At 49.6% G+C, this 60,440-nt stretch overlaps 1 protein-coding gene across 1 annotated transcript; it reads left to right on the plus strand.

Moving 5' to 3' along the window:
• Window positions 1-28,625: 28,625 nt before the first annotated feature.
• On the plus strand, window positions 28,626-51,836 carry SNX19 (sorting nexin 19). The gene is made up of 11 exons (XM_015649860.1): window positions 28,626-30,851; window positions 31,159-31,297; window positions 31,797-31,897; window positions 32,046-32,165; window positions 32,408-32,538; window positions 33,729-33,825; window positions 33,973-34,159; window positions 36,207-36,336; window positions 46,486-46,670; window positions 47,386-47,473; window positions 48,241-51,836. Exons 1-11 carry the CDS (start codon window positions 29,328-29,330, stop codon window positions 48,359-48,361), a joined length of 2,823 nt encoding a protein of 940 aa, XP_015505346.1. The 5' UTR covers window positions 28,626-29,327; the 3' UTR covers window positions 48,362-51,836.
• Window positions 51,837-60,440: the final 8,604 nt, after the last annotated feature.

Raw genomic sequence — 60,440 nt, forward strand, 5'->3', positions numbered from 1 at the left:
CAGCTCCTTCCTGTGCTGGGACCCCCGAGCTGGAGGCAGCTCTGCAGGTGGGGTCTCACCTGAGTGGGGCAGAGGGGCAGAATCCCCCCTCCCCTGCTGCCCACGCCAGGATCAGCCCAGGGCCCAGTTGGATTTCTGGGCTGCCAGAGCCCATCCCCAGGCCTCATCCAGCCTTTCACCCACCAGCACCCCCAGCTCCTTCCCAGCAGGGCTGGGCTGTTCATTGATCAAGCCACACTCAAGGGCTCCCTTGGTTCCAGATGTGCAATCCTGCTCTGGACAGACCCTCCCTGCAGGCGGCCACAGGGACCAGCAGAACAAAGGGCAAATTACAGGGCAAGCACCATCCACAGGGATCAGCACGGAGCAGGAAAAGGGCAGATGGTCACATCCCCAGCTCCTGTGCTGGGAGCAGGGAACAGCACACAGCAGGGAACAGGCTGCCAGCAAAGCCTCGATGCTCTCCTGCCTGCTGCACCCGTCCTGCCCCTGGCAGCGCTGATGGATGCGGCTCTGCCCTCTCCTTATCTGCTCCAGCTCCCAGCCAGGCCCTGCTGGGGCTCTGGGAATCCCAGGCTGAGGCTGTAATCACACGGGCTCATCTCTGCTCCCAAACCCAGCTTTTAAAAACCATTTAAGGCACTTTTCCTTAATCTCAGTGTATGCGGCAGAGCCAAATAAATCATAGCAAAACCCCCCCACCGGCAGCCACAGAGCTGCTCCCTGCAAACACTGCTCTTCCCAGGTTCTTCCAGAGGGAAGCATCCCTAGTGCTGTGCTGAAGCTCACAGGAAACACATGCTGGGGGCACAGAGTCCCTGGCCGAGCATCCCGAGCGATGCTCAGCGTGGGTGAGGGCCCGTCTCTGTCTTTGCAAATGTCAGGGCTTATTCTTTCCTGAATGAGATATGGATGTGGCAGCGCGATATTAAATTACAAGTCAAATAGTACAAAGGCTTTTAATTACACGCCAAACACAAGCTGCTGTCAGAGAGGAGACACCGGGCTCGATGGCCCATCAGGCTGTTCCGCTCTGGCAATTCCTATCTAGCCGGTAAAAGTCCAGGAAATTGGATCGGTAATGGGAACGGGGGCCTTTCACCTCCAGCCCAGCCATTCACATCCAGCCCAGGACGGAGAAGGAAAGTCATTACCCAGCTGATGGCAGGGCTGGAGAGAGCCAGTGGGGCTGCAAACCACAAAGAAAGTGAGGAGTGGGTTGGAGCCCCTCGGAACAAGAGCAGCGTGGTGTGACAAAGTTGTTGGGAGCTGGAGAGAGCATCCCCTCTGCTCCCAGCACTTTGTGCCAGCAGGGATGCTGCAGAGCACCTCACCCCTCTTATAGACACATATATTGTTTTTTTAATTGCTTTTCACAAATATTAAAATGAATGTTATGCATATAAGAATGGAAATTTTTGTTGTATTAATATAGTTTTCTTTATTTCTGTTATTGATGAAACTTAGAAATAGTAGTATAATACATATATGTTAGGCTATGACATAGCATTAAAACAAAAACTGTCTTTGTTTGTATAACCCAAAGACTGAAAAAGATAGCAGGAGACACTTTCTTTTTCTTTTGTAAACTATCTTACCCAGATGAAGACAGCAGTGACCAGAACTCTGGGGGAGGAATTTATTGCATTTCTGGTATCAGAGAATGTAAATCTCGATGGCACCAAGAGGATTGATCTGTTGGGAAGGGGGCAAGAGAAAACTAAACAGAAGAACACCAAAGATCCTAAGAAGAATGTCTGAATATGTGAGAATTTATGGATATGTGGTAGGGTTATGTTTTTAAGGGACAATCCTTTGTCAGTGAGGTGAATGCAGAGACACCCAGCCATATCTGTATACTTTATTATTTTCTCCTAATTGTCTTTTTTTTTATTAAACTTTTAAATTCTACAAAAATTATGTGAACCTTGTTTTTCACACCCCTACCCTGGCTACAGCCTGAGGATATTCCCTCTTATTTATGGAAAACACTGGAATATTTACACTCCTCTCCCAGCAAGGGTGCTGCAACACTTGGGTCCTGCGGAGATGAAGGACGCACTTTGATGCTGTTTTTAACAACCTCTCACTGCAAAACCCACCCCTCTTCAAGGGATGTGCTCACACCCTCTCAACACCCCGGGAGGTGGAAAAGCTCTCAATTCCTCAAGGACAAGAACCACAGCAAGAAGGAGATGAGGGACTTCAGGGCCACCACAGAGAACAGCTTTCCTCCTCCTTCCAACTCCCCAGACAGCAAAGCTCAGACCAGGGATGGTGAGAGGAGGAAAGGCTGAGCTGCCTTGCCAGCATGATTTAGCCAAGGTGTAAATTGCTAAAAAAAAAAAGGGGAAATAGGCCTCTGAGTGCCATTTTTCTTTGGCTTTTTGCAGGAATCCCCATGCTTTTGTACCCAGGCTGTCACATCTGCAAGCTGTGCCTCCAATCTGTAAGGCTAATTTGTTCAACAGCTTTGTTCCCCCTTGGGAATGGGGGGGTCACTGGTCACAGAAGATTGATTAAGCTTTTGGTGCATCAACATTAATGAAAATCAGCACTAATGAGTGTTTTTTATGGCAACCCCATAAAAAGCATTAGGACAGGTAAACACAGGAACAGCCAGGCAAATCAACAAGGTCCTGTGTTCCCTACAAGCTGTGCTTGCCTTTGCCAGTCCCTCACATTCCCTGCAGATTTATCCACAGGATTATCCAGATTAAACTCCCGGTCAGCCCCCGGTAAGAGACACTGTGAGTTTAGAAACCTGGAAAGGTTTGGAAGGATCTCAAAGATAAATTAGTTCCACATCCCAGAACGGGCAGGGACATCTTCTACTAAACCAGGATGCTCCAGTCTCACCTAAAGAGGCCTTGGACACTCCCAGGGGGGAGCAGCCACAGCTCCTCTGGGTGTTATCTCTGCATATTGGGAATGGGATGAAATCCTTTCCTACCCCCTCTTTCCTACCCTCATCCTTTCCTACCCCCTCTTTCTGCTCTCAGGGGTAAATTTGACTAAACTGGCACCAGGACTGGGTTTTTTTCCGAAAACTCACTCCTCACAAAACAGGAATAAAGGCTACCCTAAGCCAAGGATTTGGCTCCTGGGACCAGCCAGCCTCCAAGAATGGAGACAAACTTCTGTTTTAGGGCAAATAGTACCAGACCAAAAACCTTCCTGATTGTCCTTTGGGCCCCAAAATGATGCTCAGCTGGAGAAATCACAGATAATCAAATTGTTTTCCCCTTTCCTTCGACTGTGGCACCAGGGCTCCAGAACCAGCACAGCCATAGCAGGGAAATGCCTGGCAGGGGTTTTTTATTTCTTCCCAAGGTGCTTCAGCCCTTCAGATTTTCCGAGCCATCCTTTAGAGGTTCCAGATCTAAACGGGATGATTGCAGGAGGCTTCTTGTTACAGGACATCATTAAAAATAATGTATGTGCTTGAACTGCAGTCTGCGGGGCCGTGCCAGGGATGAGCGAGGGGAAAGGAGAGTTCTGTGATCTTGGAAAGAGAGAACAACCTATTAAAAAGGAATTTAGCTCTCATGTAGAGCTATCAAACCCTTGGAAAGCCCTGCTCTCTGCCTCTGGGCTCTTGTACCTTTCAAGGACAGCAAAACTCCAGGTTTAAGCCCTTCAACTGTATTTGAATATTTAATTTTTTTAAAAGTCAGCTCTTGTACTGCTTTGGCACCAACTCATTTGACCAGGAGAGTTGAGGCCCTGGCAGCTCCTGCAGTTTTAGCTCAGTGATAGAATCTTCCCCTTGAAGCAGCAGCCCCACTCACTCCAGCGGAACAGAAATAATCTCTTTTGTTAAATATACGCACACCAAAGGAAAAAAACCTTCTAAGGCTGAAATTCTTACTCAGGTTTGACAGAGGAGAGATGTACAAGGCACCCAGCTGGGAATTCCCTCCTTGTCACGGGGATGACAGCGAGGAGGCAGCTCAGGGATTTCTCTCTCAGCCTCCCTCCCTCGCAGCACCCCCAGCACCTTCTGCATTTGAAAAGGCTCCTGCAGACACCACTGCAATCCCACACAGATCCCAAACCCTCAGCACTGCCCTAAGAGCTGCTGGGAGTCTTTACTGACAGAAATAAAGTGATTTTGTGCTGCTCAGAGAAGCTGTGAGTGTTCCAGGCCAGGTTGGACAGGGCTTGGACAGCCTGGGATAGTGGAATGTGTCCCCACCCATGGCAGGGGGTGGGATGGGATGAGCTTTAAAGTCATTTCCAACCCAAACTATTTTGGGATCCTGTGATTTTTGATAAGGACAAACTGTGAGATTTTTTTTTTTCCTGTGTTTTTGGACAGGGAGAAGCTCCTGCACAGCCCTGGACCCAGCCCCTCATTGCTCCACTCCTTCCACATGTTCCCAGTCTCTCCCAAGAAACAGAGCCACCCCTCATCTCCCCAGTCTCCAGCTCTGCACACATAAAATCCAGCAGCACCCTCCCTTGGACACAGAATATTTCATCAATAGCACAACTTTCCCAGCCCCTTGTATCCTTTTGGTCTTAGCAATGTGTTTATTTTTCATGCACTCATTGGTTCCTGCACCAGCTGGGGAAAAAAATAAAATCAAAAAAAGTGGAGGAAGATTAATTTCTGAGGAAAAAAAAATAATAAAATAAACAAGCAGGATTGCTGGCTGGTTTTTTTTTTGGTTTTTTTAAGGGACTCTGATCCATTCAGAGAGCTGCCTTCTCCAGCCTCCCGTGTCACTGTTGATTGAGTTTGTTCCCTCCTCACCTCCTGGTTCTGTTAGAGTATCTTGTCTCCTCAGTATTACTGTCGCACTTCCTTTTCATATGCCTGAAATACACACTATTGTGCTCTGACTTTTAGTTTTTGTGCAGGGATCCCTTTCATGTCTCGTCTTCTGTAAAGTCCTTTTTTCTTGGCAGTCAAGTGTATGAATGTTTGCTGCCAGGAGATTTTGCTTCTATTGTATTCCAGACATATTATAAGGGTTTTTTTTTTGTTTTGTTTTTTTTTTTGTTCTATATTGTCTGTGAGGTGTTCAGTGGTATTTTTTTTTCATGCTAGCATGACTTTTTCCACGTGGATGCTGCCTGCCTTGCCCTGTGCACACAGGAGCAGCATCCTCAGAAATGAGCATGAGAAGGGGTAAGAGGGCAGGAGCTGGGACAGCCCTGCTCAGGGACACAATGGAATTATCTCTCCCCACATTACATGAGGTTTGTTGTCAGCATTCCCTTTGCAGAACTGGGACAGGGAACAGCAGAGTGGTCTATGCCATGTCAGGATGCAACCATGACCAAAAACATCAAGCAAAATAAGATTTTGGTCAGGTCCATGAAAGGACTTTTCCATTAATCCTGATCTAAGTGGCCACTGGATTTTCTTCTGCTAAAATTCACCTCTTCAGGCAAATTCACTGGCAGATTTCAGTCTTAAGAACAGCAAAGTCCAGATGAGCAAAACAAAAAGGGAAAATGTGTTTTTAGGAAAGCCAAGGGCATGAGCCTTTGGGATCCCCATCTATCACACCCCCACCTGCCTCCCCAGTCAAACTGGGCTGCTGAACCCAGTAAAAAGAACAAGTAAAAGGGGATCCCCATCACCCACCAGAACACACATTTTGGTCACTCACCAGTGCTAAAACTTCACTCTTCAGCTCTCTGCCTAGCTGAAGGAGTGCTTCCTGCAGCTCAGCCTGGCTCCCCAAGCTCTGCTCTTCCTCACACCCCACCTCTCCTCTTCCTCACACCCCACCTCTCCTCTTCCTCACACCCCACCTCTCCTCTTCCTCACACCCCATTCTCCAGGTCAAGGAAAAACTCTGCAACCCCTTTAATCAGCGTACACAGCTCCACCAGCACAACCCAGTCACGCATCAAGAGCAACAGCCTCAACACATGGGGTGTTTCTAATCCTCCAGAAGTGGAAACATCAGAAAACCCAGAGTTTATATGACTTCAAACAACTCTACTGGGGGCCTAAAGTCAGAACAGCTTCTAGAGAGATTAGTTCTCCTGTACCACACTCGTGACCAGGCTTTCTGATCTCTATCAGCATCCCTCAAAGAGCAGCTCCTTTTTCCATCCGTTCTTTGGACCCCTCTCCTCAACTCTTTGACTAATTATAGTTTGTTGGTTGTTATGGCAACCACAGATTTCTCTCGGCGTCCAACTCTCACAGTTTGGCTGTAAATTGCAACAGTGGACGAATACAAATAGAGTTTTAAATCCTTCTTGCTTGCCAACCCTCCTGGTAAATCCCCCCACAATGCAAGAGCTGCCTGGCTGGGATGGAGGTTGCTCAGGGAGCCTGCAGAGCCAGGGCAGGTGGGGAATGGCATCACTCCAGACTCCCAGCACACTCCCACCCCAAAGGGTCACGAGCAGGACTCATCACCTGGACATTAATGCACAGTATCACCCATTGCATCTCACCCCTGCTGGGACACTTTTCCCCACAGCTGCTGAGGAATAATTTAAGCCAGACACACACCAGGATAAAGTCAATTTAACCCGTTCCAGATGAGGATGGATGCTCCAGCAGGACTGCACAGCCAAGCTTGGGATCACTTTTTTCAGCTGATACAAAAGCACAGCTGGGAGGCCAAACCAAGGGCTTCCCTTTCCCCCTTTGTCCTTATCCCCTTGTGCACATCAGATAATGGATTTGCACAGCTCAGGGACATGAGGCTGATTCCAGCAGCAGGCACCAGCTCACCCTGCACTGCCAAGGAACACGGCTCTCCTCTCTGCTCCTCACACATCTCATCCCAAGGAGAGATGGATGTCCCTGGCTCCTTCCACAATATTTTAGTTAGAGACAGTGAAAACACCACTCTGGACTCCATTTCCTACCAGACACGGTTTTCCTTGGCTGGGCTGGATAGTGAATGTGATGTGAGCAGCTCCAGCAGAGTTTGGAACCCTCCACTGGTTCAGCACAGCATTCCCTGTGTGGGGACAGAGCAGGGAATCAGCTTGACCACAGCACAAGGAATCAGCTCTAAAGAAAACACTGCACTAATTTTCACCCATATCAGCAGTACAGGGTGACCAGATGGGTAAAGTGAGGGAAAAAAAAGAGAAAAAAATCACTTGTCCTGAACTTGCAGAGACAGCAGCACCCTCGTGAGCTGTGAGCCAGCTCCCAGGAGCACTGAGGGTTCCAGTTAGAGGTTTGGCAAATTAATATGCCCCACACACTGCTGGGTTCTGCAGAGTAAAACATTCCATGCCTTACACTGCATTGGCAGCCAGGAAAAAATGCAGATCTCATCCACTCGTGACCCGCCGTTATCCATCACACGTGTCTGGTCACGTCTGTCCCAACCTCAAATACTCCAGGAAGGATTTTCTGCTCCCTGTCCTCAAGGACCCTGCAGCCAGGGCTTTGCAAGTGATGAATTATTTTGGCTCAGCCATGAAAGGCTGGAACACACCAAACCAAACCAACTTTCTCCTCACCAAAAATTCAACGTGAGATTGATGGGGATAAAATCCCATGAGGGTAGAGCAAGCAATTTGGGTATGTGATGCAATGCAAAAAAAAAAAAACAAACAACAAACCCAAAAGATGGATCTTGGACCATGGATCACATCTGATTTTCCTCCTGAACTACAGCAAGGATCTCCCAAGGGCTGGTGAGTTCTGGCTGCCCAGGGAAGTGGGGAGTCCCTATTCCCAGAGGGATTTAAAATGTGGATGTGGCACTTGGGGACGTGGGTTAGTGGTTCCACTCAAAATCTTAAACCAAACAAAATAACTCTGTGATTCTTCCACCTCTCTGCTGGGTAGAACTCTCTGTTCTTAGGAGCACATTTAACAGCCCATGGGAAATGGGAAGCCCCATAAAGCAGCATCAGCACCAGCCCACAGCATAAACAGGACACAATCTCCCACCTGCCACTTGCAGCCTCCCCAGGACATCTGTGGTGAAGAAATCTAGTGTTAGGACCACAAAAAACAATGTCCAGTGGGTGTGCAAGGGGTGGTCCAAATTCTCCCTGCTCCCCCCAAAATGGTTCACCCTTTCCTCCCCGTGCTCTGGATGAGGAGAAGTTGCTCAGTGACATTCATGGAGTGTCTGCTGATGGAGAGCTCTGTTTACCAGGCCAGCTGGGGAGGGACCCAGTGTGCAGGAGATCAATACTGTAATTGGGGCTGTTTGTAGCACATGAACTATTGCAGCAATTGGGGCAAGGAGTGGGGAGCAGCATGGACTGGCGTAGCAGGGCCTTGCTGCCCTCTGCTGTGCTGATGGGGGCCTCCTTTGCTGCTTTCGGGATGGGTGATGGAGATGGGATTGCATCCCAAAGGCAGCATCAGGGACAGCTGACCCACAGCCAAAACCCCACTGTCCCCCTTCCTGCGCCAGGTGAGGCAGCTGTGGACCCCCCACATCCCCTTTGCAGGCAGGTAAAGGGCTGGATTCCTCTTTTTTCAACTTAAAACCAGATTTACACACAGGTGATCTCAAACCTCCCTTTTCTGGGAGGAGAAAACCCAACAGCTGCTTGGATCGGGAGGAAACAAAGAAAATGAAGAGTCAGTAAAGGATCAGGAGCTTGACACTGAGCCCCCCACTCAGCCTGGGGGAACAATTTGGCAGCTGGTGAGGAGAAACCCCCCAGCAAACACTGCAATGGGCTCCCCTCCCGTGTCCACCACCACATCAGAATTCCTGAGTGGAATCAGCCAGGCTGCCAGAGGGAAGGAGCATTAGACCCATCTCAGAGAAAATCAAGTGATGGAGGCTCCTCTCTATCTCTTTCCATCCCTGGAAGTGTCCAAGGCCAGGCTGGCCAGGGCTTGGAGCAGCCAAGAGCCCCTGCCCATGGTGGGAGGGGGGACAAGGAGCTGAGCTTTAAATGTCCCTCCCAACCCAGACCGCTGTGTGACTCCTCAGCTTTCAGGGACGGAAAGGATGTTTCAGGGATGGCTTTGGACGTGCTAAAGAGCCCCAGATGTTGCGGGTTTGGCCAAGGCGTGGTTTTACCCCCCAGCCCAGCCCAGGGATGCTCTGTGGGCACCTTCTGCCATCTCGTGGGCACTGGGAGACTTTTCCCGCAGGGTTCCTTCCTCCCTTCTGTCCTTATCAAACATTTATGGCGTGTCCAGGCTCCCCCAGCATCACTTCATAGGTCACTGAGCCGGCTGTACATTGAGGGGAATTATTCATAGGCCAGTATCAAATATTAAAAGCAGAGTTGTATCGACATATTCTTTGTATATTCAACACTTTTACCAGCAAATTGCCCTTTCCTTTTTTTTTATTTTTTTATTTTTTCTCTGCTCCTTTGGAGTCTTTCCTGAGCAGCCTGAGGGTTTCCTGCTGTATCTCGCTGTTTAATTGCATCTTTGCACTCCCACACAGTCTCCAGCTGGAACCTTCTGGAAGCACAGAAATCACCTGGGCCAGCAGGCTGTAACTTTCTGGTCTTCTCCAGCAAGGAAAACCTTCAGTCCAGCTTCTCCCACCTGCCCTGCTCGGCCCAGAAACCAAAGGGCAAATCCTGCTGCCAGTATTTGAGAGCAATGTGACCTCTCTATTTCACACCTTAGAGACCACAAGGTCTCCTGTTCTGCCCCAGAGAAATCCAGAGGAAAACACCTACACCATCACCTACTCCAAACTGCTTTGGTTGCCTTTGTCCTCCATCCCCAGGAGCCACTGAATGGAAAACCCTCAGCTCCAAGTCCCAAATCATCCCAAAAAAAGCACCCCAGTCTCCTGGAGCAGGCTGGAGTCACCTGGGTCTGAGCCATCTTTCCTCCTCCCTGACTCCTGCAGAAACCTCCCAAGAGGGACGGACAAGAAGAAGGGAATAAATAAATTCCATCATTTCCACAGGAATCTGCAGGGCTTGGAGAAGCCAGCTCAGCCCAGCAACACCGGCTCACAGCCCAGGGACAGCTCCAGACAGCACTGCAGCCTCAGCAGGGGCACAACCCAGAAGGAAGCAGCACCAGCAGCACTGGGGAGCTTGGCACCTTTGTGGGATGAAGTTTTCCTCCTCCAAAGCAAGCCCTGGAACTGCTCCAGAGCAGGTTTCACACCACGACAAGTGGAGATGCAGCCCCAGCCACTTATCGGAACATTAAAGTTCTCCTAAGCCCCGAGTTAATTCCTCAAACGCCCTTTCAAAGGGCTAGATAAATACAATCTGGGAGCATCTCCGCTCCCTCGGCTCACATATCTTTAGTCAGGGAGAGAGATAACATTTCATACAGATTGAGACAGTTTAAGCAAAGGTTGCTGGTTAACCTTTCCAGCAATGGCTGTTGGCTGAGCTCTGCCTTCCCTCCCCAGCGAGGAGAGCCAGCTCCTGCCTGTCCCAGCACTTCCAGCCAGGAATGGCAGGGTACTGCCTCCCCATGCCTGGTATTCCCAAGTCATCACCTGGGTTTTGTCAGCTCTGTGACACTGATGCTTCCAAAATAAATCCTGAGTGTTGTTACCCCATTATTGCACCCTGGGTAGGTCACTCCAGCTCAGCCTGCCAACTCGGCTTCACCTTGTCAGGAAAATTCATCCACAAACACCAGGGGTTTATGTCCAAAAAGGAGACAGAGGAATCCTTTTACTTTATTCAAATAAAGGGAGAGGCCATGGGACATTCCCTGTGGGGTCTCTCCAATTTTTGGAGGATGCAGCCTCCTTTTTATCCCAATTTCCCTCTCTCTTTCCCCACTGCCTGAGCTACTTGAGAGGTCCAGACTTCCCAGAGTACCTGATACCTAAGATTCCCCTCTAATGTATAACTCTTCCTCTTAATTTTTAATTCTTATGGAATTTATGGTGTTTCCCCATTGTCTCTTTCATCTTTCAATATCCAATTTCATTTATCAGCAAACCTACAGTTTGTAAAAGCAAATATCATTTTTTCCATTCATCAATCAGTGGAATCCATCCCACTGTTTCTTCTATCTCTCATTGCTGGTTTCACCAGCAGACCCACAGCTTATTTGTAAAGACAAATCTGTCATTCCTCTCAACCCGGTTCTCAGTGGCTCCCACCAAGGTAACATCCATCTCTCACAGTGGAGAGCAGTCCTCACTTCAGGGAGCTGTAAGAACCCTCCAGAAGGCTGTTTACCCCTCCCCCTGGCAGAGGGACCTGGGGGCCAGCCTGACCCTGAATGAACTGGGCTCCAAACAGAGCCCCCGAGCTCTCCCCAGATGCAGCAGCAGCCTCAGCACGGCCTGTGCAGATCTTCATCCCAACAACATCCAAGTGCAGCTGTCAGGTCTCAGCTGAGATGAGTTTGGAGTGGGGGTTTCAGCAGAAAACATCAGCCACAGGGTCCAAACAAGACACAGCCCCATCCCAGACTGCTCTGCTCAGCTGGGATGGGCTCCAAGGGCAGCAGAGCTGGATTCCTCTGTCACTCATCCCTCACCACAGGAGCCCCCGGACAAACAGGCAGCACCAAAGCCATGGCTGGCACGGGAAGGAAGGAGGAATGCTGGCAAATGACAGAGCCCTTATCTTAATTACAGGCTTATTTGCATTTAAATGAAGGTTATTCTATAATTACCACCAAATGTTTTGTGTTGCAGCTGAAATACCTCTCCATGGGCTGTCAAGCTCCTTCCCTTCTTCATTTTCATTTTCTCTTGCATTCTTCTGCTTTCTAATCAGCTGGCACCCGCAGGGAGGGACCCACAGGGCCCAGCAGTGCCAGCCCACCCCTCAGAGGAGCCTTGGGTACCACCCCAGCCCAGAGGGAAAGGATGCAGCTCCCCGGCCTCCTCCAGCAGCATCGTGGGTGATGAGCAGCTCTGAAGCTCAGGCACTGGGGTTTTGAAGGCTTCGAGCTGAAAACCGAAGAGTTTTCTCTGTGCACACTCACATTAAGTCATTAATTGACTCAAACTTGTTGCACCAGAGTGATCTGAAAGGCACAAGTGAGGGGAAAATCTGTAAGAAATCAAATTCAGGGAGAAAAGGGATTTGGAGCAAGAGCAGTCTCACACATCAGCAATTCCCTAACCAAGGACATCTCCAGCTTTGCTGTCCTTTTGTTGTCCATGGTTATTCCTGCAGGCAGGATGGACACACAGCAGAAGCCAGGAGCTGTGTTTGCACTGGAGCTCGAACCTCCTGGCAGGAGACAAAGCTCTCCCATCGAGAAAATAACACCCAATTACATCATTTCCAGCAATCACAGTGAACAAACCCATGCAAATGGCCAAATTAAGGCTTGAAAGGAGCCTTCTGCCATTTCCTAAATTGTTATACCTTTCATCAAACCCCTTTAACAATCTCTCTGAACCTTTTCTCTCTCGAGCCAGGAGATCCGCATTAACCAAGCAGCTCATCCAGGGCTGAACACGACAACAGCGATTACAGCCACAAAGTCTCCTGTTGACGAGGGGGTAGAAATGAAAATAGACATTTATCTCTCTCTAGACCCATCACTTCTCTCCCTGCTCAATCCTGGCTCCTGCACAGCCTCCGCATCCCCCTGCCAAACTCCAAGTCTCTGCCTCCATCTCATGGAGAGACTGCATCTCTTCAGCTTCGTTAAGTTACTTTTTTTTTTCTTTTCCTTAAACCAGACAAAACCCACCCCCTCTCCCCCAATTTCACATAGCCCCAGGCAGACTTACAGCATGGAAATTTTTAGCCTGAACAATTACCGCTTGGCAGAGAGTTAACTCGCTGCAAACAGGATCCTATAATGGGCAGTCCTGGCTATAAACAACTTGACTGCCTTCATTTTAAGCAAGTCCCATACCCCAGGATAGATCTCCCCCCATTCCTCTCCCGAAGTCCATTTCACAGCTATTTATGTTTAATAAGAGGCAGCAGCAGCAGCATGGGAAATCAGCAGCACATCCACCACGCAGGTTGGGTGCTGGTTTTTGCACACACAAAACCAATTTATCCTCTTCCTCCATCGCACAGACAGCACAGATTTAGGGACAAAGCCCTCCAATGAGGCCCAGTCCTGACAGGACAACCTGTTCCTCTTCTCCCAGCAATCCCAGCATGGGATGAAACAACCACAGATCCCCCTTGGCCCCACAGCCAGAGCTGCCTTGCCAGCATTTCCAAGGGCAAAAAAGCCACAGCTGAACTGTTTCATCCTCACTGTCAGCCCCCAGAAGCTGCTGTTTCTCCACATGGAGACCAGGAGACCCTGGGGAAAATGCTATTTTTACAGTCCAGTCACCCTAAGTTGCACAGCAAGACTTGAGCAGGGATATTTTGAGGTGCTGCTGGAATTTTGAGTGGGATATTTTAGCTGCAGAAGCTTCTGCCCATGAGAACTCCAGCAACTTATTATCCATCCTTATAAAATCTGAAAGGCCCTGCTTCCATTCCCACCCCCCAGCAACAGTTTCATTAGTCCACACTGATTCCCATCTCTAAATTGCATCAAGGGAAGAGAATCCTGCAGCCCCGGCTCCCCTGGCAGAGCAGTGGTGTCACAGGAATTGTCACAGGACTTGTCAGGACTGCGATGAGCCTTTGGACAGGGACTGCTGGGATGGAGTCACGGGCTGGTAATTAAGTGACAGCATCTGCCTGACGAAGAGCTGGAGCTGGGAGGGGAGGAAGGATCCACTCCAGGAGATGCTAAGGGAGGTGGCTGCAGCACAGAACGCTGTATCTCACTGTGTGCAGCTCACCTGCCCAGGCAATGCAAGACCCTCCTGTCCCACCCTGATGGAGAATGACACAAGGGGAAAAAAATAAAAGGCAGGAAAGTACCACATAAGACAAGTTTTGCTATTTTCTGTTGTGAAAAGTCACAATAAAGCAGACCATCCACTGTGTTAGGGGGTCTGGAAACAGATTTATGCTTTTTTTTTTTCCCCAAAAGTTTCAGAAAGTCTTTCAACAGCAAACCACTGAATTTTCCAACACATGCAAGCTTGGGGAAATACATGTTTTTATATCATTTGCTGTAATGCAGATTGTTAACTTGTCATTATTACATAACATGAGTGTTGCTGTAGCTTTAGTGTATGGATTGATGTGTGGTATGAGCAGCCAAGGATGCAAAATAATCATTTGGAGATGGAAAGTTCTGTTTCAGACATCTGGGCTGTACAGAAAGGAGCTTCTGTCTGAAGGCCTGGAAGAGCCCAGCACTGCCAGATACCCCACCCTGGAGTCAGTGCTACTCTTCCCCTTTGCTGTCAAGGCTTTCAGTACAAAATTAAACTCTTCCAAGCTTCTAATCTAGTTAAAAATCTCTCCCAAACCTTCCCTCCTCTGAAAAGGAAAAAAAAGAAAAAAGAAGCAAGAAACATCACATCTCTCTTCCTTCTCCATCTCCCTCCCCTCTGCCTTCAAGTGCTCCTTGGAGTGTCTCTGCAGAATCATGTTTATATGCAGTGAGTGCTGTTGTTAGTTAATAACATCGCGATCGCTGAACCTCCCTAATGAAAGAGAGAGACAACATAAACTGTCATTTCAAACAAACATGCAATCAGGGTACCAGCAGCTCTGAAAATATTATCTTCCCCAATTTCACGGGCTTCACGCAGGAAATAGGCTGCTTTCATGGAGATTCTGCTGCGTGGCTCCTCACACTCAGGATTGGGGAGCGGGCTGGGAGCGGTGGGGACACATTAAAGCCATGAAATTGTCTGGGCTATGAAGGAGGAATTGTTTTAACAGCTGGAGCCAGGAAGGACAAATAACAGCAGTGATTATATCTTCATTGCTCAACGTAACCAATGCACCAGGCAAGTTGTAATTAGGCTGTGAAAGGCTGAAGGTTTGATAGCGAAGGCTTTGAGCTCATGATTAGACACAGAACATTTCTCCTGCCCCATGGCCATGCTGGCCCCTTCAAAAGGGGACAGAAAATCTCCTGTCAGACTCTCTGAATGCTGGAAATGCTTCTCGACCTGCACAAAGCAGTGGCCAGGGCTCTGTGGCTGCACACCTCTTCCTCCTCTTCCTCCCCACGTCAGAGAAGCCCAAAGGGTCTGGGTTGGGAGTGACCCCAAAAACCATCTCATTTCAACCCCTTGCCATGGCTGTGTCACCTTCCACTAGAACAAATTACTCCAAGCCCTGTCCAGCCTGGCCTTGAACACTTCTGTTTCCACAGCTTTTGAAAAAAACACCATTTTCCAGCTTTGGGGTGACCTCCAGCTGACAAAACTTTAAGGCTACAAAGCTGATTTAGGGCAGCTGATCAGCTCCCTAAATGTTAATAATCTAAAGTGTCAATTGTCCTAAAGAACCACAGGGATGATGGAAATGGTCCTTCCAATGCAGAGGATGTTTCCCCCCTAGCCTCAAAAATCTGCTGAGGGCTTGACAAGCCACTGGGGCTTGGAGACCTTGAGGAGCATGGATTGTCTTCCCAGCCACAAGCCACCTTGTTCAGAGCTGATGGAGGCTGGAGGAATCCTGCCTGGCTTTACCTGGAACCTTATACAGCCAAAAAAAAATCTCAGGAACCAAATCCAGAACGGATTCACCTCACAGCTTCATGGTCTGGCCCTTGGATCTGCTTGGATGAGCTGGTACTTGTTTTTTATTCCAACCAGAATTAGTGTCCTGACAGTCTGTGGTCCTGCACAGCTTTAAAGGGACACCTCACCTGGACAGAGAGCAGGCAGAGCCAGAGCTGGCACCTTCCAAGGGCTGTCCCTCAGCTCCTTCCCCCCATAAACATGAGGGATCTCTCTGGATTGAAAGATAAAACCTCCTCTTCCTCCTGATGCCATCACCACCAAGTGATGCCATCATTTCCAAGTGGAAAAGGATCAGGGGAATGCATTGGAGGAAAAAAAAACTTAGAGAAAAAGGATTGAGTTTTCCCTTGCAAAACATTTCTTTTTGGGCACCATTTAAAAAAAACAAACACCTTAAGAAAAGCCAGACTGCATTTATTTACTGGACCAGCATGGGATTGAGGGAAAACAGGGTGGGAACAGCCCATCCCCAGCCCCACACCAACGCCTATGGAAAAGGACAGGGTAAGAGAGGTAAATCCCAGCAAAAATTTTCTTCCTGTAGGTAAAAACGGGGCTAATTTCCCCTCACCCCAACATTTTAATCAACACCCACACGCTGACAGGAGAGCCACGCGGGAGGTGACAGCGCTGCCACCCAAGCCTGGCAGCCGAATTCAAATCGTGTTTGAAAACTCTCCTGACATTTAAGAAAAATCAACAAGCATCTCAAGTGATGAGGGGACCAGGCATCTAACTGGCTGAATGTCACATTTAAAGCTGCAGAGATAGCAGCTGCTTTATCTCCTGGAGCAGGTGGTGGGACTGGTAAACAAGGCACCGAGGGCTGGATTCCGCTCTTGCACCTGCATTTCTCCATCGGCAGCGATGGAGAGGCTCTGGGTCTGCACAGCCAGGACAGGGCTGGGGAGTCTATTAAACTTTAATAGAGCATCAACAATGAGAGTGCCACCAGCCCCCTGCCTCGGCTCCCAAATCTATACAGGTCACAGCCACACCAGTAAAAATTTATCGATTTAAATTGGCGGTGCCCTTTTGGAATCGGTTGTCGTTCTGACTGATGTACAGATATGAGCAAAAGGACATTTGAAGCATTTTAATGCACTTTTTACTGCATTATCTCTCACCAGGATCTTCACTGCTTCAAGGAAATGACTCACATAGCAAGTAGAAGAACCCAATGTAATTAACGACCTGGCAACTCTATAATGATCCTTTCTACATAAAAAGGTCTTCCCTATGCTATGAATAGACTTCAAGTAATTTATTGCCAGCCATATAAAGAAGAGACTGCTTTGACCTTGGGGATTTTAAGTTGTGGTGGGGTTTTTTTAACAACCATAACTGCAAAGAATATTTTAAGTGATAGCCCTTAAAGAAAAAATTTTAAATGCAATGTGAAAAGTGAAGAATCATCACAAACAGCCTTCCAAGAGAATATTAACAAGGATCCTCTGCTTCATTTAGGGATGAGATTTCAAGACTAAACAATAGATTCCTTCAATTTCTGATGGGTGTTACTCTAAGCCTCAAAGAACTGAAACACAGGTGGGGTTTTACTCCCTCACGTAGCTCCCAGGAAATTATAGATTTGCAGGCAAGCCCATGGGGAAGCCAAGAATGAGCAGTTTCACTGCATTCTCCAGGCTGTCCCATGAAGATGATCATCTGCCTTTTATGAACCGAGCCAGGATGATCCATAATTTTTGCAGAATTATAGAATAACCTGAATGGGAAGGGACCTGCAAGGGTTGAGTCCAACCTGTGGCCATCAGAGACACCCCAAGAACCCCACCCTGAGCATCCCTGGAGCGCTGTCCAAAGGCTCCTGGAGCTCTGGCAGGCTGTGCCCATTCCCTGGGGAGCCTGGGCAGTGCCAGCACCTCTGGGGGAAGAACCTTTCCCTGAGATCCACCAAAACTTTCCTGGGCACAGCTCCAGCCGTTCCCTCTGGTCCTGTTCCTGCTCACAGAGAGCAGAGATCAGCTGCCCCTCAGGAGAAAGTCCCAGGCCTGGATAGGGTCTGACCTCAGTATTTTCTCCAGGCTGGAGAAATGTGTTTTACACATATCCACACATATCCAGTCCACCCTCCCTCCCTCTCCACCTTCCTGCTCATGCAGAGCTCTTTGCTCCCCATCCTGAGCTCCCTCTGCTCCCATCAGCACTCGATGTGAGAAGGAGCTCAGCCACGATTTACTGCAGCAGGACTCTCAGTAAATTGTTGGCTTTATGTCCAGCCTGATTGTTTCATACTGGCTTTTACCATTTGCAGTAAAGCCTTTCCTCTCTCCCTCTCACTCACACCTTCCCTGCCCGTGTGTGTTTCCTGCTTCCCCCTCGTTCCTCATTTCATCTGCTCACCCCTTTCATATCCCCCAGTCCCCTGCGTTTTCACAGGGACAGAGGCATAGGCAGGTGATTTAAGCAGGAGTTGAGTTCAGTCTATCAGGGCTCTTTTCAAGGTCTTTGAGAGAGGCAGGGACACCTGGGAAGGGGTCAGATCACACGCCGGATTAGTTGTGGCAGGACATCTAACACGACGAGCTAGAGCGACTTCCACCCTTTGAAGTACCCGGAGCTGTTTTGATTCCTTTCCCAGAGCTTTGGGGATGTCTCGATTACATGGAAACACGTTGAGCAAAGGAATAAATCTGGCCCAGGAAAAGGTAAGTTGCAGGTTTGACTGGAAAAAGCTGGGATGGAACCACTTTCCGTCAGAGAAATGAGATTTGTTGGAAGAGAAGCACTTTGCGGAGTCAGGTCTTTTTCTGCAGAAATTTCATTTCACAGAAGAGGGAGAAAAAAATCACATCTGACAACTTTGAATCATCCTGCTTTGATACTCCTCAAATCCGGTATTTGCATTGTTTCAAAACAACTTTAACCTCAGCCTTGTTTTCCCTCAATTGTTTCCCTGTTGTGCTTTTGCAACAAAGACATAAATAAGGTAATGCAAACCCAAGATATGCTCCTGCCTGTAATGTTTTAGAGGAGTGAGGAAACACAGCTTTTCGCTCCCATTCATATCAAAGCCAGCACCAGCAAAACTCACAGCTGAAGACAGAATTTCACTGGTAGAAGCGCATAAAAATGTGTTTCAAATGTATTTCAGAATTGGATGAGGATAGAGTCACCCTTTCCATCAAGTGGAAGTGCTTGAAGTAGTCAAGAAGCATCAAATTGATGACAGCAAAACACCATTTATTCACCTCTTCTAGGCTGTTGTATCATATTAAATATACAGGATTAAATTTTCATATGATTTAAGCTTAAGTATAATTCTCACATTTAATTAAAGAGAAACAAAGCAGCCACGTGTCAATACCCGTTATTTCAATTTCAAATCACTTCAAATGCTGGTAGAGAAGCGAGAAGGCTCAAAAACATCCCCAAGAAGAAAGTTATTCCTCCCAAAAAAAGAAGAAAAGCCCTGTGCCATCCTGTTTCCCATTGACTATCAGATCACATCACTCTCAATCGCTACCATAGCTCACATTAAAAAATTAAGTCCATAACTGCAGAGAAGCATCTACCCATTTCTTTTATAGCTTCTTGCCACAACGAGCGATACATCTCCATTATCCCAGCGCTCTCACCAACACACAATAGATCTGAGCCAGCATCATAAATAACATTTCGTGTAACGAAGTTAGGCTGAGGAGAGCGGGCATAAATTAACACTCAGCCGTGTAACTCTAAATAGTATTTTAGGCCTTGTCAGAAACCAATTATGCAAAATATTCTCCTCGTGAAGATCTGCTCGTGATACTTCAAAGGATTGCCTCGTTTCCAGCACCTTGGTCAAGGCATGGGGATGTGGATGGGGAAAGGAGGGCTTGGCTGGGGGGTGCTCAGATGATCAAACCCTCTGAAGTCATCTAATTACTGACATCATCCCTCGAAAGCATCTGTGTGCTTCCAAACAACGTTTTAATTTGCTGTTTGTAATGAAGATGCTTCCACTCCGTTATCCCAAGCCAGTGAGTATCCTGGAGCAGGAGGGACTACCAGGAATGAGATTTGCAAGCTTTAATCAAAGCTAATACCAGTAAAGCTTGTGCTGCCTGTACCTTTACAGCATTTTGGCCATAACTCAAAGGAATACAACATCACCTTATTCCAGCCAGGAATGAAGATTAAACACCTTTCTCAAGGTCACACACAACCGAGTGGGAGAGATGGGGATAAACGAGGAGCATCTGTTATCTTTCCATCCCAGGTTGGATATCCAAGACTGGAACCAGTCAGAAATCCCTGACTGGCTGTAAAAATCTTGGCTGCTTTCTGTTCAAATGAGGAATGGGCCTGAAAATCCCTAAGGATGTTTACTAAAGTCCCTAGCAATTGTTTACCAGCACGGATTTAATTGTCCCAGCAACCCTGTCCCTAAGAAACCAGCACTCAGGGTTTTAATCCTCATTATTATGATCCTCCTACCTCACGCAGCCGCCGTTCAGATTTTCAAATTTCCATGATTCTCCCAAAAAAACAAAGGCCAAGCACAGCTCCTGCTGATCCTCGGGCACCACATTGGCTGCTCACACCTCCCTCAATTCCAAGAGTTTGCTGCAAATCTGATGGCAGATGTGATTTCCAGCTGGGTCTATAGACCAGCCACAGCAGGTTCATTAATAACAATTATTAAGTGCTTTATGTTACAAATTAGGCCTGTAGGAATACAAAAAATATCCAGCCGGTTGGCTTGCAGGCTCCTGTCAGGAAGAACTGTAAATTCCCATTGTCACAACAACATCACCATGACAAAATGGGGATAGGAACTCATCATAAATAAGGCTTTAAAATAGCTAAATCATCATTGGGGGCAAGAATATAAATTAACAGTCAGACCAAGCCCCACGGAATGGTTCAGGAAACAGCTTCCATTCATCAAACACACGGATTTTCAGAAGCTGCATGGAAAACTTCTTCCTTTTGCTGCTTCCCAGCACCCAGAAGTTGCAACCACACAGGTCCAGGCATTTTGCTTCAAATATATCGCAAATCCCTGACAATAACCTTTGGAAATTGATAGATCTGACAAGAGAGCAGCTCTCAAAATGATAGAGGGAGGGAACAAATCATTCCTGGTCATGTCCTCAAGAACATCCACGGCTCCTCAGGCAGGCTGGGAAGAGTTGCAGCCACCCAGGCAGCGAAACACTGGCTGGGAAATACAGAGGAGCAGGATGACAAGAGGGGGAAAAAAAGCAGAAAAATGTTCTTTCAATTATTTTATTTCCCATTTAATTATTTCATTCCCCACCCTTAGGGACAGTCTGCCCTAGAGAGGTGATAGGGAAGACCAGAGAAGCTCCTTCTGCTCCCTACTCCTACTAATGAGCTTCAACTCCCTGATATCAAGAAAGCGGAAAAAAGACCCAAAGCTGGAAGAAACCTGGATTTTACCTCAAAAAAATTGATGGGCAAAGCTGTTTCCTTCTCCTTACCCACCAATCCCCACAAAGCAACGTTCCCCAGGATCCTGCAGAAGACACAGAAAACGGATCCATGCGCACAAGAGATGCCGTGGCCACAGATCCCACCAGGGATTTCTCAGGAATTTATTTTCAGTGGCTTCAGCCCAAGGCTGGATGCGAGGCAGCAGAGGAGAGGGAGCTTATTCATCCCGTTACTGGGCCCTTGGGGCATCCAGTTCTCCCCACCATGAAAATTTTAATAAAACCAGTGCATCGACTTTCAATTAGAAGGCCGTAAAACGGTTCATTTTCATCTGTTTGTTGCACAGTAACACAGATCCTCGGGAGAAAACAGCGCCTTTTCCAGACTGTCTGCGACGCAGAGAGCATTAATTGAATATTCTGTTGAAACCACCTTCAATTAGTGCCTCTGAGTTTTGCATGACATTCATCACTGCAACTCGCCCCGCTCTGCATGCGGCACGTTTGGGGTTTGGTGATGCTCACATCACATTAACTCACAGCATTAGCCCGAAAAGAACAATTTTATTTGCTAATGAGATGCTAGTTGGGCTAGGGTAGGCTGCTGCATGAGGCAACACCTCTGTGGCATGAAGCAAAATGGGTTCCCCAGGCACGAAATTACCAGTATTGATTATAAATTCCTCATCTAAGCCAATCCATAGCACTGCTCTTCCACTCTTGCTGAATGGAGAAGATGAGATCAACCCCGTGGCTGATGCTGTAGCATAAACACAGCTCCCTTCTTGGAGTTCCCTCACCAGAATTAAGTGCATTCACAGCCCAGATGGAATTCAAGCTATAAATTACTGTCCTGAAGCACCATCAAGCTATAAATTCCCTTTCTTTGGCCATAGTTGAGACAAAATTTGAGCTGAGTGTGGGCCAAGGAACAGACACAAGAACAAAAGGTCTGCTCCAGGTAACAGAGCCAGCTGCAAACATCCCCCACACCGAAAGAGAGCTGAAGCCACTCATCCCAGGGCTGATTTCTCCCCAAAAAATAAAGGAGTTTTGCAGCAAACACTGTCACAGACTCATCCAGTTCACAGAGCAGAAGTTCCCACTGAAATCCCCAAAATTGTGACAAGCTGTAATGCTGCTCCTCTTCCCTCTGCATGGAGCAGAGATGCTGGAAAAGATATTCTGGTGGAAAGGTCCTTTAATGACTTAAACTAAAAATTTAAGAAAGCATATTTCAATTTTGTATTCCTCTCTGCTGACTGGGGGATCTTTTTCTGCTGAATCCTTTCTACTCCTTCCTGCAGCTGCCAAGGTCTCTCCAGTCACTGATGCAAAAAAGGCAGAGGGGAGCCAAGGTGTCTGTCAGACCCCAGGAGCTCAGGATCAGAGTCCACAGAGCCAAGGAGACCCAGTGGGTGCAGGATGGAGGATTTCCACACCTTACATGTGGCTGTGCACCCTGCAGGGATCGGGGATGGCTGGGCAGCTTCAGTCTCTGCATCAAAGCAAGGCATCTTCACAGAATCATCTTGGAAAAGACTTCCAAGATCCAGCCTGTACCAAATCCCCGCCTTGTCCCCAGCCCAGAGCACTGAGTGCCACGTCCAGGCCTTCCTTGGACACCTCCAGGGGTGGGGACTCCAAACCTCCCTTCCAATGTCTAACACCCCTTTCCATTAAGAAATTTTCCATTAAGAAATTCCTCCTAATATCCAGACTAAACTTCTCCTGGTGCAATTGAGGAGTTTTCCCTTGTGCTGTCCCTGTTCCCTGGGAGCAGAGCCCAACGCCCACCTGGCTGCCCACTCCTGTCAGGGAGGTGTAGAGAGTGAGAAGGTCCCTCCTGAGCCCCATTTTCTGCAGGCTGAGCCCCTCTCAGCCTCTCCTCACAGAATTAACTTTCCCAACCCTTTCCCATCCCTGGACTCACTCCCACCCCTCAGTGTCTCTCTTCCAGTGAGGGGACACAGCACTTGAGGCACCTCCCCAGGCAAGGAGGATCCATCACTTCCCTGGGACACAGCCTCAGCTTGCCCAGCTTTCAGCGAGCTGGAGCACTGCAGAAAGAAAGAAGCAGGTTTTGTGGAGTGTGTTGTCATTTATGAGAACACACTGTCACCTCCTGAGAACACACTGTCACCTCCTGAGGTGGCACACTGGATTAACAAGGTGATATTAATAAGCAGATCCTACATGCAGAATTTCACCCACAGAACTGCACTGACGTTTAACCTTCTGCCAAGTGTGCAGAAAGCTGATTATTTTAATTACAGGGTGGGATTTTTTTTTTCCTTTCCTTGTTGCAGTTCCACTATGAGCTCCAGCCCATCACTGAAGAGCTGAAGGTGAGGAGGGCTCCGTGGCAGCATCCCACATCCAGGTGCAATTAGGAGTTGGGCACCTGGCTGAGCAGCACCACATGGGCACTTTTCAGTCCCCTCCCAGCCCTAAATCACTGCTCAAGCCTCTCTGTGCAACACTGCTGTGGCATTTAATGCTCAGCACAGGGCAACTCACACTTACTGTACTTAAAATTACACCAGGGCTTGGGGTTGGGCTTTTGGCTTCCACCAAAGACATGGAAAAACTCACATTTGTTTCACAAATAAACCCAAACATCGCATTTTTGAGAAACCTCGCTCAACAGCCAACATTTTTTTTTTAATTGTTCCTTAACTTCCTATCTGCAAATCTGCAGAGCACTCTAATATAATCAGGTCCTCCACACAAGGGATTAGCAGGCTTATATCCCGTGGATCCAATCAGGAAAGTCTATCAGCAAAACATACTTATGTTGATACAGCTATTATAATCTGCATAATTCTTCCAAGTTCACATACTTAATGGATAGCAAACAGAGTCATTACTGCTGCAACTCCATCCGTAGGATCTCTACGAGCCATTCACTGCAGTGTTTTTTATTATTCATAGCTTTAGTTATTGATTTTCAGGAGAAGATACATGCTTTTAAGCACCATAAAAGCAAGAGAGGAAAACAAATAGCACTATTCCAGGATTGATACGCTGCTCATAATAAAAGTATGGTTGTCACTGGTGGAGCCTTGACAAATTCCATGCAAAATGGCTGAGTCGCTTAAACAGCTCGTTAAATAATTTAAAGGCAAGTTTTACTGGAGGCAGGAAAGTTCTTCCCCAAATCCACTTCCTTTGATTTATGAGTCTGGAGTACGTTAATCAACACAAGCTGGTGCTGCATCCCAGAGGGGCACAGACCCTGTGGAGGGTTTAAGGGACATGGGATACAGGATATGATGAAATGTGACCCCTCTGTGGAGGGTTTAAGGGACATGGGATACAGGATATGATGAAGTGTGACCCCTCTGTGGAGGGTTTAAGGGACATGGGATACAGGATATGATGAAATGTGATCCCTCTGAACCATGTCTGCAAGGATTCCATGCCATGGGGCAGCTGGATGCAGTGATTATCCATGTTCAAATCATGAATCCTCAAGGTGGGCCACATAAACCTGGAAAGTGCAAGGACAACTCATCCTTCCCTTTTCCCAGCTCTCCAGCACAGGATTGATCCCAAACACTGGATTATGACCCAACATCCTCCCAGGGTCAGGACTGGCTATGGGGAGACTCCACTCCTTGCTCTAAGGGATTACCACAGCACACTCCTGGAATCATTTAGGTTGGAAAAGCCCTCTAAGAGCATCCTGTCCAATCCTAAAACCCAGCACTGCCAAGGCCACCACTAATCCACATTCCCAAGTGCCACACCTGCACAGCTGTTAAACCCCTCCATGAACTGATGCCTTCTGGGCTACCTAAAAACTGAGGCCAGACAAAATTAAGGAAATTAAAAGCAGTTCTATTTATTGAAGGGCCTTCAGGTGCATTTAGGGCAGACAAAGCCCCCCAGGGGCTGAACCCAAAATGGACCACAGGTGACAGATTTTGACACTTTTCTAAGTCTGTTCCATTTGCACATTGGGGTTCATCTCCCAATTCCAGCTGCAGGGAATGAAGGAATTTCCCCCAAGTTTGCTGCCCCCAACTCCCTTTTGTTTCCATCTCTGGGGCCTGAGGCAGTGAAGTGTCCTTGATTGCCAGGCCTGGAGAGGAATTGTTGTGTCTGCCCAAAGTGGGGAAGCAGCAGCTCCCAGTGTGTGTGGAGTTTGGAGTTCCACACTGAGGAATGGCAGGAGTACAAATGGGTGACAAATAGAAAAGCCAAAATCCTAAAGCATCAGGATGGTGACACCACCACTGCCCTGGGCAGACTGTTCCAACCCTTCCAGTGAATAAATTCTCCATAATATCCAACCTAAACCTCCCTGGCACAAACATTTCCTCTTGTTCCCTGGGAGAAGAGGGCAGTCCCCACCTCAGAACAACCCCTGCTCTCCCTCCCCTGGCAGACAGAGCTGCACTATCAAATCAATGGGTGATCAGAGCTATCAATCCTTGCAAAAATATTCCCAGATTCAGGATATCATAGGAAAAACAGCTTCCAGAGCACAAGAGTACATTCAGAATCCACATCACAGGGCAGCAAGCACAAAGCTAAGCTCAAAACTGCCAAAGCAGGGCAAAAAAAAGCAACAACACAGTTCCTTGTTCACTTAAAGGCTCACTTAGGAGGCAGAGAACCTACCAAATTACATTTTCATAGCAACTGGGGTCCCATCATGGTGTTTTTGCTCCAGACACCACACAGACTGTCTCCATGTTACTAACCCTGCTTCCCAAGGAGGCAGGAAACAAGGAAAACACCCACAAAATCAAATGCAAGGAGCCAGTTCACGCCTAGGCAAGGAGGGCTGTAACTAGAGGAAAGCTCTGAAATAAGTTGGTTTTGATGCAGGCACCTAAAGGACTTTATAAACAACTCTCCAGGGCTGTGCTGGAGTTGCTGTGGAGCTCAAGCTGAGAAAAATCATTCCAAAAGCTTCACATACCCCTCCTAATTCCATAGAAAATTCTGTGTGTCGGTCTTCCACACTCAACCTCACAGATCTTATTTTAAATAACCATCCCATTTATTTGCAGGTCTTCAGGAGAGATTCATCCTCCAAACAGCATAGCAACATGGGCAGCAGCCCCAAATTTCACTACAGAAAATGATCAGGGAGAAGATTTCTATTGCCCCACTTTCCTAATGAAGGTGCTCTTGCTTTTTCTGTGGTGGGGGGAAAAGGGTGGGAGAGGAGCCCTGGGATGAAGCTGCACCTTGGCACACCGCCCAAATTGCAAGAGAAATTGCACTCTAAGTCACTTCCCACATAGAAAACTGCTGTCAAAACAAGGAAATGCAGGTATTTTTCCTCCTGGGAGAAGCTCTAGGTGATGATACACTCGAGGCAGTTCATTCTTTCCAGGAAAATATTTATCCATCCTGTTAAAACTCCCCCAAAGCAGCTTCCTGAGAATGGGCTGGTGAACAAAGCACAACTCAACTAAACTGGGCATAAACATTCAAGGACCCCCAAATTCCTCCTTAACCCCACCCTATGCTTGTGACCCGGATGAATGCAGGTGCTTGGGAAAGGCAAAGCACCTCAGAGAGGTGTTTTTAACCCCAAATATCATGAACTCTCATGCTGGAGGGTTACCAGGAGCTGCTTTGTTCAGAGCACATCCCCTCCTGAGCTGGCCAGGCTCCTTGTGCACTGCATTTCTCCATTCATAACAAGCTGTCAGATTCCTGGGCTGCACCTATTATAAATTAAACTTTTAATTGGCCTCACCTCCCAGTCCAAGTCAGGAACAGCAGCTCCCAACGGGTCCTTCACAAGGCAGGAAGAGTTTGAACCTGCCCAAGGACCTCTCCCACCCGCAATAAAAAAACCAGTGGGGGAACAGGGACGTTTGTCAGCTCCAGAATTGTGATTAAAAAGGGTTGGCATGGCTCTGGCAGCTCAGCATCCTCCAGCTCTGCTGTGCTGATCTACAGGCAAGGCTGCTCAGCTCATCAGAAACTCACAGCAATCCCAAATCTGTGGGAGAAGGGAAGGAAACAGCTGGGAAGGGCTGGAGGTAAAGGGCAAACTGAGGCACAAGGTTTTAACTCCAGCATGGTGAGATCCAGCAGGAGAGGAGGTTGTAGATCTCTTGGAGAGTTAATCCTGGAGCAAAATAAGCCAGGCTCAGCTGCTCAGCTTTGTTAACCCCAAAAACTCATGTTGTCCCTCAGTTATGCGTATTTTGGAGCACACTTTGGAGCCAGCAACAGCTCACAGTTCCCTTGTGAAAATAATCAGAGCTGCTTCAGCATGTATTGACACCCACCTGACACAGGGCATCGGGTACTAGAGCTTGTTGAACAGAAATATTTCCAGCTGAACACACAAAAGAGGGATGGGGAACACACGAAAGAGGGATGGGGAACACCCAGACCACGGGGGCACAGCAGAAGCAGCTCCAGAACCCACAAACACCCCTGGATGTGCAGGAATGCATCACCCTTCTGCTTCCCACAGCATGCAAAGAGCCCAATTAAATGTCTAAAAATAGTTTCCTTTAAAAAAAAACCAAACAAAAACTCAAAATCAAGTGCAAAGATTTTGATTCAAAAGTAAGGTTTTGATTAAAGACAGTTTTTTTTGTGCCTTATCCTCCTGCAGGACTTACACACAGCTAAAAGGCACCCTCAAAACTGACAGATTTGGGGCTACTTCTACAGTCTGGCAAAATTCTTCACTAGAAATGAACCATTCCACTTCAGGATTCCCATCCCAGCCACCTGCAGCACCCAAATCCCACCCAACACTCACTGCCACAGGCAGGAATAACCTTTATTCCCACTTTTAGTTTATTTTTTGCACTTAACACCAACCCAAAAGCCACAACCACACACGGGGAAGCAGCGGAAAGGCCCTGGAAAGTTTTGGTGGTGAGGAGTTTTTTAGCACCAAACACAAATATCTTTAAGAACAAACAAATCTTGCAGCAACACCTTCCCAAAACCTGGATACAACCAGATCTCTGGTGGCAGTGGGGACCCTCCTCAAGTCCCCTGCTCCCTAAAGTGGTTTTAAATGAGGTTTTTTCAAATTTCTCTTACGTTTTTGCAGTGATGTCTCATTCCTGCTGCCATCCCGTGTTGTCTTTTTTGTGGGGTCTCCTCCATGGCTCCATAATCCACCTTGGGGAATCTCTTCTAGAGAATTTGGGGTCTCCACAGCTCCTTAGTCACACCAGGAGAAAACTCAGGTGTATTTTTGAACATCCACAGAACGTTTAAGTCCAAATTCCTTCAGGAACAGCTCCAACACTTCCCAAGAGCTCTCACATCAGAGAATCTACACAAAGCCCCTGCTCCCCCAGTCCTGGTACAGCTGAGCAGCATCACCCCATTAATTACTGCATGTAACGATCCTCACTCCAACTTCACCAATCACAGTTATTATTATTATTGTTCATTATTGAGGTTACAAGGCTCAGGTGTTTTCCAGGGGCTCAGAGTTGCGTATTTGCATCAGCAACACAACGTCTTCGTTATTTTAAATAGCAGAAACCTGCAATTTTTTCCTAGTTTTAATGCCTGCATAATAAATTCAATTTTAGTTCATATTCATACAATAAACAGAAGTATTTATCATTTAAAAAACTATGAATATAAAATTCTCCTTTCATGCTTTTCCTAATGCATATAAAATAAAATTTGGGGGGGGTTAAAGCTTGTTTCGAGCGGCTGAGAGATTTAATAATTTTTATCGTTATTATTTTTTATTTTTAGTGCTTGGCTGACGAGAACTCCGGTGAGACCTCCGGTCCGCTGGGGGGCGCTGGGGGGAGGCGGCACCGGAAGCGGAACCGGAAGCGGAAGTGGTGAGCGGCGCTGCGGAGGCCCGGGCGGTGAGCGGGTCCCGGCATGGTGGGTTCGGGGCCCCGGTGAGTCGGGCCCGGGGGTCCCGGCACCTGCAGGCTGTATGTCGGCGCTCGGTGAGCGGGTCAGGGCGGTGAGGGCTTGACTCCGGTGAGAGACCCACTCCAGTGCCCGCTGAAGGGTCCGTTCGGTCGAGTCCGTGTGGTTGGCCGATCAAGGTCCCGGTTTGCGGGGCTCTGTGAGCCCCAGTGCCCAGGCTTGGTGGGATCCGTGCCTGTGCCCGTTGAAGGGCTCAGCTGTGCCAAGCCCCAGCGCTCGGCGAGGGCCCGGAGCCTGATGAGGAGCCCGGTGTGGGGGTCTTTAACGAGCCCCGGTGGGGGAACCGGGAGGCTGTGCCCCGGAACCCAGTCAGGAGTCCCGGGCTGCCGGGCTGTGTGAGCCCCGCTGTCCGGTGAGGGTCCCGGTCCGGGAGTTCTGACCCACCCAGGGCCCGGTGAGGGGTCCGGATGTGCTGGGCTCTGTGAGCCTCAGTGCCCGCTGAGGTTTCGGGGTGGTGGAGCCCCCGATCCCCGCTCAGACAGCCCAGTGTGGGGGGTCCTGCCGGGCGCTGGAGCCTGGTGCGGGCCCTGCCGGCCCCTGCCCAGCCATCCCGGCTGTGACAGCGCCCCGTGCCCGCCCCGCCATGCCGGCCCAGGGCCCCGCGGGGTCCCGCCGGCCGCTGCTGGCCCTGCTGGTCGCGCTGGGCTGGCTGCTGGCCCTGCAGCTGCTGCTGGACCTGCGGGCGCTGGGGCTGCTGTGCGGGGCTCTGGCCGTGCTCGGGGCCTGGCTGGGCCCCCCGGCCCTGGGTCCCCGCGGCCGCCGGCTGCGGCTGGAGCGTTTCGTGAGCTCCCTGCGCGCCCCGGCCTGCAGCCCTGCGGACGAGGGCCGGCTGGAGAAGGAGATCGCCAGCACCGTCCGTAAGGTGGTGCGGGATTTCGTGGCCTCCTGGTACCGCACGGTGAGCAGAGAGCCGGCCTTCGAGGCCGAGGTGGAGCGGGCCATGCTGGGGCTGGCGGCGGAGCTGAGGCGGCGGATGAGGCGGGTGGACCGGCGAGCCCTGGCCCGCCGCCTGCTCCTGCTCTGCGGGCAGCACCTGCAGAGCTTCCTGCGGGCACGGGATGCCCTGAGGGCCGACCCCAAGGGCGGCCGGACGCTGTGGAGGGAGTACAGCCGGCTGGCAGGGCCGCACCCCGCTCTGCTGAGCCCCGCAGCCGAGGTGGGCTGTGCCCGGGCCGCTGTGGACACGCTGCTGCGGGCGCTGGTGCCGTGGCCGCACCTGGAGACACGGACAGGACGTTTTGTTGTGGTGGAGCTGGTGGCCTGCAACGTGCTGCTGCCGGCCATCAGGAAGATGTCTGATCCCGACTGGATCAACCTGCTGCTCATTGGGGCGTTTTCCAAGAAGCCCCGGGGTGGGAAGCCCCACCCTGCACCCCCGGTGCCCGACTCCTTGCCTTTCCCGGCACAGACGGACGCAGCTCCCGCCGGGTTTCCCCCGTCCCCGAGGGTTGTGGAGGGGCTCAGGAGAGAGGCAGGGGCTGCTGGAGAGGAGGGAGAGGAGGTGAGCAGGTCATGCCATGCAGAGGAACCCTTCCTGCGCCCCCAAGCCCTGGGATCGCTATTCCCGTGTGAGGGTTTGGAGCTGGAATCCCCTGCGCCTGACGTGGGCCAGGACATGGAGCTGCTGGCTCCCTCCCCCGCTGGAGAGCTCCTTGATGAACCCCCCCAGGACTCCTCTGTACCAGAGGGACCACCTGTCTCAGAAGATGGCACAGGGGACCTGGACCAGGGCCCTGGCCCCAGCTCGGATGTTGGCCTGCTTCCCACCTCTGCTTTGAGCTCCTGCCCTGACATCCAGATCGAGCCAGCTCTTGAGAAGGAGGAGGAAAGCCCAGCTGTCCCCAGGAGGTTTTCCTCACAAAGACCCTCCAGCCTGGGGAGAGATCTGGGGGCAGCAGAAGGCCCAGCACAGTTTCCCCCAGAGGCTGGGCAGAGCCTGCCCCTGCTCTCATCCTCCCCAACAGCTTCCATGAGCACGTTCAGCTTCGAGCCCCTGAGCAGCCCCGACGGGCCGGTCGTCATCCAGAACCTGCGGATAACCGGGACTATCACGGCCCGGGAGCACAGCGGGACCGGCTTCCACCCCTACACCCTGTACACCGTCAAGGTAAGGGGCCCACATCCCTGCTGCCACCTGGGCTGCTGTTTGGAGCTGAGGATTTGCTCTGTGTGTGTCTCCACAATAAATTTTGGCTGGTAGAGGGGAAACACCGGGCACCGTGGCTGTGTGGCATAGGGATTCCTGTGGGGCTGGTTGAATCTTTTCCTGCTTTTGCTCCATCATGATTGGTACCTTCACCTTCAGGGAAGGGTTGGCTGAGGAATTGCTTGGCAGGGACTGGGGACTGGGGGCCCAGCAGGGAGTGGGATTGTTTTAGGACGTGTCAGGATGATGCCTTTGCCTTCCTCTTCAGTATGAGACGGCCCTGGAGAGCGAGGCCGTGGGCAGCCTGCAGCAGGTGGCTTACCACACCGTGAACCGCCGCTACCGCGAGTTCCTCAACCTCCAGACCAGGCTGGAGGAGAAGCCGGAGCTCCGCAAGTTCCTGAAAAGTCAGTGCCTGCAGTAGCTGTCCAAGAAAATCCTTCTCCTTCTTGTCTCATTCCCTGTTCCTCTGCTTCAAGGGTTTCCTGCCCTGCTAGTGCGGCTCTGGACGCTGGGCTGTGTCTCCTGCCCACATCCTCCATTGTTCTGTGCAGAGCTGGCTGGAGGAATGATTTATCTCTTCTGGAAGCAAATTCCAGTGTTTCAAAACATTCCTCTTCCCATTCCACAACAGTTGGCTTTGTAGTTTTGCTCCATAACTGTGGATAGAAACACTGGTGTCTGTGTGTTACCTTGGGCTGATGCCAGGCAGTGTGTGGTGTAGGGATAGCCTTAATCATTAGAGCATTAAGGTTTTAATAAAAACTAAAATCTGTATTTAGATTTTAAGATTTAAATTTTTAATCTTGAAAATTTTGAGATTTTAAAACCTAAGATCTTTTCAATTAAGGTTACTGTAATTTTGCTGTTTTCTCAGCCTTGCCAGTGGGTTTGTTTTCTTTGTAGACATCAAAGGCCCGAAGAAGCTATTCCCTGATCTGCCATTTGGAAACATGGACAGCGATAAAGTGGAAGCCAGGAAAAGTCTGCTGGAATCTTTCCTGAAGGTGAGATGTCTGTGTGCCCCTGTGAGCTAAAAGCAGAGCTCAGGACAGCTTTGTGCAGGCAGTGGAGCACACCATGTCTCTTCCACATGACATGATCAGGTTGGGAGCTCGAGTCTGAAATGATCTAAATCTCCATCTGTCCTTGCAGCAATTGTGTGCAGTCCCTGAGATTGCAAACAGTGAGGAGGTGCAGGAGTTCCTGGCCCTCAACACCGACGCCAGGATCGCCTTTGTCAAGAAGCCCTTTGTTGTCTCCAGGATAGACAAGGTGGGAAAAGTGGGGAGCTGCTTACCTGAGCCCTTTCCAGCTTCCCCCAGAGATGCTTCCTAGGCTTCAGTGTCTCCTAGGAGCCAAAACCCTTTCGTTGTAGCTGCCCAGAAACCCATAAAGCTACAGAGGGTCAGAGCTCATGTAAAGAACCTATTTAATAGAAAATTCAGTGCAAGTCTCAAAACTCCTAATGTATTCAAGTAACAGTCCAGTAATTAAAGGCAGTGCTGGCTTTGCAGATTGTTGTCAATGCCATCGTGGACACCTTGAAGACGGCGTTCCCCAGGTCAGAACCCCAGAGCCCCACGGAGGATCTGAGTGAGTCGGAAGTGGATGGGAAATCCCAGACAGACGGGAAGAAAGCGACCAAGTAAGGGCTCCCTCAGCTTTGCAGAACAAGGAATTCATGCATGAACTCAGCTCATGGTGGGGAAGAACTGACTTGATGCCTTATGTGTTGGGTAGTAAATTCTGTCATGCTCTAGCTGAATTACTTTCTCCTTCCCCTGCTGAACTCGGATGTTTGAGCTCCAATTTATCTAAAGGGTTTCCCAGGAATGCTCAGGTTTCCACAGAAGGTGGGTTTCTTCCTAAGGGAGCTCTGAGGTGCTGCCATTTGCCAGCAGAGACACTAATGCTCCTAAGGAATTGCTTTTTAACCTTAAAATACGCATTGCTTATGTATGCAAGGAGTGATTGCAGAATAGAGCTGTAAATTATCTACCTGAAAAGTTCCCTTCTGCCTCTCCCGTGTGTTCCACACAGTGGCCTTGCCCAGAAAACATTTAAATAGATATTTATTATAGTTATATTGATTTATATTTATTATATGTATAATATATTTATATTTATTGTAATTATAATATTTAAGATAATTTCCTTTATGTTCCTCCCCAAATGTTGGTGCTGCTGCCAGTGCCCAGCCTCATTGTGATTGTCTCATCAGTGATTCTTCCCTCACCAAGGAAGGGAAGATTTCTGCACAAGTATGGCTTTTTCTTTCCAAAAAGTGATGTTTTGCTGGAAAAAGCTGCTTTGGACAAAAAGACAAACTCAAAAAAGACAAGTTTGGAACCATCTTGGCTGAAAAGGACATTCCTTAATGATAAACAGGCTATTTTACAATTTGTCCCAAAATCCCAGTGTCCTCTCATATCCTCCTTCTTATGAGTGTTTATAATTGGATTTCACAATCCTGCTGAGTGTATTTCATCTCAGAGGCTTTTCTGAACACTTCCCTGTGTGTGCTGCACTGCTCACACCTTGCTGACATCTGCCTACATCTCCCTGTCAGCTTCTGTCTAACCCCTCCCTGTGGAATGCTGGAAGACCTTGGCTCAGCTCAGGTATACATGGGGAAAAGTGTTTTAATTGTGTGGTTTCACTGCCATCTCTTAGTTATCCTGGAGGCAGGTGCTTTTTTTGAACCACTAAAGGTCTAATCAGATTTCCTAGCTTGGATGTGGACAGCAGTAACAGGTTGTGGAGCTTGGCTGAGGCTGGAAGAGTCATGACTCAGCCTGCAGAGAAAACTGACTGTGCCATGGCTCTGCTTTTCAGGTCCAGGCTGAGGTTCTCATCCAGTAAAATCACTCCAGTGCTGAGTGTGAGTGAAGCTCACGACAGGATCGTGTACTCCATCAGGGAGGGCAGCGCTGTAAGTTCAGATCCTTTGTGATCCTTTCACAATCCCAATCACTGCTCTGTTTGGGAATGATCAACATCCACCAAACCCAGGAGGTGGGAGGTTGTCTGGGCATTGCAGACCCCAGGCAGGCTCTGTGACACTAACATGCTTTTGTAGGTCTCTGGCAGCCTGTCACTGGCTGCTATGGAATCCTTCATCCAGAAGCAGGAGAAGCTGCTGGAAGCAGCCCCCAGCAAAGCTCCTGAAGGCGAGGGAGGCAGAGGAGCCAAGGAAATCTCTGTGCAGGAAGAAGTGGATGGGCTGAGCACAGCAGAGCAGGGAGCACATGTGGACACTGACTCTGGTGAGCTCAGCCCCTCAGTGCTTGAATTTCTCTCCCTCAGTACTTCAGCAGCTCCAACATCTGCAGGTTCAGCTTGAAAAGTCTTTAGGACCTGTTTTCCTGCCTGTTGCATCTTGATGGAAGGGAAAGCTAATGAGGTTTTCCAGTAATTGCTTTGGGTGTTGTTGCTGGTGTGAGCAAATTGGGTTTTGGCTCAGTTGTGTCACTGCAGATCTTCACCTTGCTGTGCTCAGCACAGTCACTGCACAAGGAAGTTTCTTAAGGACATGCTTCTTAAACTGGCAATGTCCTAAAATCAAGCTCTTACAAACTAAAAATTGGCCAAATTACAGTTTCCTGGTAGTTTCCAGTTAGCCTTGATATGTCCCTACACTATGAAGGGACCTTTTAAGATTTAAGTTTAGATAGATTTGATGGGAGTAGCACAAATGTAATCTCAGTTCAAGGAATGATATTCCATTTCAGATTCTAGAACCCTCTGAAGCACAGGGCTGCCCCAGAACACTTACCAGATTATCCTGAACACATGCAAAAATATGTTCTCTAATCTTTTTCTTGGAATAGCTGAGCTGTATCAGCTGGAACTTCCCAAAAGTTTCTCTCCAGTGGTTCAAGTTTGGCAGGCTCTGACTGAAAGCACGTGTTTGTGACAGGATAGGCCTGGTGTTCTGAAACCCAGCCTGTGCTACCAGCTTTGCCTGTAATCTTGGGACACATGCCGTGGTTTTGGGGAAACAGGAGTGGAGTTGGAGGCCAGGGTTTTGCACAGAGCAGGCCAAGTTAGCTGAACTCTGAGGGAAATGGAATGTCCATGATCTCAAATGCTTTCAGGTCTGGGATGCTTCAGGCTGGGCTGGCAGGGTGAGGGGAACAAACGTCTGGATAAAAAGGCAAACCCATGTCCCTGTCTGCTCATGGAGTGACTTCTGGGAAGTGGTTGGCCAGCAGCTCTCTGAGGAAGAGGATTGGGATGCTGTGGGAATAAACAGATTGCTGATGATGCTCCCTGTGTGAGGTTATGGGGAAGCTGAACAGCCTGCTCCAGACTGCACTGGAAAGTCAAGTCTCAGCTGGCAAAGCAAATGAGGAGTAATTTACGCATGGCCCAGAGCAAGAGGTGCCAAGTGCCCTGTCTTTTCCAAGTGAAATCCTGGAATTAATTAGTCCAGCTTTTAGGAAGAGGAGGAAAGGAGAGGTGTGGGGTCAGAATCCCTCTTCCCTTTCCGGTAGTAAATTGTGAGTGTAAATTATCTCAGTAGACAGAGAGGAAGGAAGATGAGGCATGAGGAGAGCCAAATTAGGGAAAGCTGCTGCACAGGATCTCACCTGGACAACAGAGCCGAGGCAGCAGCAGCCCCAGGTCAGGCTGGTGGCCTGGGAGGGGCTGGGGCAGCTTTGTGGCACATCAAGGAGCTTGTCCAGCACAACACCTCAGGGCCAAACAGCATGAAAGTAATTCCTTAGCAAGTAGAAACTGTTTTTGCTGAAGGCTCTGACATCCTCCTGAGGATCAGAGGGAGGTTTGGTGTCCCAGGTCTGTGACAGCAGAGATATTTGGGTGTGTGGGTTTGTGCTTTAACTGGTAAATCTGGGTTATCCAGATGTGGTTCATCCCCCTTCCTGCCAAGACTGGGATCTGCCACACGATGGCAGCCCACAGCCACCAACACAGCCTGGAAAACTGTTGGAAGAAGGGAAAGAAATGGGGAAGACCAGGATAACCAGTCCTCAGCAGTGCACCTCTTCCAGCCTACAGTCACCACCTGCTTTGTCACCTGTTTTGGGCACATGGCCATCCCTGTGCATGGACTGGGATTTGATAATCCCGCTGGTCAATGGAGAAGGAGCTGAGCCTTTGGTGCAGCCCTTGGTGGGAGACTGGGAAATCAGAGTGGGGAGGGCAGGGTCCCAGGCTGCCTGGGCTGCAGCAGGCATCTGTGTGTGCACGAAGGGCCAGGCTGGGGAGAAAATGAGTTTGGGATGATGCTTTTCACCAGATTTGCCCTGAGGTGGCTTCTTCTTCTGCCCCTCCTCTTCCTCCTGGCAGAGTCTGAGACAGCTTTGGCTGACCTGGCCCTGGACGTGCTTCGTTTGGTGCTGGTGGATCACTGGAGCTGGCTGTGCACAGAGAACATCCAGAAGGTCTTCAACCTGCTCTTTGGGACCCTTGTTCAAAGGTAAGGCCAAAGTCACCAACCTGGAGCTCCCTTTGGACTCACAGTTGGAAGTGGAGCTCGTGCCTGACTGCAGATAAATGCTGTGTGTGCATCAGCCAGCAAGGTTCTGTAAAGCAGGTGCTCCATGAGTGTGGAGTAAACACCTTGGAGTTAGTTCTGCACTAGGAGCTGTTTTCTCTGTGAGCTGTGGTGCAGACATCAGGGGAAGGGAAGATCCAGCCCTGGAAGTGGGAGCTGTGGCTCATGCAAAGGCAGCAGTGCCCAGCTCTGTCTCTCCAGGGAGGATTGGTCTCCTGATCTCTTGCTGCCCAGGGCTTCAGCTTGGTCCTTCTGCAGAAGTAGAATAAACAGGCCCAGAGAGCAGAGACTTGTCAGTGACAGCTCGGAGTGTGGTCTCTGCTCTCACTGCTGCACCCCTCTGCTCAGCCTGTGCCTGGGGCAGGGACATGGAGCAGGGACAGGCTGCCTTTCCAGCTGGGATGGACTTGCCAAGCTTTCCTGGGGCCAGTGCCTCTGGGTGGTAAGGCTCAAGGCCAAGACACACAAACAGAGAATTCCTGTTTTTTGGTGTAGGTTGGTGACTATCACTAGCTGAGGATGTGTTTTTTTAGAGTACAAGGGAAGCCTTCCCTGAAGGGCTTGGGAGAGCAAAGCAGTGCTTTTCCCACTCCTGTGCCCTTTCTTCTCCCACAGGCATCCAAAGCCAGCGTCAGAATGTGCAGGGCAGCTCATTATAACCGAGCTGGTAACTTAAGCTGCCCTCAGCAGAGATTGCCAGAGTGCTTTGAGGTCAGGGACTGCTGTCCTTCAGTCTTGGTCTGTGTGGCAGGAGGTGGGGGATTGTTCCCTCTTCTCCAGAATGGGCTGTGATCTCTTGGGAGCAAGCTGCAACCCAATCCGGGTGTGTAAGCACGGAGCTGTGAGAGCTTCAATAGGCACATCATCACCTCCTAATAAGCTGTGTCCTGGTCACCCAAGGAGCCTGCAGCAGCCACACGTGGCATTGGCATTTTCCACTAGAGAAGCTGGGATACACACAGCACATCCTGGCTCTGGAAGGTGGAGGAGCTCCCTGAGTCGTGCTGGTGGATTAGAGTGAGGAATGTGTTTGTAGCTGCTCCAGTTGAACAGGTCAGAGTGAACCCACATGTGCTGCAGGCAGAGCTTTCCCTGGGGGTGATATGGGGAAGTCCTGGCACTTCTTGGTGTCCCCATCAGTTCAGGGTGCACCTACAACCTCTTGAACAAACCCTGTGTCTGTGCTGAAATCCACACGTTGAGGCTGGCTCTGCTCTTCTTCTGGGACAGTCAGGAATCCCAGGGGACAGGGGCAAGAGCTGCACGGTGGGGACTGACCTATTGCCAGGAGGATGGCATTGCACCTGGATTGCTGCAGGGAACATTTTCCTCCCATTTCTGCTGCCTGTAGTTACCTCCAGAGTGGCAACTGGGAATGGGGAGCCTTCCTGCTGTTTGCCATTCACCCTGTCCCTGGGACTTGTACTCACTGGTGGCCCAGGTGGTCACCGCTGTCCTGAGCAGACCAGAAGGTCTCTAGCTCAGAGCTGCCTGTCCAGGGACACTGTGGATTTGGTGACATTGCTCATCCATTTAGTTATTTACAACTTGATCACTGCTTGGCCAGACCTGGCACTGCCATTCTGGCTGGCACTGTGTCTGGGGACCCTCTGCAGGTGGGGAAAGTACCAGAAACTCTTCTGGGAGCATCTGCTGTTCAAGGAATTGTTGCTCCTGCCTCAGAACAGGCAGACAAACGTGGGACAGCAGATGGATCAGTGTCTTCAACCATTGCTGGTCACAAAGTATGAGTGGGCATTGTCCCTTCAAGAGACAGATCCTTCCCTGTTCCTGTCAGTGCTGGGTTAGGTGGTGGGGATGAAGAGGAGCAGTCCTGGCACTGTTCTGTAGGGGCTGCTGCTGGATACTCCTCTGCCAGCTTGTATTTGGAGAGCAGGGGCTGCTCCTGCTGCCTTCTTGAGCTGCAGGATGATGGTTCTGCTCTGGCACGAGACACTCGGTGCAGAGTGATAGAAATGACCACAAACTGACAAAACTCACACCAAGAATGAGATCCAGCTTCTCCCAAGAGCCAGTCCCCCTCTTCTTGGAGGACTTTCTCCCTTGGGCTGGTCGTGCTGTGCTGTGACCACACTGTTACTGATTGTGGGGCCTCCCAACCTGCTCCATTCCCTGTTCTCTGCAAGGAGCATCCCACCACACTCCTCCTTCCCCCCTTCTCCTCAGCTGGGATATCTGGAGCCAGGCACCATCCATCAGTTCCATGGCAGTGGGAGAGGAAGGCTCCATGACCGAAAAAGGGATTGTTGAGTAAAGGGCGGCCGCGTGTGCGAGCCCGGATCCACACTGCGCTCATCCCATTATGTAACAGGGAGTGATCCTTTTTTGGAGCTGAAGGGAGAGGCGGATGGAGGGGAGTGGGAATGACCCTGGGGCCGGGGATTGCTTCCAGCAGCCTCTCTCTGCGTGCCGGGGCCGTGCCTGTAAACAAACCCCGCTCCCGCCTCTGTCCGGCTCCGCTTCCCTCCCCGCTGGGAAGGATCATCTCCTCCTCCCCTGGGAGGCTGCAGCAGGAACCTGTTGGCAGAGGGGGGGACATGGGGCTATTCTGGGCTCCGGTGTTCAGTGTTAGAGCCAAGAAGCATTTGGAGAATCTGGGTGCTTTTTAGAGCCTTGTGAGTCAAAGAAGTGTTAAAAATACACAGCAGACATTCAAACCACGCCGTGCTGTGACCCCACACCCTGCCCTCAGTTGTCCCCAGTGGCTGCAGGTCTGGGGTCTGCCAGTGCCCTGCAGAGCTGTGGACAGTGCTGGGGCCAGGGGGACAGCCACCACCTCTGCTTCCCCTTCCAGAGGGGAGCCCCAGCAGAGTGCCAGCATCCCAAGGGTGGACCCAGGAGTATTCAGGGGCAGATCCTGGTCTGTAAGCTTCTCCTGGCTCTTTCAAATGCAGCACAGCAGAAAGCCATGGCCAGCAAGCACTGAGTGGGGGGAAGGTGTCTAATCACAGCCCAGCTGTCTGTGCCCTGGAACCTGAGCAGGGCTGGGACACAGAGTCTGTGCCAGGCTAGGAAGTGCCTGTCCCTGAAAGGAGCATGTGGATCTACTCAGGCAGCTTTGCTGGTGTCCTGTTCCACTGGGCATGAGTTAAAATAAATGCAAATCATCCCTGCCTTACCCACAAGCTCAGCACTGCTTGGCTTCCTGTTTGCTTTGGGTCATTCCTGTGTTCCTCCAGGCTTTGTCCATGTCTCCTCATCCCTTGGCAAAACTGGAAGATTTAAGGAGGTGATATTCCAGGTGTGAGCTGTAGGTGGAGAACCAGGGATGCTTTGAGACTGACTGCAGGTGTCCATCATGCTTTTGAGAACTGATTCTTGCAAGTTCATGCTGTTACCTTGGTGTTGGGCTCTTCTGGTGTGTTGCTGTCAGGCTGAGTGTCACAGGCACTTGTTAGTCAAGAAGGTCTGGAGCTTCAGAGAGCTGCTGGCTGGGTGCTTTTTTCTCATTTTCTCTTTGGTTTTCTTTGATCTCTGTGCCAGCAAAGAGCCCTGGCAGCCACCTTGATCCTCTTGACTGGAAAGTGCCACCAGCAAAGAGTGGTGCCTGACCCTCTTCAGTGTCCCTGAGTGAAGCTGGAGCAGCCAAGCAGCCCTGGGCTGGCAGTGCTGGGAGCACAGTGGCCGTGGGCAGGGAGTTCTGCCAGCCCTGGGGCCATGGAGGGGCCGTGTCTGACAGCTGAGGGTGCTCCCACCTTCCTTGGCTTCCTGGCTGCCAGGTACCACTCCAGCCTCAGGCAGCCCCTCTGAGTTTTGCTGGCAGAAACAACCAGGCAGAAATGCAGTATAAATGCAGCTGGGGCATCTAAATCCACTCATTCCCCTGGTTTGTTGCCTGGGGAGTGGATTTGGGCATGTTTGATGAGGACCTTTGCAGCTGCACACGGAGGGGCTGTGCTGGCAGGCCCAGGTATGTGGCAGCAAAGTCCCTGTCCCTAAAAACCAGCCTAAAAGCAGTGTGGGAGTTGGGAATTAGGGGAACCAACCTCATGGCATCTTACTCCTCCTTTCTGGATTTGCCTGTTTGTGTTGTAGCCGTGAGGAGCAGCAGGAACTGCAGCCTGTGGTATGTCAGTAAAAGCGATTTCAGGACTCTGTGTGTCTTCGTGTGTATATGTAAAGTAAATAAAATCAGCTTGGAAATGGGCCTCGATTCAGTTGTCTCCAAGCACCTGGAAATTTTGGATCTGGCTTTGAATCTCTGTCCCAAACAAAATTTTTTTCCCTCTTCTAGAAGCAGCATTCTTCCAAAAACAGCCACTAGAATGAAGCCAGCACTCCATGCTTTGATAATAATTGCAACATTATTTTAACTCTGATTCTGTTTCAACTGTTAACCATGCCAACTTTCTTCCTGGATTTAAAAAAGCTCAACAACTTCCTATTTCAAATAGAACAAAGAAGAAAAGGACTGAGGGGAAGTCATGTCTCCCTGTTGGTTTTGGTTTTCCCTGGTTTTAGAGGGGTTAATAGTGGATTTATGTATTTTGATTCTGAAGTGGGCTAATGAAGCAATTGTTCCAAGCAGGGCCTGGCTGAGACAGCCTGGCCTCTCCCTGGGGCACCACTGGGAGCTTAATTGGCTCAATAAATACTCAAAGATGTTATCAAAAGCCAGGATGCTTTGTGAAAAATCAAGGAGGTTTGGGGACCATTATTTTAATCACGTACCTTTCCCCCCCTTTCCTGAGCCTCAAGGCATCACAGGAAGATCTAGGTTGGGAAAAGCAAAATCCAGAGCAATTTGGTTAATCCACTGCAGGGTGAAGACATTGGAGTCCTGGGAGTTTCCATGATTGCTTCTTGCAGCAGGTGTGTTTTGAGGGAGCAACACATAAAATGGCACAGAAATCCCAGCACCAAGGGGTGGTTTCCTCCCTGCAGGGATGAATGATTGCCTACAGAAGAGAATGATGTGGTTTTTTTTCCTCTCTGCCCCACTGTAAGATGTCCTGCACATCTCCCAGAGCTTCTGCCTGGGTCAAGCAGGTAGGAAAATCCCTCTGCCCTGGATGTCCCCAGCCAGGTCCAGGACAGGTTATTTGCAGCTCTAAAGGTTCACAGGGCAGGAACATTTCAAGGAGAATTTACTTTGTGCAGAAGTTTAAAAGGCCTCAGGATGCTTTGTGTTCTTTGATTTATGGAGGGTTTTTTTTCCTTTTCTTTGCTGTTTCCTTCCTCAGCACAGGGACAGGTGTGAGGTTGATTTGAAGGTGCTGAGCTGAGCGTGCTGCACGTGTTTCTGCAGTGTGGAGAAGGTGAATTTAGGCTCAGGTAACAGGTGCTGAAAGCTGAGCCTCAAGACAAAAACCCTCCATTTGTGTTTCTCAGTTCTTTCTGTGCCCACTGCAGCTTTATTTTCACAAGGTTTCCTCAGAAGGGTTTTGCAGTCAAAGCACTGAAATGTTGCTCCACTTGAAGCCTTGAGTTAAGGATAATCTTGTTATCCTTATGTTATAATTATCTGAGGAGGAATTTGGGGAACAAGAACTGGTAAGGCAGGGATGGTCTGGTGATTTAAGCACCAGACTTTCTTAATTTCAGAGTCATGCTTGAATGCCTCTTGCTTTCCAGATGTTGCTTTTTTTCTTCAATCCTTTTCACTACGTTGGTCCCACAGGCCTTTTTTGAGCTTCTGGATATCCACACTGTATTCCTTAGGGAAAGGGGGGCCGTGTTTGGGGTGGGCAGCAGTCAGTGTTGAGCTGGACATGCTAGTTCATGTATATTTTAGAGCTGTTTGTATTTATACAGCTAAAGCAGAGAGGTTTTCTCCTCTCTGTTGTCTTCTAGCCTGGCCTTTAGTGTGTTTATTTAAATCCTTAAAACCCCTGGGTTTGAGGAACAATTGCTGTTGCTTCAGATTTCAGTTACAGTCAGCATATTTAACTTGACTGGTCCTTAGCTCAAGGGATCTCAGTTCTTGTCCTCACCTTGATGGAGAGCAGAGCTTTACCCACTTCTGACAGTTGTAAGTCTGGAGAGTTTTACATCTCTTAGTACATCTTTAATGTCCAGACTTGGCAAATCCAGCCTGTCCAGGCTTTGCTTGCTGAGCTGAGCTCTCTGGATAGTCCAATTAAGTGAGTGGATCCAGCCAGGTAAAACCAAGCCCATTGAGAGTTCCTGACCCCCAGGCTGCCTTCCCTCCCTCCTAGCAGCCCTTGTTGTTCCCAGGAGCCCAAGGAAGGCCAAGGTTTTCACCCCCCAGGCATTGTTTTTCATTCCCAGGGCCTTTTTATCATAATGGACCCCATCAGCTGACCTTGGAGTTGCAGCTTAAACCGTGGCATTAATTTTTCTCTTTTTTAGCAGCCATTTCATCCCTCCACCAGCAGCTATTTCAAACAGAGGTCCCTTACAGCATGGGCAAGTTATGCCCCTCCAGATTATCTTCCAGGCCTCAGTAGCCTTTGCAGTCTGGCTCTTTGCATTGGGCACTATCAGAGCATTCTGAGCCCAGGAGATCACTTTATCTATTTCTGGTCTCAGCCTAAGTGTAAGGAGATGGTTCTGTGATGGGTTTATTTTTTCTTTCTAATTAAGGCTATTTCTTCATGAAATAGCAGAATGAAAATAGTAACTCATCAGCCATCCAAAAATATAAATAAAAAAATAAGAGAGGTCTATTTATGTTTCTTGGTGGATTTATTTCTACCTGGGAGCAGCGTGTGTGTGCTTTCAGTGTGGCACATGAATCTCAAAGGCCTTTAATAGCACAAAAAATCATCTGTGACCTGCTGGTGAAGGTCAGCTTTGAACCAGCAGATATTTGGAGTTCCTGAGGTGTTAATCTCAATCATGGTGCTACAAGTCTGCATGATGGAAAGGTCAATTTGCCATTTTCTGGGCTTTACTCAGGTAGGAATTTTCAATAAAGTTGGTGTGGCTCTCTCTGAGTTGCAACTGTGGGAGTTGAGGGGGCATTCTTGGGATGTCCTGTGCAGGGCCAGCAGCTGGACTTGACTTTGCTTGTGGGTCCCTTCCAATTCAGGATATTCTGTGGTACTGTGAATTACTTTGCTCCTCATGGTTTAAATGCTGCTGGTGTGGCCTCTGTGTGTGTTGGAATGGAATGTGATTCCCCAAAATGGTTGTTGATCGTTGACTGTGGTTGAGAGGAGGGAGGAAAACTCTTCATGGCAGGTCACTGTGTTCTGAGATTTTCTTTTGAAGCCTCAGCTGTTCTCCCAGAGTGGATTTAGAGCCACATGGACCAGTCTTGACAGTTCTGCTCTTCCCAGTGCCTTTGGAATGGCTCCACACATGGACAGACTGGCAAAAGGGAACTCTGAGCTTCAGTCTGTGTTCCATTTGCACCTGCCTTTGGTTTCTCCTTTTCTTGTCCCACTTCCTGTTTAGTTCCTTGATTTTTCTTTGTAAACTTTGTGGGTTTGGATGCTCCTTCCCCAGCTGTCTGAGCACCGTGTACTGGGGCAACTTGGCCTCTTCTCAGGAGCTGTGCAATACCCATGGAGCCATTCCCAGATCCTGCCCTCTGCTTCCCAAAGCTGCCAGCCTAGGGAGGAAAATCCATCAATGGTGTTTCACAACTGTGGCAATCCAGACCTGTAAGCACTTGCCTGCTCACAATCTGTGCAGTGGGATCACACTGAGGTGTTACTTGGGGGCCTTGTTGCCTCATTCCAGTGTTTTCAGGGATGTTGTTTGTGTGGGGCTTCCAGCATTTGTCAGTTCTCACCTTGCTCTTGAGCTGTCTGGAAACGTGTGTTATCCTCTGTAGGTTCAGCTTTCTCTCCACTATTAGCTTGATTTTTTTGCTATTTTAGGAATGTCCCTACAAAAAAAGCTTGTTCTTTGCTTTCTGCAACCTTTTAAAGGCTGGAAAGTGGCTGATGCTGTGATGAGTTTGGAGTAAATGCTCAGTGTGATCCCCCTTGGTGCAGGGGTGACTCTGCAGCTCTGTCCCCAAGTCTCTGAAGTTCTGTTCCTTGTCAGATGTTTTCTCAGCTAGGAGAGCAGGTTGTGTAAGAAAACATGTTAATGAAAAACCATGTTAATGAAAAACCGTGTTAATGAAAACTCCTGCCCCTAGAGAAGTCACAGTTTAACACTTTAATTTGGTTGGGAATAGCCGGAGGGTTTACCATGATCCAGAGTGTTAAAATCTGCTGATGGCTGGAGATTAAAACCCTTTCCATTTTATTCCCAATGTGGCTTTTCCCAGGCAGGACTGGGATGTGACATTCTGTCCTCTAGGACAGGTGGAAGGTTTGCAGCTCTGGCATTACCTCGCAGCAGTGTCTGTACTCCGTGTCCGTGGTGATACTGAGCATGAGGGATGCACTTCCCCATTTCCAGTGCCAGTCCTGGGAGCACCAGGAACATCACCTGTGTCCCTTGCTCTGAGACATTCCAGCCCTTACCACTGCACTGAGACTCCTTTTCAGGATTTTAAATGTCCTTTGCTTTCCAGCTGCCATTTCCTAGGTGTGCATCCCTCAAGAACTGCTGTTTGCACCTCATTTCCTGCTGCCTAAAGCCAGGCAATCCCATCTCACATGATGCCAGCCTGCTTCCTTTGCCCTGCTTACCTTTGGGTGTTGCTATTCCCCACTCCCCAGCTGTGGGGAAGGACACCCTTGGCCCCAATGCCTCGCCCAGGAAGAATGCAGACAGTCTGGCAGAGCGCAGGTTAAATAAAGTTTGCCTTGGCAGGGCTCTTGGATGTACTCGGAGCTGCCGGGGCGTAGTGGTGACGGAATTGCAAGCATGAACACCAGCTGCCAAGAGGAATGGGTCTCCTGGCCCTGCTGGCTGACTCCTGTCCTCTGGGAATCTTGAGGAACTGGCCAAATCACAAGTCTTTTCCCTACCCCAGTGCCGTGCCGACACTCCCAGCTTCGCTCCGGAGCCTCGCGCCAGTGAGGCCAGCAGTGCTGCACCCCGAGCACTGCTAAACCAGGGAACCATCCATCCTGTGGGATTCATCCATGGCCTCTCCTGACTCTGAGGGAAAAGATTTTAGGCAGTTCAAGTCCTGACTGATGGCTGTGGCTCGTGCTGGGACATGGGAAGTGATTTCACATCTGGGCAGGAGGGTCCATTCATGTGGTTGGTTCAGGAACTGCCTGGCCAGCCCTTGAGTGGTGGGGACACAACATCCCAGTGCAGCTGCAAACACCTCCAAGCCCTTTTGTGCAGCAGGGATTTGGGGGTTTGCAGGTGGTTACTGTAGAAAGGGCACAGTCCTGCCCCAGCAGGAGGGACCATCAGCACTTCAGTTGGGTTTTGGATGGGAGCAAAAAAATTCTTGGCTGTGAGGGTGAGGAGACCTTGGCACAGGGTACCTGGAGAAGCTGTGGCTGCCCCATCCTTGGACATGTCCACGGCCAGATTGGATGGGGCTTGGAGCAACCTGGTCTAGTAGAAGGTGTCCCTGTCCAGGGTGGAATGAGATGAGCTTTCAGGTCCCAAAATCAAACCATTTGGGGATTCTGTTGTTTCACTGCTTGCCATCAGAGGTTGGAGCAGGACTGGGCAGCAGGGCTGCAGGATATTCATGGTTTGTCATCCTTGCAGTGTGTTTTAGTCTCCAGGAAAGACATCCTTGACTGTATTGGTAGCAGAGGGACTGATGAGAGGAGCAGAGGCTGCCAGAACAGGGCTCATGTCCTTCCAGTCCTTCTTGAGGGTTGTCTGTAGTTAAACACCAGTTCCTCCAGCTCTATCTCAGGTTGTGCTTGGAGACAACTCAGGAGCTTCAGGCCAGATGTATCCCTGAGCTGGGCTTCCTTTAGTGACCAGTGATTCACTTGGGCTCCTGTGATTAGCAGGGTGATGAGGCTTTTCGTGGCCTTTGCTTTTCCCATTTGTCTCTAACACCAGAAACATATCCCATTTTTGGTGCATGGAAAACTCGGCTAATAAATACTTGTGAAAATCTTGGGTGTACAGACATGAAAACTCCATGTTAACAAACCCAAGGAAGCTGATTCACCCCTCCAGGGCTCTTGATGGGTGGAAATATCCCAACTTGGTCCCAAGCCAGACTTTTCCTGACCTTTCTCTCTCTCCCTGTTCCTGCAGGTGGCTGGAAGTGCAGATGGTCACCCTGACCTGCACCCAGCGCTGGGTCCAGTACCTCCAGTTGCTGCAGGAATCCATCTGGCCTGGAGGAGTTTTACCAGCAGTGCCTAAACCCCCCAGGACAGAGGAGCAGAAGAAGGCAACAGCAGAGCAGGCCCTGCAGAGCCTGATGGGGATCCTGCCCAGTAAGTGTGTTCTGGAGATTTGTCAGCTGCCCTTGGGATGGGAAAGTGGCTGGGGAGCGCTCCAGTGCACTGGGATCTCTGGAAATGTGGTTCAGTGCAGAGATGGAGGCTGCTTGTGCCAAGGCACTGGGGAACCTTCATGACCCTGGAGGTTTGATGGTTTCCTGCAAGCAAAACCCGGAGTTTTCCAGTTCTGGATAGTTTGTGTAAGGATTTGGGAAGCAGCCCAGCTCAGAGGGAAGGGATGCGTGTCTGTACAACTCCTGTGTGTAGCCAGGCCATGATTCAGTGCTCACAGTTCTGCTCCAGGGCAGGGCTCAGGACAGCTCTGCTCCCACCTGCTGCCAGAGGGTGCCATGGTGAGGAAAGTCACCATGCAAAGGCTTTGCCTTTTCACTGGCCTGAAATCCTGAGCCCAGCTGCACTGGATTTCCCTCTCTTGAAGTTTGACACGGGGACCTTTGGCATTAAAGCAGCTGCTGCCTAATCCATGTGAGTGCAGTCTGAACTTTTAACTCCTTGATGTAGTGTAAAGGGCCCTCACTGTCCTTTGAGAATGAGAAAGCACTGTTGGTATGTGCCCTTCTAGCCAGGAATGCTTTCCTGGCACTCCCTCCTGTCCCAGCCTCAGAGCACCATTGATTCAGCACCCACCAGGAGAAGACTGACCTGTGGAAATATGCAGTTCCTAAAGCTTTGTTTCCCACACTTACAGATGTGATCCAAGAAATCCTTGGGACCAGTAAGTGTCGGATGAGCTGGAACCTGGTGCTGGAGTCTCTGAGCCAGCCTGTGATAAACAGGTATGTGATTGTGTTCTTTACCCTGGTGGGGTCTGAGAGCTGTGCCCAGGGTTTCCCAGTGCTGCTTGGCATCAAATTCAGCTTATTATTCCAGACTTGCAGTATCAGGGAGCATCTGCATGTCCAGGACCTCAGTGTGGCTGTAGATTATTGAGCCAGTAGCATTAGTTATGTTGTTTGGCCTGCTTAGTTAGTGGATGTCAGGGAAGTGAGACAAATCCTGGTTTAGTTTGGTCCTGGAGGAGCTGGAGATCTGTGTAGGGGGTGTTTCTGTCTATTCCCAGTGCTGTGAGTGGAAGATGAGGGTTTGGTGATGGACAGCAGAACACGAGGGTCAGACTGGACATCAGGAGGTATTTCCTCACTGAAAAGGTTGTTAAACATTGAAAAGGGCTGCCCAGGATGGTGTTGGAGTCCCCATCTTCTGAGACATCCAGGGAACATCAGGACATGGCACTCAGTGCTCTGCTCTGGTTGACAAGGTGGGGATTGTGCACAGGTTGGACTCAATGATCTCATTCTTTTCTGTCTTCAATGATCCTGTTAAACACATGTTTTGCTCCAGAAGATGCATTTGTGTTTTCTGTGCTGCTCAACAGCTTCAACACTCACTGGTCTGGGGGAGGTAAAAAAGGCTGGACCACCTCTGCCAACATTTCTCCTGGGGACCCAGTATTGTTCTCTCTCCCCTGGAACACTCCTTCCTAGTGCTGGGCTTTCCCTCCCACACCCTGACCAGCCTGAGATTTGTCTTTTCTCCATTCCAGGCACCTGGTGTTCTGCCTCCTGGACATTCTGCTGGAGTTCCTGGTTCTGAAGGAGCCCGAGGCTGCAGCTGCCACACCGTGTGCCTGCAGTGGCCTGGACAAAGGTGTCCCAGCACTTTAACCAGGGCTGGTGCCCCAGCAGTGGAGAAGTGCCACAGGCATGGAGGGATTGGATTTTCAGCCTTTATTGAACGTGCCTGGAAGCTTCTTGTAAGGAATTTCTCCAGCCAGTGCTAAATGAAGCTGCTTCCAGGCTTCTCTGTTCCAGCTGGGTGGTGGATCAAACCCAGAGTGGGGGGTCGAAGATGTTGTGCAGCATCTGTTCCATTGCTGACCTGATGGAGAGCCTGGAATGAACCAGCCTGACCAGTTGAAGGATCCACAAACCCCAAGGGCCTTGTCCTACCCTTCTGAACATCTCTGACATCTACAGGCAGAGAAGGCAGGCGATTTGCTTTTGTGCAGTGCGGTCCACCTGGCACTGAGAGAGTTGGTGTGATGGGATCTTGCTGATGAATGTTTCTGCAGGTGAAGGGAGGTGCAGTGCTGTCCCTGCTGTCTGAGCAGCCTGCCCTGTGCCTGCTCTGCACCACCCACAGCACCAGAAGGAAGATGGGGAAAGGATGGAGCGTGGAGATGTGGCCTGAACTTCAGCATCCAACTGCCCAAATACCTGGAGGTGAGAGCAGGGCTCAAAGGTGCTGCCCTGCCTTAGGGACACAGATCAGCTGCTTCTCCCTTCCACTGCTCTAGTTCTCCACTGAACAGCAGGGTGCAGGCAGGCTGTGATCCTGGGAAACAGACTCTCCTCTGGCTAGGGAGGAGTGGTAGCTTGGCTGAACTTCAGGATTCACTTACACTGTGCTTTCTGAGTCACCTTTTAGTCCCTAGGACAGTCACCTGGAAGGCACAGGACAAAAGGAGCTGACCCATGTGGGACACAGCAAGTAAATCAGCTCTGGATCATTTACTTCCAGCTCAGGAAGCTCTGGAAGAGGAATGAGTACCCTGAGCCCAGGGAGAATCCTGGGTGTGTGTCATGGACAGGCAGTGGGTTAGACCCCAGCAAAGGGCCTGTGAGCACTGCATGAGCCCTGCTGCTCATGGCTGTGTCACTGGGCTTTGCTTTGCAGTGCTGCTGCTGCAGCAGCTCCATGCAGGGCTCTGGAAAGCTGCTCAGGTCATGGAACGTGGATTTGGAGCTGCTTCTCCAAGTTGTCCAAGACTTGAGTGGTTTTGTGAGCATTTAATGTTGCTCAGCAATCAGGTTCCTGTGAGTGCAGGAGGACTCAGAGTGCACCAGCAGACCAGTCTGGTGACCTTTGGTGTATTTTCTGGGAGAAACAGGGGCTGACCAGTGCTGCTGTGGCTGCTGGAGGTGTTCTCTGCAGATCAAAGGAGACACCACACAGGATCATGAGTAGTGTCTGTGCTGCAGGACCAGATGGGTTCATCTCTCACAACCATGGAAGAGTTGGTTCTGCATGCCTGCAGTTTCTTGGAGCTGGATGCTCCATGGTGTGTTTGGACAGAAGGCATTTTAACTCCAACATTCTGCTCTTCCCAAAGGAGCTGCTCAATAATGGATACACAACAGTGTGAGCTACTCTGTGCTTCTGCTGTGTGAAAATACAGAGAGGGATCATTTCGCTGCAAGCAAATAGATTTTTAGGGAGCTGTAAGGACATCCCAAGAGCAGGCAGAATCCAATGTCATGAAGAAAATCAATTCTGCATCACTCTTGGAGCCATTTCTCTGCAGGGAGGATTTGGAGGTGGTTGGAGATGGAATGGAGGATTGGCTACCTGCTTGGAGAAGAAAAGAGGTGTTTGCTAAGTAATTTAAGAGTAGCTGAGGTAGAGATTGCTTTGGGATAATCCTAAATGGCCAAGCAGCAGTCTGGGAAGCAGGACTCAGATATATCCTTAAATATCTGCTTGGAGCAGGTGCTTCACCTTGTCTGTCACTGCCAGGCTCCTCTTTCTCTCCTTTTTCCTCCTGTTCCCCTCCTTTTTCCTCCTGTTTCCATTTCCCACCCCGGGAGGGGGACAAGGCCCCATCAGCCAGAGATGATGCAGCAGAGCCCTGTTACACTTGGTGACTTCCCAGATGTTCCTGATGCTCTTGTTTGCTGTTGCTTCCTAATTAATTGTGTGGCTTTGGAGCACCAGGACTGTGGTCTGTCATTGATTAAGGATAATATATAAAATTTATATATAAATATAAAATATAAGAGGCTTGGCTGAAGAGGATCATGGAGAGCAAATTATCCATTGCCAGCTCCAGGTTAGGGCAAAAGTCTAAAACAGTCCCTGCACACACTGGATGTTGCACTGGAAGGATGAGCTGACACTTCTCCATTGCCAGGAAGCCCAAATTCTCCCTTCTTTTAACCCCCATCTCTGAAATGATGCAAATGACTGAATATTCAGTCCTCCAGGTGAAAACAGTGTGTGATTACTGCCAGTTTGGGAGCTGGTGCAGCAATGATTTGGGGTTGTCCCAGCAGCAACATCCCATTCTGTGTTGGGGTACAAAGAGCTGGGACAGAGAGAGGGAAAGGAGATTGACTTCTATCAAGGCAGAGAGGATTTGGGAACAGACCTAAGGAGTTTGAATTGGAAATTGGTTATTTTACTCTCCAGAATCTCCTTTCTTGTCTCAGATATGAGGGGTTTGAGCCCTTTCTCATGCTCTCACTGGCTGGGCTTCAAATTCCCATTCTCTCCTTGGGAGATGGTAGTGCAGCCTTAGAGCTGAGGGGAAGTGCCCAGGAGCAAATAACCCCTCTCTGCATCGTGTTGTTAAGGAGTAAAACAAATCCAATAAAAAGCTCAGCTTTTCCTTTTACTGTGAGTTCTTTGCCTCAATGTGATTTTGGGATTAAATTGAACACAATGGTGGCAGATACAAACTTCTGCATTCAGGTGGGCTGAAAGTTTATTTCCATTGGACTAAGACTAGAAAAACTGCTTTGGTAAAACAAATAAAGTCGACAAAAAAACTTAAGCTCACACAGTGTGTCATATTCCCAGCAAGCTCCTTTTTTTCTGCAGGAATTTGTAGAAGGAATTTGCAGAAGGCTCCAGCCACTTCTCTAAAGAGCAGGTGGTGAGAGCAGCCAGATTTGATCTCAATAAAGAGTTGCAGCCTTGTGTCACGTTAGGTAAAGAGCAGTACCTGCCTCAGGTGGGTGCTCAGCTCTCCCTCTCCAGGTCCTTCTGGCTGTGTGTGATCTGCCTCCAGCCCTCCACTTGCTGATTTTCTGTTTCCCACTGCCTTAGTTTCCCACACCTGTCTGGAAGCTTCCTGGAAGCAGGGATTGGCCCTGTGTATGGCTGAGTGCAGTGGTGCAGAGCTCCAAGGTGTCACTCTAAGCTAAATAACTGTTTAACTGTGTTTTTAGGGGAAAAAAGTCCTGCCATGCACTGACTCCCTGTCCTATTTCCTGTACCCAACCCCTTGTCTCAGCTATTTGTGGTGCTGTTGGAGTCTGTGTGGAATTGTGCTGCCTGGAAAACCCATTTCCTTGTTAAATGGGGAGCAAACCTTCACTCCCATGTACTTGTGTGCAATAATACTTTATTTCAAACTTACTTCTCTGTCAGAGTCTAAAATTTGCCTTTGGTCTCTTCCTCAGGAAGAGAAGAACAAGTGGAGAAGAGGCTGGGTGTGAGTGGGAAGGGGAGGATTTGTGTCCCAGGTGCCACAAAATGCCTGGCTGGGGCAGCAGGGCAGTGGGTGTGGGACAGGTTTTCCCTCCTGGCTGCTCAGACATGGGAAAGACCAAAGTCTTTAAAGCTTGAACAGAAATCAGAGCAATTTCCCACCCCATCAGCTTTGCTGCTTTCTCCCTGACACAAACTCCTTGATTTAGGCTCTCCAGGCAGTCTAAAAGCAGGGAAGCAATGTGGATTATTTGCCTTTCTTCTGGCAAACAGGGAAAGACTCCCCTGGAAGCAGGGATTGTGCAGAGCCATCTCCACATCCCTTGTGCAGTGCTCCTTAGGAAGCTTTCCTTGCTCTCAGTGCTGGAGGGGGAAAGCTGGTAAGCTGGAAGGAAATAGGGAATGTCTGAAAATGAGGAATTCCACATGAAATTTGTAATATTATGTCAAAGGAAAAAAAAAAACTAAGAGGAAGGAAGAAAAACCTGATAGAATGAATGCTTGGGTCATGTATTTTTCTGGATTAGCTGTGCTGTGGAAGGAGCCCATGCACCCTATGAAATGCATTCCCTGCAAGCCAGCGAACATTTGTACAGCACATGATGTGGGATCACGGCTGAAGCCAAGTTCCCTGGGATAATATCCACCCTGGGGTAGATTGGGCCATTTCCAGTGTCAACAGCCAGAGGATTAAGCATTTATCTCTGCAGAACAGGATAATTAATAGCAGATCGAACTCAGGGCTGTGCTTGGAGCTGAATTTGTGCCTGAGCGTGGTTTCACCGCCTGCAGGAGCACCAGGGGCAGTGGGAGGATGTTCTGGGTGCTGGGAGGTGCAGGCATCACCTCTGGATCCTGGAATGGCACTGGGATGCCATCAGGCTTCCCAAATGAAGCTGAGGGTGAGCTCTCCCATCGTGGGTGTTAATTTTTCACCTTTATCAGGAAGATCGTTCTGTCCAGCCAAAAGTTGGAAGAATTAAATCAGGGTGCTGTGATTTGCCATCTTCTGGGTTCAGATGGAAAATTCAGGTTTTGGCACTTCTGGCTTTGTTGAAATAAATGAATACCATTGTCCTGGCCATAGTCCAGGTCAGGTAATTATATTCTTCCTACCTTAATGCCACTGCAGCCTCTGTCTCTGCTGGATATGCTATACTCCTTAATTCCTGTCTGGAACTTGCTTATTATGTTACAAAGTTGTTTTTTTTCCCCTCTCAGTAGAATTTGAGCACAGAATACCAGCCAGGCCCCAGCACTGAGCTGTTAAAACAGGGAAAAGCTGCCTTAGACGTTTATTTGATTGTGTCTGATGTTCTCCTGGCACACCTCTCCTGGTGTGTAAGGCTGGGAAGGTGGGTAATGTGGAAGATGACAACTTGTTACACTCATTTCATTCAGTGCCTGCTGGACACCTGCTTTTCTCCTCTGCCAGTTCCTGAGGCTGGTGAGTGTGTTCATGGAAGAAACTCAGGACTTGTGAGTGGTGTCTTACCTTCCTCTCCTGTCATTTCTTCAAAGATTTTAGGAGACTAAAATAAAACTCTGACAGGGGAAAAGTTCTCCTGCCTTCAGGAATATTTGCCATGTCCAAACCTTGCTGATGAGGCAGAGCAGCCCTGAGAGCCCCCATTTCCTGCAGTACCTGAGCAGGTCTGGAGTGCCTGGTTTCCCTGCTGGAGCACAGCTCCTTGTCTGTGCTGGTGCCTCCTTGGCCTTTACATCTCCTGCAACTGATGCATTAAGTTGTTTTTTCTTTATTTCCTTTTGAAAAGCATTTAAAGTCCCCTTCTTCCCTTACCCTTTCAGTCCTACTCTTCCTCTCCCAGCCTTGCTGAGTGGGTGAAAAGGTTGCTCAAGCAGTACTTGAGGAGAGTGTCCCGCAATTCCTCGTACTTCCTTCCTGTTCCCAGGGCCCTCCACTCTACCCCAGCCCTCGAGGACAAGGAGGGTTTGAGGGACAGCAGGGGTGAGGATCAAAGCCCCTAAATCACTGTTTAAAACACAGAGTGCCCACTGCTCCTCTGGAGTGCCGCATCTGGCAGAGCCTCATTAACCTTCTGCTTCCCCCTCCTACTCCTTTGCCCCTGAAAATCAACAAAGCCAAACATAACAAGTTGCCTCTCCTGAAGCAGCCTGAAGTGTGTGTGCTTAGTGTGAAAAAGCAAAGCCAAGCCATTGGCCAAAGCCCCTTTTCTGTGCAGGCCACTTCACATTTATTACACTCCAAGCCGGAGCTCTTTAAGCCCTGATGCTCTTTGGAGTTGAGCTCTTTAACTTTCTCCTTTCCTCCCCTTGCAGGCTTCATTCTCCCCTTGTCCTGTTCCTTCCGCTCCCTCTGTTCCCTTTTGTCCTGTGAGAACGAGTCTTTTAATCCCCTTGTACTGCAGATTAAAGCTGTTACAGCCTCCCCAAGCTGACATTTTCTCAGAGAGGCTCACAGCCAGACCTTTATGAGAGCTCTCTGTCTGTCTGCTGCTGCCTTTCTTCTCGCCACACTAACCTCCATCCCTGACCTTTCCCTGAGCAGGGAAAGGCTGTGGAGTGCAATCCCATGTAGGCACTGCCTGGGCTCAGCGGGGCTTGGGGTGCAGGAAATTAAGAAGTAAATAAAGAGAGAAAGAAAAGATGATGGGAATTAAGAGAGAGGACCAAAGCAACTTTGGGTGTGTTTGGAAACCAAATCCTGGACTGGGGTCTGAGTTTGTGAGGAGTCAGACCATTAACCTGGGACTCATTTCCAAAACTCACCTTCCGGTACCTAAGGGACCTTTCATGAAGGCTGGAGAAGGACTTTTCACAAGGACAGGATAAGGAGAATGGCCTTAAGATGAAGGGTAGAATGAGATTAAATATTGGGAAGAAATTCCCCCCTGTGAGGGTGATGAGGCCCTGGCACAGGGTGCCCAGAGCAGCTGGGGCTGCCCCTGGATCCCTGGAAGTGCCCAAGGCCAGCTTGGACAGGGCTTGGAGCAGCCTGGGACAGTGGCAGGAGTCCCTGCCATGGCAGGGGTGGAACAAGATGAGCTTTAATGTCCCTTCCAGTCCAAACCATTCTGGGATTTTTTTAGTTACCCGAAACCCAGACTTCAATCTGCATTTGTTCCGAGAATAATGGATTCAGACAGCCACAAGTACAGAGGTAGATGCTGTTTGTGAGCTTACAGGGAATGAAGTGAATTCTGCTCCTGGGGGCTCTGTCCATGACAGCAGATCTCTCACTACTTGTCATGAAATGAGTGTACTCACCTCTGAGACTGCAGAGTGGATTGATGTGCTGGTCCTTGTCTTGTACACATCATAAAACCACAGAGGGTCAAGGTAACTTGCCTGAAAGCGTGTGTTCTAATGGCAGAAACATCTTCCCTTGAGGTTTCTGTCTCGTCATCAGCCCTGCTGCTGCTAAGTGTCCTACAAGTGTCCCAGAGTTGTTGGCAAAGCACCAAGCAAGGTGAAAATCTGGTTCTGAGATGCATTTCCCAGAGAAATGGTGTAAAGTGACCCCAAACAGGCCCCCTTTCAGCTTTGTGTCCAATACATGAGGAGGCATTAGGGAGAGGTATCTAACACACTTTTTGAGCAGGTAGGGCACAGGCTGGGTTCTCTCAGAGCTCCTGCATGGGCTTGGCCTGGTTGATCTGAGCCATTTCAGGTGTAAAATGAGGTTTTACCTGACCCAGAGCTGTGTAAACATCCCGACACTGCCATGCTCTGGGTGCTGAGCTGCCCCACCTGGGCTGGAGTGGGGAAAGTCACCAGTACCTGTGACAAGTACATAAAAGTCAAGTTTGCTTCACCTGCATCCATTTATACCTGGATCCTGTTTCACCTCCCTTGGAAAAGGACAAAGATTTATCTGTGAGAGCAGAGTCTCCACGTGTCGGGGGTTAGGAGATGCTTGAAGGCTTGAGTCCACCAGCTTTTGCTAAAATAGATGGTGACCACATCTAAATAACAGAGCAGAGAGATGTGGATTCCCATCCCTGGGAGTCCAAAGCCAGGCTGGACAGAGCTTGGAGCAGTGTGGGATAGTGGAAGGTGTCCATGCCCATCCTGCCCAGGGCAGGGGCTGGAACTGGATGGGCTTTGAGGGCCCTTCCAACCCAAGCCATTCTGGGATTCTGTAGGAAGTTTTCCTGTGGGTGAGGGTCTGCAGTGACACAGAGTCCCCAGGCAGGTGCAAAGAAAAACCACTTCATTGCAAAAACCAGGCCTTTTTCAGCAGTTAGCCCATTATCAGTTGCATAGTTCCAAACCATAACAAAAATAATTCAGTCAACCCCCATGCACCACGATGTGAGCACATAATGGTTATATAACTTGTTTTTCTACCTCCAATTCAGCTGAGTCACTTTCCCATAGTCCTCTTCTCCTTAGCTGAAGTAGCAGGCCTGGACCATGGTTTTACAAGGGTAACAATGATTTTATAAGGCTTTACCTATATGCAACCTTTTCCCACACTAACTGGTGCTGACAGGCCAACTCTGGCACTTGTGCTCTCCCATCCCGTGCCCCAGCAAATGCAGAGGCCTCAAGGAGCAGCAGCAGCAAAACTCCTTTCAAAGCCCTACTAATAAAAAAGTGCAACTTTCCCTTTTTGGGAACTCATTTGAGGGCAGAAGTCTCCCGGCAGCCCAGCTTGCTGATAATGAAATCAAACCAGGAGCTTGCCCCCGGAGGGTCCGGACGTGTGAACCACTGCCATGTCGAATCCGTATGAATCCTCCTCCAGGAAAGCCCCAGCCCTGTAATTATGGTTTGCTAGCAAGCAGCCTTTTCTTTCTCTTTGTGTGGGCCCTCTCCCGCCTCCCTGTCCCTGGGTGAGAGGATATTTGTAATGAAAACCGCCGGGAGCAGCGGAGAACAAAGCGGGGAGCTGGGCTCCCACCTGGGCCCGGCCTGCTCGGTGCTGGGCCAGCGCGGTGGGCACGGCAGCTCTGATTGACCTCAGTCTGCAGAGAGGGCTGGGAGCCACGCTGGGCCCCGTTCCATAGCTACCCCAGCTCGCTCCCAAGCCTGCAGCCTGATGAAGGGACAGTCTCCCCAGCAACTCTAATGCGTTTCTGCACCGTGCCCTCTAATCTGAGGGAGAAATGTCACCGCCGTCACACCCCGGGCTGGCAGCTCCCGGCCCCGGCCGTGCTGGTGAGCACATATCCAGCTTCAACCTTCTGGTTGCTGGGGTGAAAGGGCCTCTTCATCTCCACGGGGAGAGGCAGATGAATCCCTGGCTCCAACAAGGAAGCTGGTTTTGTTTTTTTTACCCACCACTCCCACCCCCCCATCCGCTTGAAGGGCTCTTTATTATGTCTTTAATTCTCGGGAGCAATAAGGTGGGGGGGAAAAGCCCTCACAGTGGGGAAAGGCCCCAGCCACCAGTGTGTGAAAAGAGAAGGCAGCGTGGGGATTAAAAACGTCAACTTCATGGGAAGTGATTGATATTTAATAGCTTCACTGGATTGCTGTGAGGCTGAGACCTGCACAGCGCCCCAAGGGCAGCCACAAGCCCTTGGAGAAATCCACTGGAGTTCCACTAGAAGGACTAGAATTCCACTTACCTGGGCTAGTGGAAGGTGAACATCCCATGGCAGGGATTTTGGAACAAAATCATCTTTTAGATCCCTTCCAACCCAAACCATTCTGGGGGTCTGTGATATGTGATGCCATTTCTGGGTGTCCCAGGCACTCTCACAGTACAGGCTGGGGAGAAAGATCCACAGAAAGAGCTGGGGTTACATCAGCTCATGATGGCAGGATGGCTCATCCTCTCTGAGCCTGGCTGGACACAAGTCCTGGCACAGCAAACAGAGCTGAGCTCCCCTCCCTGCAATGGCCAAGAGCTCTAGTGACTTGTTTACTGCAAAAATGCTGCTGAACTCTCTGTCTGTAAGGAATTCTCCAGTTTGCTCATGTTTGCAGCCACTTTTAGAGCATTAGCTCTGGGTAATCTCCTCTCCTCAACAGATGCTCTGGTGCTTATCTGCCTCTTGTACAGTCATGGCCACTGGCGGAATTCATCTGTGTGACAAGAGCGTGTTCCTGCACCAGTAGGGATTTCAGCAAGATTTTTATCTGATTAGACCAACAAAAAGTCTTGGATTCCTCCCCCATCACTCTCATGCACGTGCTGCAAACACCAGCACCAAACTGCACGCTGATTTCTCACCCCTCTGGAGGCAGCCTGGGAGAGGAAGAGGCTGTTGGAACCCAGCTCTGAGAGGATGGAGACTGCTGCTCCTTTTGTGACAAAGTGATGAAGACACTGGAGCTGTCCTGGCATGGCTGGTGGGTGGTTCCCAGCACTGCACTTCATCACTATCTCAAAAGCCAACGTGCCTTGATTGTACCAAGGCTGCTCTGGGCTCCAACCATCGAGACCATTTAAGCTTTTCCTTTCATCCATACAAGTGAATTCTATAAACTGCTTTTCTGGCTGCCACTCTCAACTCCCTTTTAAGCACATCCTTGCATGTTCTGAGAGCTTTATCCCGGATTCATGGGCACCATCTGAAAATCCCCCTGTCCTGTGAGGCTGGCACTCACAATGGTTTCCTGGCAATACTCCTGCCAGGAAAAGCAGGATGCATTCCTGTCTATCCCTTGGCTCTTCTGTCTCAAGGAAAACAGTGTGCAGGGAATAAACAGCCACAATGCACCACAATTCTTTTTTAAAGGCTGTTCTTGTCCCAGTGTGCTCCATCAATAAAAATAACCTGTCCCACTCTCCTCAGCAAGGTTCACCTGGAGCCCAAAAGCCTCTTTGGAACGGTGTGTATGAAAGTGCATCACAAAACAAGGCCTTGAAAATAACACTGATCTCTTTTGATCTCATTCCATGCCAGGCTGCAGATTCCCAAGCCAAGAATGTCACTAACTTCTCACATTTCTCCTGGTCATTTCTGTCCTGAAACTGGAGTGCAGCCACGAGCGAGAGGGGTTGGACGCCCTGGTGTCAGAGATCCAGATTTGAGAGACGTTATCTCATCCATAGTGGACAACAACAAGGCTGGCACTCCATCAGGCAGGATATTCCCTGGAAGGTGCAGTGCACATGGTGAGGGACATGGCAAGGCTTAACTCCAGTGTGGAAAGGTCCTGGCAGCCTTGGAAAAGTGTGTCCATGGAGCTGGAGAGCAGGGAGGCAGAGCATGCAGGAAGGCTGAGAACAGATCCACAGTACTAGGATTAGGGATGAAAAAGTCAGATAGCATGGAAGGAAGGAGGGGAACAGGACAGAAATCTCTGCAGTAGCTGAGGAAACTGGGATTGTTCAGTCTGGAGAAAAGCAGGCTCAGGGGACACCTCATTTCTCTCTACAATTCCCTGACAGGAAGATGTGGTGAGGTGTGGCCAGGCTCTTCTGACATGCTTTAAGTGAAAGGACCAGAGGAAACAGCCTGAAGTTGCATCAGGGGAGGTTCAGACTGGATATCTGAAAAAGCTTTGGCTGGAAAAGCAGTCAGGCAATGGAACAAGTTGCCCAGGAAGGTGGTGCTGTCTGGATGTAGCACTTGGGGACATGCTGTTTGAAGGTCTCTTCCAACTGTGCTGGTTCTGTGAATTTATGCAAAATCTGCTCTTCTCTGCTGTGGCTTGAGAGGAAAATTATGTGTCTGAGGGAGAGGAGCACACAAAGGAACCCTGAAACATCCGGGTGTGAGATCAGCGTGAGGGAGCAGGACTTACAGCCCTTCTCTGGGCCGGCAAACACGGAACCAAAGCTACATCTAAAGCTCCTAATACCCTTTTAAAAGCTCCTTATGCTGGTATTGTCCTTGAGAGAAAGTTCATCTGGTGCTTGGCAGCAGCTGTGTTTAGCCTGGAGTGCAGCACAAGCACTGGCAGATAAGGTGGCACCGGGAGGTTTTGCAACCTCTGAGCCCTCTGGGTCCTTCTGGGGGAAAACTTCAGAAGGCCCCGATTTCATCATGGTGCAAAATTAGAAAATGGAAGAAATCACGTGGGAAAGAATAGGAACAGCTTTATACACTCATCATCCCCTGCAGCGCTGTCCCAAATCCTATTAAAGTGCCAGCTGTGATCCTGCAGGTGTGGAAGGGCTGGCAGGCACTGGCAGCATTACCACAGTGTGTTTGCAGGGAGCATCCTCCTGAAACAACCTCAAACTGCCAAAAAACTTGTCACTTTTAAGTTCTGCTGCCTGTAAGGGTTGTGTTTGTGGGCCCCAGCACTGCAGGGACAGGTGGAGACACCTCCCTTGGCTTTGAGCACCTCAAGAGGGACCCAAGCTCTTCACATTTTTTTGGGGAACAAATGTAATGGGACCTGGGAGCTCCTAAATCCTTGTGCTGTGCTCCACAGGGGCAGTCTGAGCTGTCAGGTCCAGCCTTGCCCACCCCAAGGATAAACCTTTCCTAGCACCATATTCCCGTGTGGATCCTGGCTGTTGTGGGTGGATTTGGGGGTGAAGGTGCCATGTCCTGCCATGCCCAGGAGTGGTTTCTCCAGGTTTTTTTGTTCTGGAGTGAAGGTGCCGTGTCCTGCCGTGCCCAGGAGTGGTTTCTCCAGGTT

The sequence above is a fragment of the Parus major genome, chromosome 24 (genome assembly GCF_001522545.3).
Source record: "Parus major isolate Abel chromosome 24, Parus_major1.1, whole genome shotgun sequence".
Lineage (NCBI taxonomy): Eukaryota > Metazoa > Chordata > Aves > Passeriformes > Paridae > Parus > Parus major.

What these genes read in the sequence shown, in the direction of transcription:
- SNX19 (XM_015649860.1), top strand. Translation starts at nt 29,328, where the DNA reads ATGCCGGCCCAGGGCCCCGCGGGGTCCCGCCGGCCGCTGCTGGCCCTG. An exon ending in TGCTGGAATCTTTCCTGAAG is followed by an intron (nt 31,898 to 32,045) that starts GTGAGATGTCTG and finishes CTGTCCTTGCAG; the next exon opens with CAATTGTGTGCAGTCCCTGA. An exon ending in ACATGTGGACACTGACTCTG is followed by an intron (nt 34,160 to 36,206) that starts GTGAGCTCAGCC and finishes TCCTCCTGGCAG; the next exon opens with AGTCTGAGACAGCTTTGGCT.